Source organism: Arachis hypogaea, chromosome 16 (assembly GCF_003086295.3).
Source record: "Arachis hypogaea cultivar Tifrunner chromosome 16, arahy.Tifrunner.gnm2.J5K5, whole genome shotgun sequence".
Classification (NCBI taxonomy): Eukaryota; Viridiplantae; Streptophyta; class Magnoliopsida; order Fabales; family Fabaceae; genus Arachis; species Arachis hypogaea.
The window spans coordinates 23,145,686-23,215,604 of NC_092051.1; the positions used below are offsets into that span (position 1 = coordinate 23,145,686).

Sequence of the window (69,919 nt, forward strand, 5' to 3'; positions counted from 1 at the left end):
TATGGTTATTATTACTTGCTCTTAATTTGTATACATTTTAGCTTTTGTTTAATTTGCTATTTCAACAATGTGAGGAGCTCATGGATCTTGGTTTGTTTTTCCTTTCTTGAAATCTTTTTACATAGAGAGATAGATAGATAGAAGAATAGCTGAATATAGGTCATGCTTTAATTTGCCCGAGGACATGCAACTTGTATTCATGAATTCTTCTGTCAGAAGTAGATCAATCAACTTTATTGATGTATGCTTTCAAAGATTTGGTCCAAATGACTTTTGAGTTTTGATGATGATTAAGGAAAAGACTCCGATATATATTAATTATTCAAGTTTAATTATTTCTAACCTTTATTATTATTATTATTATTATTATTATTTTGGTTGAGTGGTTTGTGCGCTAGCTAGCTCCCTCTCTATGGTACCTTCCTGTTACTATTTCTATCTATCTGTGCAAAAATTAGTGGGTTTGTCAGCTTTGTTATCTAAATTATCCCATCGGATCAAGATTCTTTCCAACCATGAAAGCACTTTGGTGGAATTATTCGGTTGAAAATTAGGAAAAGAAGAAAAACAACGCATGTTTTAATTAATTTGCTCATGTCTGATGAGGACATACATCAGACACCGCAACAATTAATGGCGGGCTTAAATTGTGGATCACATTAATTATTGCATTACTACTATATATAAAACTCAAATTGACAACAAAGTTCTGTTACATAAATCACATAATTGATTAATCACAAATACATATTAAAATTATGTAATGCAAGTTAAGCCACATTGTTAAGTGAAGCATAGCATATAGATTGAAAAATAAAAGCGGATTAAATTACGTACCTGCCCCAACCAAACACAAACCTAATACAATGGACGCCCACTTTGAAGGATTTGTATTATTTTAATAGGAAGAGAGGCATGAGTCACGACACAGATCCTCAATTCCACGAGTGATCGATGATGTTCCGCTTTTAATTATGGCATGTGCAAAGACTAAAGAGAATTCTCTCTCAAGAGCACACCCTTCTTTCGGTATTTAAGTGAGACCCTCTAAACATTCTCTTGGCCCAAGTGGAAATCATTTCCATCACTTAGGTCAATGCCTTCACATGTCCATCATCAATTAACTATTATTATTTCAATCGGCAGACAAAAACTAACACCTTTACTGATATATGCTAATGTTAATGTATGTATATATGTAATAATGCCTTTCTTCTAATTATGCCACACTCTCCCTTCATTCGGGCTTGGTCTGTACGAATATCTTTGAAAATCAAAGTGTTCTTTCCACTTTAATTATTAATTTCTTTAATTACTACCAACAGCTCTCATCTGTGTCGAAACTCATATAATTTGTTGTTGCTTTAATTTGTAAGTGTATATATAATTATAATTAAATTCGTGAATATAATAGTTTTCCTGATGAGTGGGGCATTTGTGCCTGCTTAAGTTTCGTCCTTTTGTCATTTCTTTTGCTGAAAAGATTGTTTCTTCATTTTTCTTTGACTATCTGTTTCTGATGAAAAGATAGATATTTTTTGCCGAGTACTGAAATGGTTAAATTGCTCATCACTTGTCTGGAATTCGTTCCCTTTGGTATTTACTATTTACAATTATATATATATATATATATATATATATATATATATATATGGTCCAACAAGTTAAAGAAAAATCACCAAAAAAAAAAAAAAGCAAGTTAAAGAAAGAAAGAAGGCTAGAGCCAAGCCAATGAGTAATAGCTCAAATGGCATAATCTCCCCATACTCAATTAAGAGGTTGCGAGTTCGAGTCTCATATCTTTAGTAAAAAAAAAAAAGGAGGCTAGAGCCAACTAGGTATAGCTTAAATGAATAAAAAAAAAAAAAAACTAGAAATAAAAGAGAAACAACCCTATGTACCCTCCTCACAAGTCACAATGCAACTTCATATCTAGCAAGATCCCAATTGTTGACCAAAATAATTACAAAGATAAGACCAATTTAATTTGAATGAGGGATGAACAAATTAAAGAGCTGGAGTGGCGCGCGCCCATTTGGAGGCTCAGATGGAATCCACAGTATTTGCTTATGAATAATGCCCCGCTGCTAAATTTGATTGTTGATATGTTATTAATTTGTATGCTTTTTTTTTCAATTAATTCTATAGAAATTCAATAATAATAATAATAAATAAATAAGTGAGAACAATGACAAACTAGCTACTTAAGGTCAGTTTGGCTAAACTTATTCTTTTGAAAAAAAGAGCTTAAAATATAAAGACTTTTATTAATAACAATTTTTAAATAAGTTATTTTGTGTTTGGAAAGTTATTATATAAGACCTTGTTTTAAAGTTGTGCATTAAATAGAAATGATAAAATAGCTTTTAAAAATAGGAGAAGTCACATTTTTTAACTTCTTTAAAAGTTCTTAAATAATTTTTTGAAAAGTTAAAAATTTATCTAAAAAATTGTACCAAACACTATTAATACAATTTTTTATAAGTCAAAAGCTAAAAAAAGTAGCTTTTGGAGTTTTCTAAACAGACCCTAATTAATCTATATCTTGAATAGTTTTGATAACTCTTAATATTTTTAAAACGAGTAATGTTAGAGAGTTAATTTTTTTTTTCAATCACACTAAGTGTATATCAAAATGAGTTATTAATATATATATTTATTAAAATATAAATTTATTTAAAAAATAAATCAAATAATATATATTTATATACATATATATTAGTGACTAATTTTAGTATACAAATAAATAATAAATAATATTTTTAAACTTTTTTATAGTCAATATCAATTAATTTTTTAAAAATTAATTTATTATATTTTAGACCATAAATGATAAATTATTAATCCTAAATCCTAAGTTATACATTTATTATATTACTAATTTTATAACTAAAATATGTCATATGTCATTCTTTTATTGTAATTGAAATTAAATCTTTTTTTTTTCTCTCTCCCTTTTTCTATCTCATTCCTTCACCCTGTCTAACTCTCTTATATATTATCAGTGACTAATTAGTAATTATAAATTTAACAACTAAAATATGTAATATAATATTTTTTAATTGAAATTAAAATATTAAAATTAAAATTAAATACAACTATATTATATGAATAAAGCTCTACATCTAAGTCATAACCTTAATCAAGTCCAAACAAGTATTTTAAATTCACCCGCATACGTTTCGCTGTCGTCGCTTCTTTCCTGATGTTGCGTCTTCTTCTTCTTTTCCTTTATCGTTATCTTTCTCTTTTGTTATTATCGTCACCAACAATACCAACATTTTTCTAACATCTTTATTCATTATGATTTTCTCTGATGCCATTATTAAATAATTTTGTTTCATTTCTTTGTTTATTTGAGGTTCATTTGGATCAAGAAATGAAGTTGATGTGTTTTTGTTGATGATTGAGTTTTTTATTGTTTGTTCAAATCTGAACTAATTTCGGTTCATTTGCGAATTAACTGAGGTTCACTTGATGATACTGTTAAGTATTGACCAAATTTTGTATTCTTTAAGAAATTTCGTTTCATTTCTTAGTTTAATTTAGGTTCATTTGGTTTCGTTTGGCTTGAATTTGTTGAACTTGTTCATGTGTGGTTGTTTAGTTAGTTTTTGTTCAAATTTGAACTAATTTCGGTTCATTTGTGAATTAACTGAGGTTCACTTGATGCTGTTGTTAAGTATTGACTAAATTTTTTATTCCTTAAGAAATTTTGGTTCATTTTTTAGTTTAATTTAGGTTCATTTGGTTTCGTTTCACTTGAATTTGCTGAACTTGTTCATGTGTGGTTGTTTAGTTAGTTTTTGTTCAAATCTGAACTAATTTTGGTTCATTTGTGAATTAATTAAGGTTCACTTGATGCTGCCGTTAAGTATTGACAAAATTTTTTATTCTTTAAGAAATTTCGGTTCATTTTTTAGTTTAATTTATGTTCATTTGGTTTCATTTCACTTGAATTTGTTGAACTTGTTCATGTGTGGTTGTTTAGTTAGTTTTTATTCAAATCTGATGAACTAATTTCGGTTCATTTGTGAATTATCTGAGGTTCACTTGATGCTACTGTTAAGTATTGACCAAATTTTTCTTAAAAAATTTCGGTTCATTTTTTAGTTTAATTTAGGTTTATTTGGTTTGGTTTCACTTGAATTTCTCCACCTCATCTTCCATTTCGTCTTCGTCTTTTTCTTTTTCATCTTTTTTTTCTTTATCTTTTCCTTCTTATTTCATTTTCTCAAAATTCTTCTTGATTTACTATTTTAAGAGGAATAAAACTAAGAAAAATAGAAAAAAATATCAAACAAAAAAGAAGAATAAATGACTAGCTACAATAACATGAAAAAAATGAGGAGTAGAAAAAATAAAAATAAAACGCAGCAACAACATCACATATTTTTCTTGGGTTTAGGCCAAATTGGTTGGACTTAATTGCCAAAAATGTTTGGATGTGTAGCAGCAATCATATTATATGACTAATTTAACAACCAAAATAGGTCATATGACACTCATTAAAATTGAGATAAAATATTTCTTTCCAAAAATAATAAACTTTTTTTCTAGCTACATCCTCTTATCTATCTCTCTCCTCTTCTCTATTTCTCTTTATCCTTCTCACTCTATGTATAACTTATAATTCATATTTTATATTACTAATTTGACAAACCAAAATATATAACGAGATATTCTTTCATTACAATTAAAAAAAAAAATTTCTCTTCAAAATTAATAAATTTTCTCTCTCCTTCGTCTTTATCTTTTTCTCTCTCTTCTCTCTTATTCTTTATCTTTCTCTACATTTTTGTTCTATCAAAAATAAAATTAATAAAATAATATAATTCAAATAAATTCGTAAAATTATAAAAAAAATATATTAAATTTATAATTAAATATAATTAAAAATTATCTCATAATATTATTTACATAAAATATATGATGATTATTATATGCTTACTTTTTAAACTTTTTTATATAGTTTTAGATTTTTACTACTTATGTTTCTAATTTATATATTTACTTCTCTTTTTTCAAATATTTATTATATATAATTTGGATAGAATATTATATTGTGATTAATAATTAGAATTAAGATTCAATTTTTTTTAAAAAATATTTTAAGTTAATTTTATAATTATTATCAATATAAATTTTTTATACTAATATCTAACCATATTTTTATATATATAAAGAGAGAGAAATTTTTTTTAAATAATAAAAATAAAAATTAATTATTTTTATTTGTACAACAAATTTAACATTTAATCAAATATAAAAGTATAAACATTAAATTCTTTCATATTTTAGATAATGAATATTAAATTTAATTTTTAGTAAAAAATTTAACTATTTCACATGAAAATAATATTTAAAAACTTATTATTTGATTTTTTTATTTACGGAAACTCTAGTCTCCTTAGTCAATATGAACTTTTGTTCTCTATGACTTTTTACAAAAATAGTTTGATTTTATAAATCTTTTTTGCTATAATCTATAATATTATGACAAAACCAATATAATTTCAAAAGATTTATAATTTCAAAAGATTTATATTTTCGTAATGTTACAAGCAAAAATACTAATTTTAAGATAAAGTTAACAAATATCAGCGTAAAGTAAATGCATAATGAGAAAGAGAGTAGGGCAAATTTAAAGTTTGGTGTAGTTGAATACTTGATTTATTTAGTATATTATATTAGTATAATAATAAAAAATTTAAATTATTTTAATACGTTAAAAATATAAAAGAAATTATTCTTTCAATAATTTTTTATCAAATATGTTTTTAATATTCTTAAAATATATTCTTAAAACATATATTAGCAAAATTTCTATTAGGCATATATTATATTGATAATAGAAATACGGTATATATTAGTTGAGCAAAGACTTAATAATAAAAATATTACATTATAAGTTATAACTACATTTTTTATCACACTAAGCTCCTGTCTGGAAAGATCCAGCATACTTTTCATTAATTTTTAAGTTATAAAATAAAAGTCACTATTAATATTTGACATTTTAAAATTAACTTGCAATTTAAAAAAAATATATTTTTTAAATATTTATGAAAAAAATAAAAAAATGTCTATTACTCCATTTTAAAATAAGCACAAACTAAATTACAAATAAAAAAACAATTTTTTTATGAGTTAATTTTAATATAAATATTTATGTTTTAAGCTTTTTTTCATAAGATTTTAATTAAATTATTTATCTAAACTCTAAAGTAGTCCGAAGTACTAAATAGAATCGGTTATATATATTAAATAATGTCATTATATTTTATTATGTATGATGTTTAATATGAATATTATGAATATTTCTTTTTTTTTAATCAATAGTTATAATTTTCAACTATAAACAAGCGTTGTTAAAAGTTCAAAATGTTTGTTTTTTTTTTCAATTCTGCTACGTAACCAACAAGAATTTTATCAATTCTTGTTAACTCTTACTTATAGTTGTGTTTAATAGAAATATCTTTATGGATGTATCTAATGAAAATATCTTTTTTATGATTGTGTCTAATAAAAGTATCTTTGTAGATGTATTTTCTGAATGTCTCTTTATATATGTATCTTCTAGTAGAAAATTATTGACAATAAATTAGCAGATAGTATATACCCTATACTTTTCCTTTTTATTTAGAATTTCAAGTTTCAAAGTTCAGTTTATTGATAGTTTCCAACAGCCTACAAAGGACAGCGAACTGGAAAGTTGGCTCAGGCAAAGAAATCGAAAGTGCATATTTTTTTTTTTTCGTTGTTGTCACTATGCAATGCAAAAGTTTATCATACGCAAAGGGAGAAACAGAGAAAAAGGAGCAAAAAATGCAGAAGTCTTGTTGGATTTGGTGTTTATCTGCATATTCACTAAAAGTAATTTTAATCTGTTTAGTACAAAAGCAGTAGCGAAAAAAAATATATATAGAATTGCGCGACCGGAGGAAAAGTGGAAAACGATCATTTGTATTTTCCCCCTTTGTCTTATATTTTATTGATTATTTAATTTTACGAGAAAAGAAGCTAATATAATATTATCAAGATGAAGGACAAGGATTACCACCACACAGAAAGAAGACATATCAATATTATGTACAAAATTACATCAATATATCAGTTTTGTTATGCACTATGTTCCAGACTTTAAGTACTAAAAATTCTAGCAACGCCTAAATGTAAAACTACATAGAATGTTGCTTACAACGTTTGTTTCACAAGATTAACTGACGTAAAAATAATCCTGTTAGAATTTTAAAGGGAAGTTTGATGGACGTGTTTCCTTTTCTTTACAAGGTGAAATTCAATCCAATATGTTATTGAGAAGTAACACAAGTTGATTTAAATTCAAATGACAACATACACATACATAGTTTTGTGATCGAAATACAATTAGTTTGATCTAGTTGACTGGGCCAGGCTTAAATGAAAAGAGAGGCAGGCAGAGTGAGTAGTAGAGGAAAAAAAAAATGAAAAAGTGAAAAGATTTATTCGATTTTATAGCTAAAAGGCAGCAAAACATTACAAGTAATTAATGGGAAAAAGAAAAAGAAGAAGAGAGTCAGTTGTCAGAATTGATTCCGAAAATCCTGACCTTGTGCATATTGGGGGACTTGGCAATGAGGAGGACAATGACAGCGAGGGTGTTGAACAACAGCATGGGGTGTCGGTAGTCAGTTGTGTGCGACGCAATGAGGTACCTGATGAGCAACCAATAAAATCAGTTACGTTATTATTCATTCATTCAATAATCAAATCTCTCTACTGAATGCAGAGTACATACAGAACGACGGGGACAACAGTGAGGAACTTGCGGTTCCGAGTGAGCTGTTTGCCGCTGTCAATCTGCTCCCACCACGTCAGCTGGTTGTAGATCCCTTGGTCCTCCGCGAACGGGGTTCCTTTCTTCCAGTGGAAGTAGTGATACGTAATCTATCAATCAATCAATCAATCCATGAATTCACCATCACCATCAATAAATCAAGAAACAAAGAAAGAAGGAAAGGAATTGAATTACGGACGGCGAAATGGGCGAGGTTGATGATGGTCCAGGCGATGCCGGGGGTGCAGTGGAGGATGGAGAGGACGAGAAGCCATGCGAAGAAGATGATGAGGATGTAGCTGGTCCACACCCCTGGATACATGAACCACTCCGTGTTCCTGTTCAGATCCGCCGGTGGCACCGCCTTCACATACAGATTAGCCATCTCTCTCTCTCTGATTCAGATCAATCAATCAATAACCAAAATGATATTCTTCTTCTCTTGTTGGTTGCGGATAGCTAAGCTGCCTTCCTCTCTTCCCGATTCAATTTCCAACCTACTAAATAAATTTTGTTCCATTTATTTCTATTTTATAGTTATTAAATAATTTATAAAAAGATAATATGTAATATCTCCCTTGCATGTCAACTCAACGCCCAACACTCAAAACGACAATTTATTATCATTACTTAACAAATAAATAAATGTTATATGTGGAAAAATGGGGATAACAGATAACAGCAACAACAATCATTTGGACAATTTAAGTTTTGGCTTCTTAAGACTTGTTTTATATTTACTTTAAATAAATAAAAGCTTATTAAAGAGTTGCAGTGCTGTTGAGAAACAGGTTTTGGGTGCTAACTAACACGTCACCTTCCAGAAGATAATAACCAAAACCATCTTTATTTGTTACTAGATTTGATTGGATTGGATTGGATAACAACAAAACTTTGCATACATCAACAGATTTGGTTGGAGCCCTTAAGGTTGTAACTAACTATGTCCGAGTCTGACTTTCTTCGCCTCTATAAGTTTCTTATGTGATTGATGATGACATTATATACTTCCAAAATGAGAAAAGCCTCATTCTATTTTCAATATGCGTAGAGGATCCGGTTCTCAGTAATGAGATCGAAGAAAACCATAAAGTAAAACAGAATGGATCAATTATCAGTAAGAATTTGCATTTCAAAACTGTTTCCACACTTCAGATTGAAAATATTAAAATAACTAGTCAGAATCAGTAAATGTGTGTTTTTTTCATGCTGCACGGCAAAATGGTTCAGTTGCTGCCCAAGTAGAATGCTGGATTTGGAGCAATCAAAAGGAAAACATCGGATTTATACTTCATTAATACTGAATATTATATTATTGTTACATCACTCCATGCACAAGTTGAATAACTAGAAACCAATAGCACTAAGGTTAACATGAAGGTCCCATAACCTAGGCATATACGGATGAATAAATGCCCAAGTCATCTGACAGTGGTAATCTGTGTGTCTGAAGTTTCCACTCCAGGATCCACCACCTCCTCCTCCTCCTCCTCCTCCTCTTGCATCTGATCAGGGCAATGCCATCCCAAGTTCACGGCCAAGTCTTCGACTCCAACCTTGATCACATCACTTCTCACACCAATGTCAGTTGCATACCTGCTCATGCAGTACATTCCTGCTGTTACCGTTGCCACACCAACAGGACTTGGCATCAACAACTTGAGTGGAGAAGAAAGCATTGCAGCCAGCGGGGCACCGATAATGGAAGAAGCTTGGCCACTTCTTCCAACCCCTTGCTTATCCACTATCAATAGGCCAGTTCTGCAGTACAAAGCAAAATCCTCACAATTGTTCTGAAACACATTATAGTTGCCGAAGCCATTTTGAAGCAGATACATTGCCCGATGGATCACGGTCTCCGGTGGATCAGATAATGCAGTAGTGCATGTGCCTCCCCGTATTTTGGTAAGAAAAACGGATGGTGAAACACCATACTCAAAACAGTAAATGGACCCATTTCGAAGGAAGCAGTCTAGGCAAGAAAGAACCACGCCACTGTTTGGCTGCCTGAATCCACAATCGGGAAAGGTTGGACATGGGTCTGATGTTTGATCATCCAGGTCTGAAGATGTCTCGGTGATTGACTTCAAGTTTCGCGCAGGTCTGAAATGCACAACCTTGCTTCCCCCAACAAAAATCCCTGCATGGTAACACAATAGACTTAGATTCCACAATCAACACACCAGTTTCTAAATACCATTCTGAATTTGGTTTGGGGTTTTAGAGCTTTTCTAAGAGGCAAGCTTTGCAGGAAAGGTTAACAAAACTACATAAATCTATCAAAGAGTCTAGGCATAACATAAATCAAATGTCCTACATGTACAAACATATCTAAATTTAAACAGAAATAGTCAGCATTTTCACTACAAATCCAAACATTCATCAAGCACCATAACTTGTACATGCTACTAATCATAGCAACTGACATCAATTAGAAGTTGTCAACTTAAGAGCAAACCAAATGACGGACAAGGCTAACCCACCAACATTAAGAATCTGAACAAAAAGTGACCACAAAGAGCATAAAATGATGCACAAACAAGACTCTTGAGATTCCCGGACCCTGAAACAAAACTTGCATTGTCCAATCTCCAAAGCAACTTAATCAGATCTCCCTATCATGTATGTTGACTTTCAAACAAAAACAATCAATCTCGATTTATATAACCTAGTTTACGAGGGGGTCAATACGAAAACCCAAATTGAATGATAAAACAAACAAATGCAAATGCTTTTTCCGTGCCCGTGGCAGGGTGAGTGGATCCTTCAACACCACCAACACCGACACAGCTTTTTTTCTTTCCATAATTCAGTAAACATTTACATAAATCAAATACATGGGTAGGGAGAAAAAAGAAAAGAAAAGGTTGAACTAACAAAAAGAAGCCACATTGAGGAAAAATTAGATAGAAATTGTGGAAATGAAGGGACATTGCAGAGAGAGAGAGAGAGAGACCATGATGAGAGTAAGCGAAAACAGCTCTGTAAGTGTAGATGTGATCGCCAGGCTTGATTTCATGTCTCAATACTTTGTTTGTAAGCAGACCCATCTCTCACTCGCACTCACTCTCACTCTCACAGTCTCACTCACTCCACACCGCTTCGCTTTCCTTCAGCACTTAGCATATGCATAAACAGAGAAGGAGTATGACTTTTTGTGCCATATTCGATGGACATGGAGAGGCCCCACACATCATCAACCACATTTTCTTTTCTTTTTTATATTACATGGAATGTAATGAATGGTTTCCGCTCAACGACTTCCACCAAATCCATGGCATGTGATGACTAATGACTATTGTTTTTGCGTCATAATTTAAAAATGTATTTGAATTATTAAAATAAATAAATAAATACATCCTTAATTTTTTTAATTCGAAAATATATAAATTCTTAACTAATGGAAAATATAAAAACATCTTTGATTTTCTAAAATTTGAGATATTTAAAACATCTATCCAACATATATAAGAATGTACTAAAAATTTCTGGTACGAATTATGAGTCGAGGCGATCGCCAAATTATCTGGACACTCTGAAGCTTAAGTCAGAATGGATCCGAGAGGTATAAGATGTGTAGAGTGAATGATGTACCTGAAAGAAAAGGCTTCTGGCTCTCCTTTATATAGCTAATGATAGTTATGTCATCTTATCTTATCTGACTAAAATAAGAAAGATATTTAAATTCGAATATTGATTAGAAGGTGTTGGACTTTTTAGAGGAGAAAGGAGGCCCCATCAGATATTAAGATCGAAGGCTGTTTCGGTGTAGAACCCGAAAATCGGATCCGTAACAAAGAACAAATCAGTGCTCCAAAAAAATTTAAATATCTTACATTTTAAAAAATAAAAAACATTTTTATATTTTTAATTAATTTAAAATTTATTTATCTTTGAAATAAAAATCACTAACCATTTGTCGTATATTCTAATTATTATTTACATGACATTTCACCTTTGGACTATGCAGGTCCATTGAACATACTATAGTATATGCCCATCTATAGCCCATAGGCGATTTGGAAAAAGCAACGAAGTTTCTGCATCGAAGCAACAGATGCTGCTTTGGATTCTTCGCTTCATTAACAAGTGATGCTCTTCTAATAATTTAGTTCCCCCTCTTTTCATCTTTTATTATTCTATCCTGCTTTTGCACATCATCACTTTTTTGTAAATAAATATATCTCTATGAAGGGAATAAATAAGGTGTGATTATTCAACTATTTATCAAGAAGAGATCATTAAGAAGCATGATTACGAAACATTAAATAATTTGACAAATTTGGCTGAATCTTGCATCAAGTCTTCTTATGGCTATACGGCTATAACTAATTAACTATCTACATCTGTGCGTTTTACATTACACAATTCCGTGAACCCTCAAATCTCAATCTACAAATGAATGGGTTGTAGAATAACAAAACAACTCAAGTTTCTAACAACTATTCGTATTATTCACTATCATAAATTCTATAGAAATATCTGCCAATTGTAGATTTTCGCATTCAAATCTTTGTTATCTTGAAGTCTTTGTCTCAGTTCCATGGCTTGATCTGCATCCTTGGCAAGCAAGAGAGCAAACCCGCCGCCGCCAGCTCCAACCAGCTTGTACCCGGAGCAGTATGGACTAGCAAAAGAAAAGAGCCTGTCAACAGACTTGTTGCTGCAGTAAGGATCAAGCTCTTGATGCAATCTCCAAGCTTCCAACATTATCTCGCCAAGTTCATCAATGTCGCAATTCATCAAAGCTTCTCTCCCAATCTTTGCCAGTTCAACAAGGCGCTTAATACTGGATACAAGAAGGTTATCCCGCCGAAGATATCTGATCACCACTTTTTGCAAAACCTTATGTGCAAGTCGAACCTAGAAAACAGTTCAATATGCAATCAAAATCACAACTAACTAAAAAGATGATGTATCAAGAGAAGTGTTAACTTCAAAATGACAAGATAGAAAGGTGGTGATGCTGTATTTGAATGCATACAACTCTCTGTGCAGGAACAGAAACAGAAAAGCAAGTTCCTACTATAATATATTACTTACTTGACCAGTAAATACAACAAGTAACCTTTGCTGCAACTTAGAAACCAACTGAGGTGAAGCTAACAATGGAATGACTTGAAGCCGCAATGGAATTCCTGGAAAGCTTGAAGTACATTTGATCCCAGGGTATAATCCCCCAATTTGGTCTTGCCACCCACCTCCAGTGCCCATGAGTTGTTCCAACACCAAAACAAGTCTAGCAACATTCTCAGTGCTGTCGTCGCCATCAATTATCTGGAGAAGCGCTTTTACCACTGCAGCAGCTAAGATACTAGAAGTACCTAATCCACTACCACGGGGGACATTGGCCCAAGTCTTGATTTTCATGCCCATGTCTACAAGAACGTTGTCATGAATAATGCCAGTCACAAGTAAGGCAGATTTGACCAACCGAAATGGATCATCTCCATCAAATGGAGCAGAAATGGATTTATAATCTTCAATATGTAACTTGTTGTTCACATCATCAGTAATTAATACTCCGGTTGTTTCAGTTGTCTCTATGACAGTGCCAATTGGAGCAGAACCTTCCAAGCTTATTGCCATATTTAGAACACATCCAGCACGCTCGATGCTCCATGGAGGGGTATCACTCCAACCCCCAACAAAATCTACGCGTACAGGTAGTTCTACTTTTACCATTCTAGGATGGAAAGGCTGACGAGTGTGCCCATCATGGTGGTTATTCTGGTACTCAAGACAGGAGAGGCTACCAGGTGACTCTGATAAATGCTCTGCAGAAAGGAGACTGAATTCAGCTTCAGAAATTTCATTGTTTCTAATTCTTTTGCATAAACTAAAGAAGCAATTAACTAGTTCAGATATGGAAACAGAGAATATAATGTCTAAATTAAAAAACTAACATAGTATGTTATAAGTTGTAACCTGTCATTTTCCGTCAAAACTCGAAACACTCCTGCATCCTTTCACAATTCTAATATAATAGTATTATGAACCTCAAATATAGAGACAATATCTGGAGAAACTAATATAACCAACTTTAGACATAAATGCCACTATTTTATCTTCAAAGAAAAATTGGATTTTCAATAGTTTAAATGCTATATTGATTCGCAATAACCAGTACATTTGTGGTTTCATTTCATTATTTGGCACCAACAGATGCGCACAATATCATGTAAGAAAATAATGTCCAATTCATTATGCCTTGTCAAAAGCAAATGATCCTTACTATGAATATAATTTAATATCACTACTCTTGTAATTGTTTCTCCAGCTAGGTTACCCTAAGTTACAGCACAAATATTTAAATGATTCATGTTTATGCTTCCTCAACTAACTAAAGCAAAAGACAAGTCATCAAAACTGTACCAAGAAAAACCCTACTTCTCCCACAACACACACATATCTTGGGGAAGAGGAGAGAGAGCTGCAAGTTTGTGTGAATCTTGGGGAAGGATTAAAGTATGTACCCTTAAATCCATATCTTACTGCTGAAGCAGTTTCATCAGCCACAGCGGCCCAAACTTTGGGCTCCAGCTTGCATGCTGTCACTTCATCATTGCAAGCTCGAAGAAGATCAACTTGCACCTGGTATGCCCGGCTTTTGGGAAGTATATTGGAGTTCTGCTCTTGAACTTTTGGACACATACCCAGAAAATCCATGCATATTTCAACTCCAGAACCTTCCTTTTGAAGAATTTCTTCACATAATTGAGACAAATTGCGACCAAGCATTCCATAGCTAATGCACGCTTTTGCAATTCCTGCTGCAAGATCAGCTTGGTGATTGCTAGAACCTATGCACATTGTTGAGAAATCAATTGATCTATGCAATTCCTCCAGGCTGATGCGGCTGGAAGATCTCCATAACGAAGAAAGCATATGTTCAGTTTTTGGCTTAGCTAAGCCCATCAACCATAGTGCAACGTTAAGCATCTGAGAATAAGGAAGTATAGGAAATATTTTCGAATTCCATAAACACTTCTCATCGGTGCCTGAGGACTCCCATAAATCACTTTCTTGAATACCCAAATCATGTAAAACTTTCTTCCAAGGTTTCCCACAAAATGTGCCATCTCTAGAAAGTGAACTTTTCGGGTTATCATGAAGGCCACAAAATACTAGAACTCGTTCTCCACTCCCAACCAAGGGAACCTCCCAAAGACAATGGCGATCTGGAAGCATGAATTTGATATCCTCAGTGCTAAGATGATCATCAAGAGCAATGTTGACTCCAACAACTATACATAAGGAGCCAATTTGTATTCCACCCGAAATAGATGAATCATATATTAGAGAATCTTCTCCAATTGAGACTCCTGGTGCAATTTTACTAGAAAGAATAACAGCAGATGCTGTAATATCAGCAGCCGTTGTTGCTGGAATAGAACACAGGTGTCTTCTCCCTACTAATTCTGAACCAACTCCGCTGAGGTGTTCTAGAACTTCATTTGAGGTTCCAAAGTGCAAAAACAACAAGTCATCTGCAACATAACAATACATGAAAGAGTAAACTTTTGTACAGATGGGTACGAGGAATGTTACATATAGAGATAAGAATGCAATTAGGCTTGACATACAGTCACAATAGCTGAACATCTTCTGCTTGCCTAATTTATTGACCAGTTCTTCACCCAATGGACGCTTTCTCAACCACTCATGCTTTGCAGGTACCCAGGCAGCAACCAAATCTTCATATAAACTCATCTGCACAATGCAGACCAAGTATTCTTGGATAAAATAAAACATCGGACATACTCCAAACATATATACAGTGAAACATAACAAGAGCCCTTGCCATAAATTTCTTTGTTTCTCGGTTGCTTTCTACCATCTTAAAAGGCGATGCTATATATTTAATACAAAAGAATCCACTATACCTCCTTTTTTATCTTGATGAGTTCTGAAATCATTTGCTGAGAGGAACATGAAAGGGTAACAAGCTCTGACCACGCCTTACCCCTAACTGCTATTATTCCAGTATCAAGAAGCGTTCTACCATCAGCTAGAACTGCCTTGCTTTTAACAAGCTCTTCTACGCTAGGTTTCTGCAGGAGATTATCTACCAAACTCACTGCATAGTTTTGAGTGTTATTTTTAGTTTTAGCTGCAACAATCACTCCATGATTTGAAGCAACATCAAGGGTGATTGGAACAGTGATGATGCATGAAGTGTCCTGAGGCAGAGTCATGGTCGATGCATCAAAACATGGAAGAACATCCCCGGTCATGGTTAACATCCCACCTGCAACCATTGAAAGAATCTTGCAAGTTTTAAGCAAACATCACCACTCATGATGAAAGCAAATTACAATTTAGACAAGGAATAGCAACAAGGAAAATAAACAAATCGCTTCTGAAACTTACATAACCCTTGTCTAATAAGTACATGGCACAAGAAGAGTACATAAGTATGATATAGGTAAAGAGAGAGTGAACCTTCACTTCCAAAAGCTTGCCTGGCACAAGAAGCAATAGCAAGAATATGGTCAAAGAGGAGAGGAACAGGACCATCTGGATCATCACCGGCCAAATAGGGAAGCGGAAGGAACACCTTCCCCATAGGGTTAGCCCATGGCACCCTCTTAGAATCCCCACCCGCATGGAGCAGCAGAATGTGCTTTTTGGCCATCAACTCAGCCATTGCCACGTCATCACCATCACCGTCACCGGCACCACTACCACTGCCATTTGTGCTTGCAACCTGTACAACAATGGAGTAGGAATCAATCCAATCATTTACTTTGAAATAACGGAATTATACGTTAGCAGCAATAAGATCGGAACCTGTGAGTGGAGATCGGGGACGAAGTGGTTGCGGTAATGGAGGGCGAGGGCGTGAATGGCATTGAGAGTGGCAGCACCGGATCCGATGCGGTGGCCGTCGGGGTCGGGTACGGCAAGGGTGACGGTGGAGGGGGCGATCCGACCCATACGCTTGGCCCGTTGGAGCTGCCAGGTGTAGAGCTGGGCCTGCTCGGGGCTGGCGGCGGTTAGGAGGATGGCGTCCCAGGTGGGGACTCTGGATGGGTGGCGGACGGAGAGCCTGAGATGGTACCACGATTTGCGGAGGAGGGAGGCCAAATCGTGCTTCTGTTTGGCCCGAGAAGACCGACCCGCCTTTCTGCTGCTCTCCATCGTCGTAACCAATTTGTCGGTGGTTCTCTCAGCTGCCAGACTGAGTGAAGAAGCAGTGAAGACAAGACGACGAAAGACCAAATCACAGCAAATGGTACCTTCGTCTTTCTTTGATGTTTGACGACAAAAAATTGACAAATTCATAAATCATAACGGCCGCAGACGACCATTAAAATGTAAAGAACAAGAACTAGATAAAAATAAAACAATATGGCGTCGCCCGGACTCGAACCGGAGACCTTCAGTGTGTTAGACTGACGTGATAACCAACTACACCACGACACCATCTTGTTCATAAATTTTTATTTAATAGTACAAAAATCTTTTTAGGTTGTGTAAAACTTGTTTGGCTACATTTGATTTACATTTTAATTTCAGTATTTTTTTTTTGAATTTTGTAAAAAATATATTTCAATTAATAAAAACAATAAATTTACCTTTAGAGTTTATAAGAGGATACATGAAACTATGAGATATTTTTTGTGTCATTTTCTCTCCTAATAATATCGTCATTTGTTTGCATACACATATAAATTTACCATTAGTCTCATCATCAAGGGAATGTTCAAGGTGGTTTATTATAATAAAAATAAAGTTTTTTTTTCTTAGCATTTGTTATTTTCTAAAATTTCTTAGAATGATTAATTGTTGTGGACTAAAGAAAAATCTTATTATCCCATTTAATTACTGCATTGTAATTATTTTTGGGGAGTCGCTGGACACTTAAGAAAGAAGCTGATAACTTTTGGTTGATTTGATACTCATTCTGACACGGTTCATATAAAGTCACAGCACAGACATAATCTGGTTGCTGCTACTAGTCAGGCTCATCAAATACAAACATGACTCTTGTTGGCCCCATTTAGAAGGCCTGGCCGTCAACTGCTTATTCTGCAGATGCGGCTGACCTAGATCTAGATGTCCCATCAATAGCAAAGAAAGTGGCTAAACCTCCGTTTCAATGCTAAAAAAAATTGGAGACACTGTGTAACTAAAAAAAATTGGAGGCACAGTGTGTAATTAGACATAGTTCAATGCATTTAAAAAAAAAAAAAGAAAAAACATGCAAACATAACGAAAAATTGTATTATATTCCATAATATAATTACTAATGATAAAGAGACATTTATGCATAATTTTTACCTAGGAAGCACCGATACGACACGCGATACGGACACGACACGACACGGATACGCCGACACGTTCTTTTTATAAAAAATTGGATACGACACGTTTAGGATACGTTGTGAATTAAAATTTAAATAATATATTAAATTAATAAAATATCATATTATAAATATAAGAGGAAATATAGTTGCATAAAAAAGTCTAAAAATTATGTAATTATTAAAAAAAATAAAAAATTTTAATCTACTCCAAGTCCATCATCCGTAAATACCATAGCTTCTATGTTTGGTTCATCTAAAGATAAATACGAAACCTCACTCAGATCTGGACTGTTGTCATCAACTCTGCTTCTATTAATTATTTTATTTTTAAATTTAAATTTTGATTTGTTTTGATTTTAAAATATTTTAAAATGAAAAAAAAAATCAGTTAATTGGGCCATAAAACCAAAAAATCGGTCGGACTCGTTCGGATTCGTGACAACTTCACCAAAATTCTGCACCGCAAAAAAAAAAGTCATCGATATGCTCGTTTGAAGTATCCGTCGAGTATCGGTGTCGGATTCGTGTCCGACACGGATACGCGGGCACCATAGGAGAATCCGTGCTTCATAGATTTTTACTTAATACATCAAATAAAATTTTGCATCGTACTAGGGGTGTTTATGGATCGGATAAAATCGGGTTTGATGTGACACAGACCCAACTCGAAATATATACCAGGCCTATTTGTTAGACCCAAACCCGACCCTAAACCCAATAAAACCTATACACTTTCGGGTCACGATTATACCGGGTAAAAATTGGGTCGTTAACATTACATTACCTTAATACCTTCTTGTAAGCTAGCATGTGAAAATATCCAAATTTTCAAGACTCCAACCATTATTTGACATGATAAAATTCACTCAAAAAAATATAACAAGAATCAACCTTTCTCTAAAATTAAAGCATAACCATAATCAATACTAATATTGTCTAATAACACCAAATATTTAAATCAATACAAATAACACAATATTATGCATTAGTCTAAAGTCTTATGTATTTTAAACATAAAACATTAATTTATAGTCTTATAATGACTAATAACACAAAATATTAAAATTTACAATACTTAAATTTCACATAAGAATAGCCATCATTCATCACTAATAACACAAAATATTAATTGTGTATGATGACCGGGCCACCGGGCCGAGTTCAGGTGACCCGGGCTATGATCCGGACCCGACCCAAAATAATGACCGGATCTATTTTTGAGACTCTTACCCGACCCTAGACCCGGTAAAATCACACCAAATTAGCCCCTAAAGTGTTCGAGGCTAGGGTCGGATCTTCAGATCGGGTCGAACCATGTACACCTCTACATCATACTATCAATTTTTTTAAAAAAATATCTAATTTCGAGATCAACAAAAACATCAATAACTGAAAAAAAATTTAATTGAACACATATTAACAAATTCATAATATATGTCGTCAAATATAGAGTTTAACTATATTTTTTTATATTAATTAATGTTGCTAATTAGTTAAATGTTGAATTATGTATTATTGTTTATTATTATTTTAATTTTAAAGTTATTAAATTTTTTTGTATACTTTTTATTTTTATAAATTTTAATAATATTATTGTTGAAAGAAGTTTAATTTAGTAACTATATTCATTTATTTGTATTTTAATTAATTAAATGGATAAAACCACGATATGGGCCAAAAAAACAAAAATTGTCCGTGCTATTGAAGAGGCTAGAAGAAAGACATTTTTAATTTATATTTACAGTTTATGATAAAAAAAATTATGTTAATTTTTTTTTATAAAAAATGTGCCTTAAATAGGAATTTAAAGATTTTTTTTTTTCTTCTCTTTATGAGCTCAGTCATTCACCCTCTCTAAATTCATGAACCATTATTTTGCATTTTTTCATCACTATATCATTCATTTCATATAACATTCTCATCAAAATTTATACAACTATAAATTATCTGTTCTATTTTATCAAGGATATTTTTTGAGTTAAGCCTTAAAGTGGTCCATGAAATTTCATTCGAGTCTCAAAGTAGACCCTGAACTTAATAGTTGTCCAATTTCATCCCTGAACTTGTACGCCGAGACCTATAGTTGTTCTTCTAGCAATTTCCATCCACCTGATTCCACCGGAAAGCTTGGACTCCTCTGTGATCCGCTGACAAAGAGAAAACGATGTAGTATTGCTGTGGCACGTAAATGACATAAAATGACGTCATTTCACTCTCAAAACCTCACTCTCTCAACGTTAAACTAATGTATTATCTCCCCTCTCAAAACACAACACACACAGAGCTCTTTTCTTCTCCCCTACACTCATCGATGGTGTTTGTGTGATTGCTGTAACCGCAGTGATTTTCGTCGAAATCTAGGCTCTGGAGGATCGGTATCATCATCTTCATCAGATAGAGAGTTTTAAAGGTTGATTTCTCTGAAACAAGTAAGGAAAAAAACGAAAAAAATATGTGATAATAAGGGAGCTCTATTTTTTATATTGTTGTTAATTTAATATTTTCAGTAGTTGAATAGATTTTCTTCGAGTGTAATGTGTCGGTATGCATGCTTGTGTTTTGTGCTATTTGCTAGGGTTTGATCAGAATTAGGTTTCTTAGTGATTAGGCCAATAAAATTATAGACTGAGTACCGCTTGTTTCTTAAGGTGGAAACTTATTTTTTATGTGTTAGGGTTTACTACATTTACAGTTGAGAACATGGTTTTATGTTTTAGTTGTGGAGTTTTCAATTTGGTAACGTGGTTGAAGATAATGAGTCTGATCATTCAATTTTTTTTTAAATTGCAGATGGATGATCCTTTGATTATCATATTTCACCATGGAAGGTCATTCATTATAGAGCATGATGGAAGTATGTCTTATAATGGTGGAAAGATTTCTAAGTTGTCGGGAGTTGATATAGACACACTGGATGTCTTTTTCATTCAAGACTACCACAAGAACATTGGGTATGACAAGGTGACTCAATCTTGGTGGCTGGTGCCTAATAGGCCATTGCAAACTAGTCTAAGAGCTATCACAGATGATAAGGAGCTCATGGAGATGTGTTACCTTGCTCAGAAGAACAAGGGAATTATCCATGTGTACTACGAACATAGAGTCTCTGAACCTTTGTATAATGAGGAAGCAAAACCAGTATCATCTAAAGGCAAGGAGTTGATGGTGATACAAAACCTTATTCCCACCCCAAACTCGACCACCAATTATCACAGTCAAACCAGAAACCATCACAATACCATCAACTCCAACTTCTGAACCAAGTCACACCATTATCCCTACCCAAAAAATAATCTATATAACAAAGCCTACTGATAAATTGTCTCTAGGACCAAAACAAAAGATCCCACCTACTGCAATTTATGTTGGTAAATCAAAGTCACCACAAAAAATATTGGTCTAACCCATTGCAATTTTTAGATTTAAGTCCAACCCACTACCAAAAATAATGGCCCAACCTAGTAGAACTAAATCCAACCCACCACAAAAAAATGGTCCAACCCACTGCAATTCCTAAACTATGGTCGAAATTGAAAGAAACCAATAAGTCTGTTGTACCAAAGAGAGGCTCTAAGAATCTAACAAGTGCAACACCACATAGAAGGAGGCCTTTAACAAGAGCAGCTGCTATTGAAACTATTGAAAGATCAATTGCTAAGAAAAAATAGCTCCAAACAGTCTTTGTGGCTTTGTCTAGCTCAGAAGAATCCTCAGATAGCCATGACAGTGATGATAGTGTAGAGGATGAAGCATATCTACCTGGTGGTGATGAGGTGTCTAGTGAGAAAGAAGAAGTATTGTGAAAAGATCAGCAGGAAAGAAGACTAATGTTAAATTGAGAACTAGGACAGATAAAAAACTTACTAAACAAAAGAGAGCTGTTATGGTTGAGGATGATGGTCCAGTGTGTGCATACTCAGGGTATGAGGATGATGAACTAGTTTTTAGATCAATTCCTGAGTTTAGTGATATGGCACCATATTATGATGCCCAAGATGAAGCTTATCATGAATCTGATAGTGGAGACTCATGGCATTCAAAAGAAATGAAGACTCCTCCGAACTCTGAAGATGAGTTGGAGGAGGTTGATTCAGATGAGGTCTTTCTTGTGTTCAGAGAAGGAGGAAGGTTTGGAGAGCTTATACTTGAGGTTGGAATGACATTCACTACAATGATGGAGTTTAAAGAGACTGTGCATGAATATTGTATTCAGGAGGGTAGGAGGATCTAGTTTAAAAAGAATGATAGTGTAAAGATAAGAGCTATGTGTAAGGATGAGAGCTGTGGTAGGCTGGTGTATGCTTCTAGTAACAGTGAGAGTAATTGCTGGCAGATCAAGACCTTTATGGATGACCATACCTACGCAAGAGATACCAAAAATAGACTGGCTAATAGGAAGTGGCTAGCCTGCGAATTGGTGAAGAAGCTAAGGAAGTATCCTAATCTAAAACACTCTAAGGCTGCACAATATTTTAAGATAAAGTATGATTCAGATTTGAACAAGTCTTCACTAACTCGAGCTTTAGGAGATACTAGAGCTATTGTGTTTGGTGATGCTGCTGCCCAATATGGGATAGTGAGGAATTATAGGCTGACACTACTGAAGAGTAATCCAGACTCTACTGTGACTGTTGGTGTTATATATCAGCTCAATCCTGATGATGATCCAATCTTTGAGAAGATGTACATTTGTTTGAATGCGTGTAAAAGAGAATTTTTGACTGGTTGCAGACCTCTTATAGGCTAGGATGGAACTTTTCTGAAGACCTAGCATGGTGGTGAAATCCTATTTGCTATTGGCCAAGATGAAAACAACTACATATATGTGATTGTCTATGAAATTGTCCCTGTTGAAAACACTGACAACTGGAGATTATTCTTGGAATTACTTCATCAAGACTTGGGGGATTACAAGCAAAACAAGCTGTGTTTTATATCAGATATGCAGAAGGTATGTAATCAAGTTAAGTTTATTGTGTATAGCTAGTACCTAAATCATTGATTGTCTTTATTAATTGTTATATAACTGGTGTGTAATTAGTATCTATTGTATGAAAGTTGGGAGAAAGCAACAACTAACTCTGAATATTTTTGCTGTGTAATTTTGAGTTATTTTGTACTATCAAAATATCTGTATAAGTGTAATTAGCCTATTATTTGGCTGCTGTAAGTAGTCTATTATTTGGCTGCTATTTTTTACTGTAGTTAGTCTGTTGATAAGTGTTAACTATTCATTTCCATAGTTGTTGAACTTCTGTATATATATATTGGACTGCTGTTTATACATGTTTTACAATGTGCTGATGATATGGACAAGGACTAATTCGATAAGTTTAAATGGTTGAAAATGGACCAATTAGATGTCACTTATGAAAGTTTAGGGACCACTTAGATGTCACTTATAAAAGTTTAAGGACCTCTTAGATGTCACTTATGCAACTTCAGGAGCTATTTTAATGCTCGATAACAAATCTTACAACTACTGTTTATATTGAATCAGAGCCTCATCCATGCAGTTAAGGAAGTATTTTCAGATATCCATCACAGATTCTGTGTTTGATATTTATGAAAGAATTTCAATAAGCAATGGAAGGATCTCCAGCTTAGAGGGCTACTATGGAATTGTACAAGGTGTACTAGCTAGGATGGATTCCTTGAAATTATCAAAAAAATTGAGAGGGTTAATAAGGATGCTTGGGATTATTTGAACAAGTGGCCTAGAGACTCTTGGAGTCGGGCTTTCTTCAGTAATGCACCTAAAATAAACAACATCTGCAATAATACTTGTGAAATCTTAAACTCTAAGATTAAAGAAGCTAGAGCCAAGCCTATTATCACATTCTTGGAAGAAGTCATCTTTGTCCCACAACCTCAGACTGAAATTCAGCTTAAACTCAATCAACCACCCTTGTTAAAAACTGATGACTCTCAACAGGTTCACAATATTAAATGACATTGATTTTATTAAATATATATTCTTATCAATTTTACTAACTATTTTACATGTTTTTGCTGATAGGTTTCACCCACTTCTGTTAGGCCACTAAAATTTCCTTCCAAAAGGAAGTTGTCCAAAGCCACAAAATTTACTTCAGAAAGTAGCAATCCATCAGCAAGCACCCCACCTGCTGCCACCCTACTAGCTAGCACTCAACCAGCAACGAATCATCCACCTAATCCTATGCAAGGTGCAACATAGGGGACTACTTCAAGGCTTGCAAACTTCATGAAGTTTGTGCCCAACCAATTAGCGTTTTTATCCATCTATTTTGTTTAGATTATATACTTTCAATGCTGTCTTAATTAGGATCCTATGGTTTTATGGCTTTGTAAGGCATTAATTATGAACAATTTGACATCATGGATGAACAATGTTTATGGGTGAATAATGTTTTGGCTGTGTTTCATTATATTATGGAAAAATATTATAATATGGATGAATGGATTACTATCTCATATTGTTTTTCCAATTTCTAAAATACGCAAGCACAGTGATGTCATTTACTTTAATTTGCATTTCTTTCAAACAAAAAGACAGGTACAAGTACAGAAACAACATGTGCATATAACATGTCATTTGTTTTTTACCAGATACAATTGGCCAAATTGTCTATCTAACTTTAATAGAGAACAGCTCCTATAATCAGTAGCATAAATACAAACACCAAAACTCCACCTATTTTTAGAACCCTAACTTTAGACTCTAACCTCCCAAGTTTTCAAGCAATCTTCATTTTTTATTCTTCATTGTCAATTGAAAGGTTTGTTCTACCATCACATGTTATCACATCTTCTTTTAAAATTTTATTTACCTACAGAAATAACCCATACCACCTCTTACCTATAGTCTGCACCCAAAAAACTGAATCAGCCAAGTTCATATTCAGAAATACAGCAAACAACAACAACCACTTACATTGTAGTTTGGGCAACTGATGAATGGTCTCTCTCGGTTAGAATCTATCCCTGACCATCGCAACACTAGTCTCGACCCACACCCACACCATTCTGGCGAATGCAAATTTCTATTTCTATTCATTCTTCTCATAATGCTTCCAAAAGATCGTGGGGTGTTCGAGCTCCCAGCAGTGTTGCTTGTGCTAGCCATAACCATGTAGCTTTGAAGATGGAGAAGAGCGAAGAGATGATATGAGAGTGTGCAATGCAGGGAGTGATCTTCAAAATTAGGGGGTTAGAGTTTTTAACTTCAATTTAGGGACCAAATTGAATAAAAAAAAATTGTACTCATCCACGTCAGCTAGCCGTTTCTTTGCCAGCGTGTCACAGAAGAGTCCAGATCAGCTTTCCGATGGAGCCAAGTGGATGGGAATTGCTAGAAGGACGTCTGTGGATTCTGGCGTACAAATTCAGGGATGAAATTGGGTAACTATTACGTTTAGAGACTACTTCGAGGCTCGAGTATAACTTTAGGGACTACTTTGAGACTTAACTCGATATTTCTTACATTTTGAGGGTGTGAAATCCAATAGTTAACTTCTATAGTTTTGAAGTGATTAAGGATCAATACAAGGAAGGTATTAAGGGTGGAAGCAGGTTAGGTCAATCCTGCAATAAAATTTATTGGCCTAAACCTGACTTACAACATATTATAGTCTAGGGTAAACTATCAAAAATGTACTCGAATAATTTTGTTGTTGATAAAAATACACCCAAACTTTGCTATCGATAAAAATATTCTCAAATAATTTAAAAACGTGACAAAATTATCTAATATTAAATATATATTTCTCAAAAAGATACTTTAAAGATTGAATTTTCATGCGATTTTTTGCAAGCATGATTAGAAAAATGAGATATTATTATTCTTAAAATTTGGTAATTCTTTTCTAAGTATATTTTTTTGTGATTTTTTAAAATATATATACTTAACAAAAAATCACCAAATTTTAAGGATGAAAATATCTCATTTTTTAATCATGTTTACAAAAAACTGCATCAAAATTCAATCTCTAAGACATTTTTTAAAAATACATATTTACTGTTGAACATTTTTGTTGCATTTTTAAATTATTTGAGTACATTTTTGTTAGCTATAAAATTATTCAGATGCATTTTTGGTGATTTACCCTATAAACTATTTATGGATTATCAAACTTGGACTGTTATGAATTATTATCTGACTTGAAATTTGTTAAAAGGTCAGATGATTTTAAAAATATAAATAAATAAATAAGTGAATATTAGGTTGATAGGTGGAATGCGTAAACGGAGTGGTTAAATATGATTGTTACTGAAAAAAAGTGGGTTAATGAGATTAAACTCGTTGAACTCGAATTTTGTTACCATAGGGATATTACTAAAAATTGATGATGTATAAGGGGTATGAATGTCATTTGTTGCATGCGGTTTCGACAAAAAAATAGCGTGGCTTTGGCCGGTCGACGATGGTCGACATGTGTAGTTAACGTTCATAGATGACTTTGGTTCAAGTGGAATAAGAATATATTGATTTACTTTTGAAAGCTCTGCATTATTTTGCTGTGAGTATGGTTTAGCGGTGAAAATCAATACTCATTCTATTCCTTAGTTTATGGGTGAGAAAGGTAAAGAATGTGACATTGGTAAGTGATGGAAGGCGTTAGGTATTATCCGATGTTGTTGTGGTTGGATAATGGACAAATAAATTTGTAGCCCTACTGTCATTGAGTTCTTCGGTGTGTTTGTGTATTCTAACTGAAAGGAACTACCATGTATGGGTGACTATGGTTAGAGCTTAGAGGTTTCAGCTTTTGGGAAGGAAAAATTTAAGATGATTGTGTATTGGTGTGATTGAATTCTTTTTTTTTTAGGTTAAAAGCCAATTGAACGTCAATTTGATGAAGTTTGATGAGGTTTTTATGGTTAAAAAAATTTACCGTACTTTGTTAGTACATTCACCGTGTTTGCTCTAGTCAAATACTGCTTCTTCTAACTTCAAACATGTCAAATGTCCATTCTCTATTCATTACTGTAACATGGCCACAGAGACAACACATACGTACACACATACTCTTTTTAGCACACACAGAGGGAGGGAGGGGGAGAGAGAGATTTATTATGTTAAAAATTTAATGTGAGGATTTGAATTTATATCCTGTATCCTTCATGGTATTTAAGTACTTTTATCCATTAAATTACTTATTTTTCAACACACACATCCTCCTAGTGAAAATGGAAGAGCCAAGTTGAGCTTTAGTTTTGACAAGTCTGGTCCATGCTATAAATAGATGGCCCAATTCTAGGTATGTTATCTCTCACAAGCTTTTTTTTAGGTATGAGTCTAGCTTGTTTAAATCCGATAAACCTACGAGCCTATTTGAAAAACCTTTTTCGTGAATTAGAGTTCAAAACAATACGCTTAAAAAATTTAAATTGATATTAAATGCATTCTAAAATTTATATTTCATAATTTGCAAAGCATAATTTATTTATATATATTAATTGTTAGACACATATCATAACCATATTTACAAGTTATACACTTTTTTTTTAACAAAAAAGTTACAATCTTAACTAGTCTTGATTATTATTATTTTTTTTGTGTTTAATATAAGTAAATAGCTAAAAGTCTAAACTAAAAATAATTTATTTTTACAAAAAAATATTTTGATGATCCGGCGAACTTTATAGGCTTTTTTTAAAGCATATGACATGGCCTTTTTAACTAATAGACTTTTCAAAGAGCCAAAACTTGGCATATTTAATAAAACAAGCGGAGTCGAACTGATGAGTACTAAAGACCAATTTAAAAAATTCACAAGTTAAAAAGCTCAAGTTTGTTGTAGCTCTAAACTAATAATTAACACTATCAAAATTTAGTTTAAAATGTCACAATTTAAAATAATAATCAAAAATTTAACCCCGTATCGTTCTCCCTAAAAATTACAATGTAGTGCTTAATTATTGGATCTGAGGATCGGAGATTTATTCGTAATTGACAACAATATAAATAACAAGAAACTAAAAGAGAAAAGTCAGCAAACAATGAGTAAATGTCAAGAGAATTTAAACTAAGAGCAATTAAGGTAATTACTAGTAAAAAAATAGATTTAAATGCGAAAAAGAACTTGAAAAGGATTGATGGTTAAATATTATTATCAATGTCACTAACCATAACATGATAATTATAAAGAGTAAATCCAATTCGTTAACCTTTACAAATTGAGAAAAATCGATTAAACTTAATTAATCTTAATTCACAAGTCCTAACCAACTTACTAATTGAATTAGTAAAAAAATAGCGTTAGTAAAAATAAGATTAATTAATATCTCTAAATTATCAATCAACTTGGACATTAGTAATTCAATTTTACCCAAGTTTCCAACCCAAGCCAAGAGTGCAAAATCTACTCTATAATTAAGTAAGATATTTGATCAAACACTTGAAAAGCATATAAACAAAACTTCATAAATTACAAAAATAATAAAAAATTATAACTACCCAATACAAGAATTAGCAATAACAACCTAAGTAAGTAAGAATAAAGTATAAAATATTAAATTCGTTAAAGAAAATTGAGAATTCAACCAGGATTCATAATCTAAAATAGCAAACTAGAAGAAGTAACAAGAAATTCTAAGAAATTAGAGTAGCAAAACAAGAAATTAGAAACTAAGGACAACAATCAAACAAACTAAAACCTAAAAATAAGAGATAAATTCATAAGAAATTTTTGAATTCTAGAGAGAAGTTAGAGCTTTTCTCTCTAAAATTTAAGGTCCTAAACCTTAAAAAAAAAAAAGAAAAAATTTGTGTATATGAGTATCACCCTCAATGTTTGCTTTAAATATGGCTTTAAAGTGGTTTAAAATGGGCTAAAATAACCTCCAAATTACAAGCCATGTACCATTTTAAATGAGGCACGTGATCAGACTTACGTGTGCGTACAAGTGGGTGCACACGCACCTGAATATAATTTTTCATAGGTGTGTATATAGTCGTTTCTTTTTCCATTGTTTTTTCGCGAAATCTCTACTTCCGCATGCTTTTTATTTTCCCAAGTCATTCTTGCCTCTTAAACCTTAAACAACTTAAACAAACATATCAAGGTATTGAATGAAATAAAAATGAAATTAATTTGATAATTTTTAAAACAAAAAAATGTTTAATCTATTAAGCTCAATTAAGAGAATTTTCACAAAAGTATGCAATTAGAAAGCTAAGTATAAGTTAAATTGATAAATTTTATTTTTTCAATTCAAAAATTATAATAAAATATGAATTTATCACGAGTCTAAAACGAGTTAACCCACACATATTGATAAATTTCACTCTTTTAAATTCAAATATTTTAGTATAATATGAATTAATCATAAGCCTAAAACGAATTGAGCCACACACACTCATACTGAACTAAATTGATAAATTTTAATCTTTTCAATTCAAAAATTATAGTAAAATATGAATTTATCACGAGTCTAAAATAAGCTAAGTCACACACGAACACATACTAAGTTAAATTGATAACTTTTACTCTTTTCAATTCAAAAGTTATAGTAAATTATGAATTTATCAATAAGGTTAAAACAAGCTGAGCCACACACACATATAGTAAAATATGAATTTATCACGAGCCTAAAAAAGAGTTAATTCATATATACACACCCACAAAGTTAAATTGATAAATTTTACTCTTTTCAATTTAAAGTTATAGTAAAATATGAATTTATCACGAGTCTAAAACGACTTGACCTACACACACCACCCACACATACATGCACGCACACCCACACCTACACACCCACGTACACGCACACACACAACTCTCTCTCTCTCATATTTAAACTTTTAAAATACTTTGTGTCAAAGTGTGGCGAAACATAATTTGAGGATAAAAATTTATATAAGATAAAGAATAATTATCTAAATAATTTTGGTATAAATTTCACTTCAAATGAGTCTATCTAGCTTCATTTAGGGTGTTATTACAAAATTTAAAGTTATTTTTTAGAATCTCATTGCAAACAATTAAAATCAAACTTGTTATTAAATTTGACTCTTTGAAATTTAAAAATTATATCCCATTTTTTCATAAATTATTAGAGTTATAGAACTATTAACTGAAATTGACATTATTGAAGTTATATATTTTTTCTTTCTAGAATATTAGTCTTCTTCTTAAAAAAGTATCAATTTTTTAATTATTTTATTATTATAGTTGTAAAAAATTTAAAATATATAAACTATAAAATATTTAAAAATTGTAGTTAGAATGATAAATATTAAAATAACAATAATTATTGAATATTTGAATGTATTTATTTAGCCAAAAAAATTTAATAAAAAAACTTATAAAGAATAAATTAATATTAAGTTAAGTACACAAGAAAAATTTACAAAATTAAGAATTTAAAAAGTTTATGAAATATACTAGAAGATTATTAGAATTTATTATTTTTGTCTAGCAACTAGTTGTAACGATTCACATTTTTAAAAATATAAATATAAATAAGTTATAATTTATTTTATAAATTGGAGTCTCTTATTTTTAGAAACTAATTTATTAAAAATAATTAAATTAATTTATAATTATTAAAATTTAAATTAATTATAATTTATTTTATTATTTTAAACTATTTATTAAAAATTATTTTAATAAGTAAAATTAAAATAATAATAATAATAATAAACTATTTATTATTATTATTATTATTATTATTATTAATTAATGTTAAGAAAAAAAAAAGAGAAGTGGCCGAAGCCATGGAAAAAACAAAGAAAGATTTGTTTTATATATATATATATATATATATATTCACTTATAATAATTCATTATCATCGTTATAGGGGAACGTGGCTTGTAACCCTTTAATACATATTAACGGCTCAGCCACTTTTTTATTGTTTTTAAGAAATTAATTTTAACTTTTTTGTTAATATATTATTTATTTTTTAAATTTATTTAATACGTATTCTTTTATTTTAATATTAACGTGATCTTATTTATATCATATTTTATTAAAATTAAAATTATATTAATAATTATTATTGTCTCGTCATTATTAACCTTGTTTTATTCCCTTTTCTTATTTTCTTCTTCTATTAACCCCAACCGCAATCAATTACCACCGTATCATTATAGTAGCTCTTATTTTTGTTCATCGCCTTGATCTATAACTATCCATTATATTAACTTTAGAGTTGTTAAAGATTTGTTAAAAAAATTATTTTTTTGTTTGATTTAGATATCTAGATGTATAACTATTATTTAGATATTTATTTTTCATACTTGCTTGTTAAATCATATTTTATCATTTTAAAAAAAAAATTAAGATATCAAGCATTCAAAAATTTTGTATAGAATAATTAAATAAAAAATAAAAAAATCTATAAGTTATTTAATTTTTTTAATATATAGAATAATTAAATTTAAATTAATTTAGGTATAATACTTAAATCATTAAGTTGTTATTATGTGTAACAATGAAGATAAAAAATTATAAATATTTATAAATTTATTTATTTCTCAATTTTATTTAATCTAGAGTAGATATAAAAATTTATATTTAAATCACTCTTTTCTTTCGTATAATTTTAATGGCTAAAAATTTTTTATTTTTAATAATTTTATATTCAACATTTCAATTATCTTTAGTTTTATTATTCTTTTAGAATTTTTAATTTTTGTTTTTATTATTCTTTTTTCTTACAATTATCTATCTACATATTTATTATTGGCTCATCCCTATGCTTATATTGGCTTGTTCTCTCTTCTTCTTCTATCTTCTCTACAATAGCAATTAGTTATTACCATGTATTAATTCATAATTATTACAATCAAAAGTGAATACTAATTTAAAAATAAAGTAAAAAAAAAAAAGGTCTTGTAACACTTGTGCGAATAATTTACACTCCTATAAATATAATGAAAGAGTAAACTTAACTTTTTCTGTTCCGAGTATTTTCTTTATTATTTAATACATACAAAGTCATATATTTTTATTTGTGGTTAAAGTTAAAAATTAAAGTTAAATAATATTAGAACTTTTTTGTTTAACAAAATTAAATTAAAGCACAAAAATAAGAATAAAAACTAAAAAAATAAATAGTTCTAGAAAGGGATAATGTCAAATTTTATGTCATTATGTATGAGAACAATGATTTATTTTATTATATTTATTTTTATACCAAATAACAAAAAAAATTAAATTTTATGTTCGTTTTTTGTTACTTATTTTACTTATCTATAGTTGTTTAAATTAGACTTTATGCTTATTAAGTAATGTTTTCTCCTAACAAAAAAAATAGTTATGAAATGGGTTTTATATTTGTATAGGAGTACACTCATTATATTATAATTTTAATAATTAATATAAATTTTAAAAAATTGAATAAATTTATATTTATTTTGATTACATTCAAAAGTAAATTATATGTATTCTTATAATCAAGAAATACACTTGACTTCTTCTATAATAAGTAAGTTTTTTAATAATTTAATTTATAAAAAAATCTCATCTTTTTATTTATCCTAAAAATTAAAATTCATATTAATAGTTTTGAATAACAGAATTAAAATAAAATATAAAAATAAACCTTGAATAAAAAAAATACAAAGTTTTGAATCTAAAAATATAACAAAAAAAATTAAATTTTATGTTCGTTTTTTGTTACTTATTTTACTTATTTATAGTTGTTTAAATTAGACTTTATGCTTATTAAGTAATGTTTTTTCCTAACAAAAAAAATAGTTATGAAATTATTTTTATATTTGTATAGGAGTACACTCATTATATTATAATTTTAATAATTAATTTAAATTTTAAAAAATTGAATAAATTTATATTTATTTTGATTACATTCAAAAGTGAATTATATGTATTCTTATAATCAAGAAATACACTTGACTTCTTCTATAATAAGTAAGTTTTTCAATAATTTAATTTATAAAAAAAATCTCATCTTTTTATTTATCCTAAAAATTAAAATTCATATTAATAGTTTTGAATAACAGAATTAAAATAAAATATAAAAATAAACCTTGAATAAAAAAATACAAAGTTTTGAATCTAAAAATATAAAATAGTTAAAAGATAAAAAAAATTATTTAAATGTGATTTTTTTAAGACACTATATGACTTAGATGAATAAACATTATTTTTAAAATGAATCATGATATATTGATACAAAAATTATTGTGTAAATTTTTTAAAAAAATAATAAACCTCTCTCGTTAATAACAATATTGGAACTTAAATTTGAACGCTAATTGATATTATATATTGTATAGATACTTAGAGTATATTAGAAAAGTACGTTAATAATTTGAAGAAAAAAAATTATTAGTGTACATTTATTTTTTTAAAAAAATTATCCTTATTGAACTATTTTACTTTTATTCCTTAAAAATATATCTTAATAAAAATATTTATAACAATAATTTACATCCAATAAAAATATCTTAATGAGGTTTATGTAAAAGATGGGTAGAAATTTTTTTATTTAACGTAATTGACCAAAAAAAATTTTAATAGTAAACCTCTCTTTAAGAGTAATATTGGAATTTAAATTTAGACACTAATTATCATTATATATTATAGATAAGTATCAAGGGTATATTAAAATAGTATCATAATAATTTAAAGAGAAAAATTATTCTTTGTACATTTAATTAAAAAAATTACATTGTTTAAACTATAGTGTAAGTGGAGCCATTTTTATAATCTTACGATTGAGAGTGAGCAATTTTTTTAAGTGAAGCAGTTACATTATTTCTGTCGTGGGTTAATGCAGAATTTATAGAACGTGAGTATATGATTAAGAATTTAGTTTTAGATTATAAAAATAGAGATAAAATAGGAAAAAAATATTGAACATCAAACCTTCTGTATTCCTATTATATATTGTTAAAGATAACCATTCCCTTATAATCATGAAACGTGGCTTTAATGCAATATGTATATATCCAACCTTGACACTTAACGCAACCTTAACCACCACAAATCACTATTATCCTTAATCTTCTTCATTTCTTCTCATTCATGACCGAAACCATAAGAAAATGAAAGAAAGGCCGTGAGAGAAAGAGATTGAGAAACGATGGAATTTCTGAATTTCTGGTTTCGATTTCTTGCGATCCATAATTCCAATAAAAAATTTAATTCGATAAAAGTGTTTGTATCTTCCTTCTCTACATGTTGGCGTTACTTTTGTCTGATAGAAGTTGACGGTGACGTAACTCCTCTTCCCTTTAAATCCAGCTCCTCTTTCCTTTGAGTTCGGCCAATTGGAGCTCTAGGAGGCACAGACAATTTTTGACGTTTTCTTCTTCAGCAGTTCGGTCAGAAAATTTCTCCAAAATTTTTGTTGATTCTGATTTCGTACGAAGATAGGGAATTTCATGTTGAAATTAACTGTTTTAATTTATGAATGCCATGGAAGTCTAGTGGATATATGCAAATAATTTATGATTGTTTGGAATGACTGAATGATAAGTTTGAATTGCATTTGTGACTGAATGTGATGAATATGTATTTGATTTCTTGATTGTTTAAGAATGTTGAGAATTCTTATTGTTGAGTTGGAAAGTCAGTTTGATTTGTTGGCATTGAACTGAGATTTGAAAATAATTTCTGATTTTGGAAATGTTTGAAAAGAAATTGAGAATGGTTCGGTTGGGACCCAAAAAGGGTGGCAAAGTTCGAGGTTTAGGGGAGATGCTGTGGAAATTTTATTATGAAACTTAAGAACTTGTTTGAAATATTTAGAAAAAGGTTGGACTTGAGAAATTGTATTATTTGGCTTTTGATTTATTAAGAAAATATTTACGTTTGGGTTTGATTTATTAAGAAAGACTTTATGTTTTGAGTTTGATTGTCGTCCTCCCTAAAGTCTCGAGACCCTGCCGTGAGATTTATTTAATAAATGATTCTTTTAAAGAGGTTTAAATCTGAAATGGTTTTGAAGTTGGATTGGGAAAATCATGGTTAAGAAAGAACTGGTTTTTGTATGAAAGAAAAACTTGTTGTAAATAAAGTGGTTTCAGAGGTTTGGAAAGGTTATAAAAAGAGGTATTGGTTTTAAATAAAAATGACTTGAATCCGGTTTATTAAGTAAAGAGATCTCTGTCATAGAAGAGCAGAGAGCAGTGACTGAAAAGATATTGAGTGTTGTTGGGCCTTAGTGCCAAGTGTCTAGTGAGAACAGCGATACGTAACGCTCACTTGACATGATAGAGACGGCTCAGTGAGGACGGCGATACGTAACGCTCACTGGAGGCCGCGGGCTTTATGTGTGAATGATTGTGCGAGGGATGCCCGTGTGTATGGAATGGCTTCTAGGAGAAAGTGGCACATGCTTCAGCTGGAGAATCAGCACCTGCAAGTACTTGCAGAGGTCATGTTCGACATACTTCAGCTGGAGAATCAGCGCCTGCAAGAGGTTGTAACCTTGCAAAGGTTATGTCGCTGGAATGCCTTATCCGACTTGCGAGTTGGATTGCGTCGGGTGCGGGTCGAAACCGACAAATGAGCTCATTACCTGCGATAGGACTAGACATGCATCATCATTATTTGCACATATGCATTTGATTGTGTTTGCTTATCTTGTCTCTCTGTGATTGTGCTATTTGTCTTATTGTTATTTGTTTGTGTGTTGATCTGTTTCCAGTGCTATTAGTTTGTGTATTGAGGTGATTGAGAACTGAGGTTGTGATTGAGATTTGTTTTAAGTTCGGAAATTTAAAGAAGGTAATTAATTATATAAAGTAATAGTAAAAAGTATTTTCAAAAGGTTTGATAAGAATATAGTTTTATTGAGTAAAGTTAATTATTTGCATTTTATTTCATTACTCTTACGGCATTCCCATTCCCTACTGAGAATGCGTGGTTTGTTCTCACCCCAAAATCTTCCACCCTTTCAGTGACACAGGTTCGAAGACTCGGTTTGAATTTGCGGACGGTTATTAGTTTTATTTGAGTTAAGTTATTTGTTGAGTTACTTTCATAGAATTCCCTCGCCTTTGTTATTAAGATTTAATTTTTATATAGAAGGATAGGAATGGTATCTGAATTTTTTTTGTTTTCTTTTGTACAATATTTATTATTATTAATAATTATGTGATTGTTATTACTTGGTGTTCTTTGATGATTGAGTTTGATTAATAAAAAAAAAAAGTTTTCGGCATATTCTTAAAATTGAAACGCGAAATCAAACTAAAGGCTAAATATTAAATAGTAAATAAGGAAAACAGGTTAGTAACGCCTCACTTTTGGTACGATCATGACGTATTAAAAGTTAGGGTGCTACATTAGTCATTAATATTTAAAAGTATGGGCTAAAGTATGTTATTAGATTACTATACTAAAAAAATTTGAGTTTATGACTAAAAATGATGGTCAAAAACAATAAATTCTGATGATACTCTACTCATTTAAAAAAGGATGTGTTTATTTAACTCAATGTTTTAGTTAGTCAAAATTTAAGAAACTCAATTATCTAAGTTCATCTCTTCTATTAATCTAATATACTATAATTTATTACAATCGTGTATAAAATTAAACTCAGATACTCTAAGATATTTGAGTTAAAAAATAAAAAATATCAATTAATTGAATAATTAATACTACATGTAACAAAATTATTAATTTTTTTTCAAAAGACTTGAGGGACCATTGACCTCCATTGTCAAAAGAAAAATTCGCCAATGTGTTGGATTCTATTTCTATCAGATTAGACCAAATTAAACATAAATTCTTACAGATTGTTTGACCTTTTTTCTATCCTAAAAGATATTTGAGAAAATGTTAAACTTAAACAGAATAATTATTAGCAAGTCAAGAAAATTTTACATAAGATAAAGAGAAAGATTATCATGAGAAAGAAAATTTTACATAAGATATCTATTGAATGCAAGGTTCTGAAAACCGAATTGGTTATCGAACCGCTTTAGTTATTGGTTTATTGATTATAGATTTAACCAGTTCGACCGTGATTGAACCGAAAAAACTGTTTTATAATAAAATATAAATAAACACATGAAAATATAATTATAGTCTAATGTAAACTTTAAAACAAAGGTGCTTTATTATTAACTTCCATCTATTTGACTCAAATTATCTCCTTTTTTGATTAACTTCGAACAGGATTCATGTTTTTTGAGTCACAATGTGCTTTTAGAGTATATTAATTCACCAAGAATGGTGTTTGCAGCTACAATGCATAGGTTTTTTTTACCTTTCCACCCTCTTTTGAACCAATGCCATTTGGTACGTTTGGTGTCATCACTGCAAAAGCTTGAGAAGGATATTAGAGCTGAAGTGGAAGCCAAAAACGATGTTAAAAACTTAAAATTCCTAACCTTCTCATTCCCTTAGAGTCCTGCCATAGTTCAAAGAATAATCCTTTTTCTTTCTTTTCTTCATTTTCCCAAAACATGCAAATGCAAGTTATTGATAAAATGTTGCAATCTTTTATACCTCTCAGACCTCGCTCTAAGCCTAAGATAGCCCTTTCCTTCTTGCTAACTTATACCCTCCAAAGTTCTCATCCGCTCTCAATTGCACTTGTTGTCCTACAACGGACTCTGCATTCTGGCTGCTTTCCAGTTCCTCAGACACATGTTCTCCTCACTTCTACTTGGTTGGATCACCGTTGTCTCTCTCATCCATACCTAAAGATTACCAGCAATCCAACCCAATAATCTCAACTCTCAAGTTCACAACAAACAATATCCAAAATTATTAAAAATTATTCACAATAACTCAACAAATAACAAAATCCAGTTCAGTAAACAAAGCAAAACCAGTTCAGTAATCAGTAAACAATAATTATTAACCAAAGTTCACAGTTCAGTTTAGCAGGATCAGTTGAATCAGTTCACACTTCACAGTTTCACACTACACAGTTAAAAGAAAAATAAAATAGGAAGACAGAGTTCACACTTCACAGTTTCAGAGTTCATCATGTCACACTTCAGTGAGTTCAGTTCACAGAGCTTCACAAAATCAAAGAACAACTTAATCAAACTCATCAGGAGACAGAGACATGCAACAGTTATTCAATCAAACAATCATAACTAAAAAAAATAATTACCTGGAACTCTGGAAGCTCGAAGGCACCTTCAAGGCTTCAACAGAACATGCAATAGGGAGAGTGGGAGACAGCGACAGCTGTTGTGCGGCGGAGGTGGCTGTTCCAACGAACGACAGCTGCTGCGCGATTAGGTGGTTGTTTGAAGGATTGACGGCGATGGCTCGACGCGGTGGCTCGACAGATGTGATGGATGACCGGACGACGAGCTCGATGACGATGAGAACCTGTGTGAGAGTCAGAGAGGCCGGAGGCGCTCTCAATTCTCAGTTCATTTCACTTCTGAGTTCTGAAGCTCGATGAGAAGGCAATTAGGGATTTGGTTACTGGTTTAGGGTTCCAGAGGTTGAAACGGCAACGTTTTGCTGCCCAAGCAAAAAACCGGCCAGGTCACGGTTTAGTTCGACCGACCGATTCACCGGTTCAATTTCAGTTTTTAGATTTTGCGGTTTTGCTGTTTTCCCGAATCGTTCTTGTGTCCGGTTCATGGTTCAACCAGTTCGATCGACCGGTCCGAACCGATTTTCAGAACATTGATTGAATGATTATATAAAATTTGGCAATCGAGAGATCAGAGAAAGAGAAAGGGTTAATAGAATAATGAATAAATAGTCATTTCAGACCATGAAAAATCCAAACGCTAACAAAACTAACCATGAAAAATTGAAACTAAAGTTATACCCATATAAGATAAGTTTCACTCCACAAAAAAAAAAAATTATTAAATTTTTGTTCATAATTCCATAACACCATCTTCTTTTCTCTTTCTTCCTTATTTTTCTTCCATAACCACCCAACCTCCGCTGTAAAATTCACCATCCCACCAAATCTACTCCTATATTCTCACCTCTTTCAGCTGTATATTATCACAACCACCACAAATTCAAATCACAACAACAATTTTAATTGGAGCTTCTAATTAAAGAACTCTTCAATGGAATTCACTCACATTCACTCTCTTTTTGTTACCTTGAATGGAAGATCATAAAAGTTCAACACCCAACGCTATTGGTCATTCTCTCTGCATTGTTCGATTTTCTAGATGGCTCACATTCTCCGCACTCCTTTCCTTTCTTCTTCTTTCTCCTCCACTGCCCTCTCCCGCATCTCGGCCTTCTCGGGCACTTGTAGGCCTCCAGTGTCTCCCGGTGGGTCCGTGCCAAGATCTGGGAGATGTTCATGTCGACACTGAACTCAACCATGACGGAGGAAAAAATTGTGTCTTGGGTGAAATCCGAGAGCGACAAGCTCTCCAAGGGTGAGACCTTCTACGATGGTTACATCGCCTCCATCATGATTGACGAGGGTGGTGTCGCTATTGTCGGAGCTTCCATCGCCCTCCTCGCCGAAAACGTGGACGAGATCGAACAAGCAAAGTTCGAAGCACAGTCACCTTCATCGGCTTCTTCTTCTGCTTCGTCTTCTCCAAGCGCCTCCTCGACACCAGCTCCACCTCCCCGGAGCTACCACAAAGGTTTTGTCATTCACATCATCAAGCTCTATATCTTTCATTATCTTTCTGGTAAATAGTTAGGCTGTTCATAGAGATCCTCAACTATGGAATGACCCAACACAATTTAAGCAAAAAAAATTTGAAAAAGAAGAGAAAGTTGATAAGTTGAATACGTTTGGGTTAGAAAAAAGGATTTGTCCTGGAGCCAATTTGGGAAAACATACCATTATTGCTTTGACTTTGGGATTATTGATTCAATGTTTTGAATGGAAGTGAACAACCGAAGAAGTTGATATGACTGAAGGAGAAGGTGGAAGGGTGGTTGCGATTGATTCAGAGACAACTGCGAATGCGGTGGCGGCTGCGAAAGGAGAGAAATTGCAGAGTCTGCGAGGGAGTGGCAGGAAGAGAAAAGGAATGAATCGGTTTAGGATAGGAGAAAGGGTATTTATCGAATCATAAATAAAAATTTAACGATTAGTTATTTTTGTCGAACAAAATTTATTTTATATGGATATAACTTTAGTTTCAATTTTTTATGATTAGTTTTGTTAGTGTTCGAATCTTTCATGGTTAAAAATAACTATTTACTTATAGAATAATATAAATGATTATATTATAAGTTAAACCAGAGTTATTTTTTTATAGCCATTTTTAAACTTCAAATGAAATAAATAAATATAATTTATGTGATATGAATTAATTTGAGAGAATTCTCTCATTTACTTTAAAAACGACAAAAGAAATCTCGTTAAGAATATCTAACTTTCAAAAACTATTTTATTTATACTAGTGCATGTATTAATATTTAATAAGCACCAACATCTGGAATAATTCATTCTTTTATTTGTTAAATGTATTGGTTGAGATTGCAAGTAGTTTATAATTTAACTAAAAGATTTTGGATTTAAATTTTAGAAATGAATTATATATAATTAAAGATATTTTTAAAAAAAAAGTCGGACACCAACTCTTTTAATATTCCTATTATATATATAAAATATAATAAAAAATAATATTATATATTCAAATTTATTTTTAATTAAATTTAATTCAGTTAGTCTAATATAACAAAAATTAATTATGACTAATATTATTTTAAATATTATTATTTAATTTAGTTAGACTTAATTCATAAAAAAATTAAAATATATAATACTACTCACAATAAAAGATATTTCAGAAAAAAAAAAAAAGTTAAACACCAACCTTTTTAATATCTCCGTTATATATAATATAATATAATATAATATAATATAATATAATATAAAAATATAAATATGCTACAAAAATCAAAATTATATGATACATATAAAAAAGATTAAACCACCAAAAGTAACTATAAAAAATTGATTTGTTGACAAAAGTAACTACAGAGATCATAACTCGTCGTATGCCCATAATTGATTAGTTCTGTTAGACAAAAATAACCATAGACATAAGTCATATTCTCATAGCTTTGATTTCACCTTTAATCTTCTTCTCAATCTTCATGGCCATGTTAACATTCCTCTCCCTGTGGTCTATTGGAACAATCGTCACATCTTGATTAGCAACAACACATTCATATTGAGTATTCTAATCAAACACCTTGCCAAACTTTGCTATTCCCCGTCAATTTCATCAACCCAAACAAAATAATTGCAATCTCGATTTTACAGAAACCAAAAAATCAAAATATCAGAGATACAAAGGAACCTTATACTTGTCTAACTATCATAAATAATGTTCCATACCTTTGAAGAGGGGCAACCAATAAACCATCTTACAGGATTAGTAACCGTCAAAGATTCCAACAAGACAACATACTCACCTAATGACATCTTCCATCCTGAATTTTCTTCTTTTTCATCTTCGAATGTGAAGCTCCTGAAAATTTGCTTTCTTCGCTTGTAGTTACTTCTCTCCTTGACTTTGCTTGAATTCTATGAGAATAAATTAATTTAGGGTTCTCCTGTGGAGTAGCTCGAAACGATGGATGATTGTACTCGGGTATGATTTACCCTGTCAAAATTGGGTTCTAACTAAGAAGAATGAAAAAAAACAGTCCAGTATGCCACTCTGTTAAGGTTACATCAGGCTTGGCTATTTTTGACAAACGGAGCTAATCAATTATGGACATTCAAGGAGTTATGATCTTCCATGGTTACTTTTGTTAGCGAATCAATCTTTCATGGTTACTTTTGGTAGATTAGTTTATAAAAAAATAGTCTCTATAATATGTATTTATGTATCAATATATATTATTTAATTTATTTTTTATATGTTTTTTACATTTTAATATATATTATATATCAGTATTTAATTTAGTAGTTGACTATATATATATATATAACTAAAAAATATAAACTTACTCAATGTTTTAGCTTAATAGTACATAAATGGTAGGAATCCTCTTCTAGTTTAGAGATATACAAGAGAATTAAAATTAAAAATATGATATATTGTGAACATGAAATTTATAGGTAGTGTAAGTATCAATGAATATTGTAAATTAATTATGAATAAATAAAAGCGATTTATATTATTGTGTATTGAGTGTGTTAGGAATGTGGAGTGCAAATGACTTAGGAGTTGGTAGAGTACTTGGTACGATATATGTATGATGCGGTATTCATGGGACTAACTGATACTACGAGTTGCGACCGTACAAGTGTCCGTTCCCTCCTCATCTTCAGCTTTCGCATTCACAAATCACACCCGCTTTCTCTTTCTTCATTATCACCAGTCACCAAAACAAAACAAACCAAAACCAAAACCAAACCACACCCCCTCTAAGTAAATTTTCCTCCTTGATTTTGTTTTGTTTTGTTTTTCTCGTATTACTCTCCCCCATAGTTTTCTGTTTTCCTCATAGCAGGTGGTCTAATGAGATATCCCGTCTGTTCAATTTTGATCCTTTATTAGGTAATAGCGGCTGGGCTGGTGAAAAGAATGGATTTTTTGAGGAAGGTTGTTCTGGGTTTCGTATGAAGATGAATTTTTGTTATGATATGGAAGGTGGGGTACTGGATTTAGGTTCACTGCCTCAAACCATCGTTATCGAATGCCGATACATGTTGCGATCGGCATTCGAATTGTTCTCCAATATTCATTCCAAAGCTTTCTCTGAAGGTGGTTGTTCTTGTTCATTCATACCTCTTGGAGCAGAGCAGCGACACCTTTGACCCACCACTTTTTAGTAACAAAAGAAAAAAAAAGAAAACAAACAACAAAGTATATCCCCGGTTTTCTTTTATTTCTGGAATCTTAGCATTTTTCAGGATGGATTCTGATTCTGTGTTGGCATTGCCTGAGAGCAATGGATTCAAAACAAGGGACAGTCATGATTTTGAGGAAGACTTTGTAGAGAAAGATCCTACCGGCCGCTATCTTAGAGTACGACCTCGTTTATGTGTTTTTCACGATTCAATGTGTTTTGCATGTCATTGTGTGTTTGAATCTGAAAGACTGAAACTGCAATATACCATAGACACAATTTGAACGTTTTCTGCTTCTGCATTTTCATCAATACTATGCAGTAGCTCCCAATGCATTATTTTCCATTCGGACAAAATAACTGGTATTCATGTCGTTATTATTGTGCAACATTTCCATTATCATGTGGATTCAATAAACTGGATCAGTCTCTGGATGATTCTTGAAACTGTATATAATCCTCCAAAACAGTATATCATTATGTGAATGAAGAGTTGATTCTGCTTCCATGAATCATCTTTTTTTTACTTTTTTTTTTTTTTTTTTAAATTATTAACTGTTTTATTTCTTGTCTTGCTTTTCTTTTTCCCCACAGTACAATGAAATGTTGGGCAAGGGTGCTTTCAAGACTGTGTATGATTCTGATACTTGATTTTCTTTTCTAATTTCCCCTTCAGTTATATATTTAATTATATTTTGTTCACACTTCATTGTCTTCTAATTTCTGCACAGGATTAACTTAATATATTACGGTATATGTCTCTTTAACAAGTTTAGCCTCCAATTATATTTCATGATTCTTGAAGTAGTGAAAGCGAGCTAATTACTCTACTGCTTTTTCCCTCTTTCTCTCGCTTGCAGTTATAGGGGCTTTGATGAAGTTGACGGATTAGAAGTTGCTTGGAACCAAGTCAGGATTGATGAACTCCTGGGATCTGCAGATGACGTTGCAAAGTTGTACTCCGAAGTAAACCTATTGAAGTCTGTGAACCACGAAAACATCATTAAGTTCTATAATTCTTGGATTGATGATAAGAAGAAAACTGTTAACATTATTACTGAGCTCTTCACATCTGGAAACCTAAGACAGTATGCTCTCTTGCACCTATCACCGTTCATTTTCTTTATGTTGTATTGTTGTATTATGCACACATGAATCTCTTGCATGCTTGTTGCTAACAGATACCGGAAGAAGCACAGATATGTTGACATGAAAGCCATAAAAGGTTGGGCTCGACAAATTCTTCAAGGTCTGGTATATCTTCACGGTCACAAGCCGCCTATTATTCACAGAGACTTGAAATGTGATAACATCTTTGTAAATGGGAACCATGGAGAAGTCAAGATCGGAGATCTCGGTTTGGCAACTGTCATGCAGCAACCAACTGCTCGAAGTGTTATTGGTGCCATTACTTTTCTTGAATATTGATGTTCTGGATTTTTCATCGTGTTAACACCATGCAGATTGCTGAATTTGTAAATTTTCCTTGTAAAAGGGACGCCCGAGTTTATGGCTCCAGAACTATATGAAGAGGAATACAATGAACTCGTGGATGTCTATTCTTTTGGGATGTGCATGTTGGAAATGGTTACTTTTGAGTACCCATATAGCGAATGCAAGAATCCAGCTCAAATTTACAAGAAAGTTACCTCTGTAAGTATAGTGACAATTGATATATCTTATAATTCCATGCTCGTTATCTGAATAACTGCAACTGCATTTCTTTTCCCCTCTACTCTGACTCATTTCATTGCAGGGCATCAAACCGAATTCCCTTAACAGGGTGAGTGATCCCCAAATTAAGGAGTTTATCAACAAATGTCTTGTTCCTGCATCTGAGAGGTTGTCTGCAGAGGAGCTTCTTAAAGATCCATTTCTGCAAGTCGAGTGTTCCAAGGATCCAATCCTTAATCCCTTAAACTCACCTAATAAATCTCCAAAGGCTATAGATAGGCCGAAATCTGGTCCTTTATCTATAGACTTCGAGGCTGACTCCAAACATGTGTCTGTGTTTACCTGTGCTGAAAACAGCCATGGAAGTTCACATTGTCCACTTCTGGAAGTTCGGCGTACATATAAAAACAATGAGTTTAAATTGAAAGGGACCAAAAATGATGATAACTCGGTGTCATTAATCTTGCGTATTGCTGATTCTTGCGGTGATTATATGCTCTTTCCATTTTTCTTTTTCTTTTTTCTTTTTCTTTTTCACATGGGAAAGATACCAAAGATGTAGTTTTGGTAAACAGAAAATAATATCTGACCTAATTTTGAGAAGCTTCCATGTTGGTAGTATTGAATTGATACCAGATAGTTCATCTTCTATAATGCAATAACTTAGTTTCTATTATTCGCAGGTCAAGTAAGGAATATACATTTCCTCTTCTACCTTGAGACAGATACTGCAGTTTCTGTGGCATCAGAGATGGTTGAAAATTTGGAGCTGCCCGATCATGATGTAGCCTTCATAGCTGAGCTTATTGATTACTTGATAATGAAGCTATTACCTCAGTGTAAGCCGTCGAATGAAGGAAATAGTCATAGTCAGTGTCCTGTGCCAAGCAGTGCTCGCACTGAAGTGATTTTTTATCAAGACAACGCACAGTGTCCTGTCCAAACCAATGCTCCCTCTGAATTGGTTTTCAATCAAGAGAACTCGACTCCAGTTGATTCTAACCAAGCAGAAGATTTTGATACAGCCAACAGAAGCTTCGTGTTTAACAATGGTGATAATGCTGCTTTTGTTGGTGAGTATAATTCTTCTCTGAGTTTGAGTAGCTTGGAAGATCAAGATTGGCAAGAACCGGCAGAGGCTGATATAGCCATTGAAGATGCTTGCACGAAAAATGAATACTGTCTTGATTCTGATGCTGATAGGAGTGAGAAGGGATTAAGTTGGTCAACCTTAGAAATGAAGCTGGCTGATACATTCTGGGAATGTTGTAAATTGCAGGCTACAAACTGTGCTGCCGAAAGCATTGTACTGAAAGGAATCTCAAAGAACTCTTCTCACTCTACAATCCCAGCCTTTTGGGGAACACCTAATGCTTTGAGCTTGACAAGCAGCAATTCTTCTTTGTCTCCAACCGACAAAGACATCGATCACGAGCTAGAGCATGAACTCGATGCGATCGAATCACACTATGAGCTTTGGTTCCAAGAACTTTCAAGACAGAAGTTGGAAGCATTGGAAGCCACCAGAAAGAAATGGACAGAAAGGAAGAAACTGATTGTTCATTGATCCTAAGATTGCTGCTCTTCCCCTTTTGCCCCTGGTCCAAGTTTTGTAAAGCTTGTGATATTTACTATTATTATTTGTACATTGGATGCGGCTCTTTTTAGTTAAAGCCTCCGTCCGTACTCTCAACCTATTTTCACAGGTTTCAGAGATTTTATTAAATTAGTATTGCCATCATATATGAGAAGGGCTTTCTCCAACAATTTGTTGTTAATACTATTTTGTTTAAATTTTAAGGTTTATCTAATAAAGTAGTTGCTTTTGGATTAGCATTCGCCTACAAGCAATCACGAAAACATTATTTTTGTGATTTCAAAGTAATCAATGCTATGTAAATGAGACTAATATAAGATAAATAAAAGAAGAAAAAAAACCATTCAAAAATCAAGCAAATCCATTCTTTGTCAAAAGATTTAGAGTTCAATTCTTGGTGAATTTCAAAAAGTGAAAAAATAGTATAAGATAAATAAACAAAAAAAAGAAAATCCATTTAAAAATCAAGCAAATCCAAAAAAACTCATGCTTGAGAGAGTGTTAGAGATATAATTATTAATATTGTCTTCTCCTATGCATTTACACTTTTGGAATAAGTGATATCATGACAAACAAGTAAAATAATTGATATCTCAGTGGAGTTGGTCTACATTGCATAATACATTAATACATTAATATGATTTACACTATTCAAACGATAAGTGGCAATGTAGCAAATATTTAAATATACATGGATTGAAACAAATGACAATGATTAATATGAAGTAATGATATAAAATTAAATTTTATTAATATTCTAAAATAGACAAAAAACTGGAAAATATAAGAATTTTGTAATTATTAGCAAAAAAGAGGAAACCAAGAACCACACCCCTCTCAGCTGCCATATAATTTCTATTCAAACAACATGAAAAGCTTCTCTATGCTGGGCCAACCAAAAATAATAAAAAGATTGCATGAGCATATGCAGTTAATCTTCACGCCATTGGTGCTTACACTTCTCATTCAGGCACAAGTAAAATATAGTTGCTGGCTCATCAGCTGAACGAGTCTGAAACTCTGTGTAAGCAGCTTTATCATGACTGCATCTTGGGCATGGCACTGCAAAAGAAGAGGGAACCAAGTTAAATAAGAAGAAAAACAGGAGAGGATACAAGGTGTTGACAAAAGAAGCATGGATTGTGCAATTAGCCCTAATTATTAGTTAAAAGTACTGAATTAGAAAAAACTTTTTCCAATTAAACAAACACAACTATACATTCCTATGAGATTGAGATAAAAGAAAACCTTAGCACTAGCACAAAATCTATATTGTGAATTAGTTCTCAACCTAAATCAACGTATAACTCATCCTCCCAAAAAAAAAATAATAAACATAATCATAATGGAAATCTATGACAACAGCATGACAAAATTAAGGCCGATAGAATCAACTCAAAAAGTTTCTACTCAAGCATTGATAAGCAAACTGAAGTATGCAAATTGACATAACTGAACATAATTAGCGTGTTATGAACTTATGATTCAGCATTTCAGCAATATGGTTGATTACTTGGGATTGATTCAGTCCATGTTTGCATTTGAAATTGACCAGAACACTTTCAATTTCCCTACTTCTAAAAATATTTTCTTTTTTCATAAATAAAACTATCAGGATAATTTGTTGCATTTAGACACATGGTTCTCAACAAAAGATGGTACAGTAGAAGACTGTTTGCTACTCATTTTTATTTCTCTCTGCCTACTCAACAATTTGCTCTAGGTCAAAGTCATAACAAGAAAATATCCACACGTAAGAATTGGATTCTGAAATATATCTTGAGAGTTCAAGTGTTCAATTATGTTGGAGCTGTTAATTTATCAACAAAGCGATATTACAAGTTCAAACAATGATAACTGTTCCAATTTCTACCAATTGTCCTAGTAAACAATCACACAAAGCTAAAGAACAAAGCACCGTTCAAATCATGAACAAATTTACAGATAAGATGATGAACTAACCAAGGGTGCTTAATAACGGTAAGACTGCATTTGTTTCTGATAACAGCTCAGGACAAGACACTTAGAACAAGACATAAGAAACAGAGACACAAAATTTTATTTTTTTATTCTGTTTGGTAATAAACTATAACAAATTATAAAAATCTATTTTATTTTTATTTTTTTCATTTAAAAAGTTTGAGATGAAAGATATAATAATAAAAATATATAATTATAAAAAATTAACAAAAATAATAAAAAAAATGAAAAATAAATTGTGTCTCTTATTAGTTTCTGATGTCCTTCTTGTCAGTGTGTCTTTGTCTGTCTCTATAAATAAACGTAGTCTAAAAGACTATTGAACTTGATTAAGCATTGAAGTGCTTGGATCATGAACAGAGAATATGTACGTCTGTGAATGGAGAAAGAAAAGAAAAAGAATACCCTCAGCTGTGGGAGCATTCTTCATGTCATCTTGTGAGATAACTGGCTCTATCTCTTTCCTCACCAACAACTGCTTTCTCTTAATCTTGACCTAAAGAGTGGAAATAGAAAAAGTAAAAACCATAGAAAAAGCAGATACGGACGTAGTAGAAGGAAAGAGGGGTGCTCCTACCATGTTCTCAATGTGGCAAACGTAGGGGCAAGTTGGACAATAAAATCTAGAGGGGCGACCCAGATTAGGCTGTTCATACTGCAACATGTTTCCACAAGTTGGGCAAAACTCCATCACTGCATTACTTTCTTGTTCGGAGAACTCAAAATTCGATTCACAAATCAATTCGCTTCAATGTAAATTCAACTTCGACTAGGAGCGCTAGTGCCGTCGCGGCGAGGTGAGGCCAGATTATTTGCAGATATCCTTTTTCTCTTTGGGCTTGGGCTGGGGGAATAATCGGGAAAAGCCCACTGTATTATGGAGAGCGAAAGCAAATTTTGAGTGGGCCAGCCCAATTGTGTGGTTTTTCTTCAAAAATAAAAAAAGAGATGGCGTCGGAGTTGGTGGGGGAGGCAGGACCCTTTCACTTGAACCGAGGCTCCTGGAGCGCGGCGGAAGCACGGTGAAACGGCGGCAAAAGCACGGCGAAACAGAGGGGAAGCTCGGCAAACAGACGCGGAAGTGCGACGAACAGAGGCGTTGCGACGACTCTTGGAGAAGCGCGGACGGCGGCGGTGGCTGGATTGGTTGAAGAACGACCACGAGATGGAAGAAGTTCTTCCGAAGAACAGAGGCTGTTGCGTTCGAAGGGGTTCTGATCTTCTGGAGTTGAGAGAGAGGCGAGAGAGCTGGGGGAAGTTAGGGTTTTTTGGGTTTTTCCCCATCCCTTTTCCTGATTGTTAAAACGGCTATACCTCTTTTTTCAAAACCGACCGGATCCTGGTTCGATCAGACCGAGTGGTTCCGGCCGGTTTAGCGGTTTATGACCGGTCTTTTGACAAGGCTTGTGAGGATTTAAGTAACTACCTCCCATATCTAAGGAATTAATCATTTTCGAATTCAGCTCTTATCTGGACACAAGCCCCTAAAATTCAAAAATTACAATCACGCCCATTATTAGAAGGAGGGCCCATGCTTTAACATATTGTTGTGTTACTTGGCACGTGACTGAGTTAGAAGAAGACAAAGGGGTGCATATAACATCACAATTAATCAATTATAGAGGAAGTTTCATGGAAGCCAATTCCTTCCCAAGACTATCACGTTTTAATCATTATTATAAATAATATCCCTTGTTCCCCACCAATGCCCGCCACTCTCCATGAAAAAGTAAAAACAGTGCAGTAACATGTTCACCCTGCACTAAAGTTAAACCATCATTTTTGTTACACGGGTTACTAAGATTTGTTAGTCAGTCCATCGTGTTAAATTCAATATGCAGGGTCAGCATTAGAGTATTATTACACACAATAATTCCTAATGCGTAGGACCCATCAAGAATTTAGCTCCTCCTAACAACTTGGCATTGTGGAATAGACTAATGCATCTCTTATAAAGGCCATTTCTCCTAACGAATTCCAAGTCATTGCCCCATTGTTTACACACAACTACAAGTCAGCTTCCAAAGTCTCTTGCTTCTTTCATTCACCTATCTCTAGTTTCTACAGTTTACAAAATAGAACAATGGAAAGCAGCCAAGGGGAAAAAGAAAGCGCTTCTGCAGAAGCAGCTGTGTTTGAGGACTTGCTGCCGGTGATGGCAGAGAAGCTTGACGTGGACACTTTTGTGTCTGAGCTGTGTGGGGGTTTCAAGCTTCTGGCTGACCCCGAAAAGGGTTTGATCACGGCGGAGAGTCTGAAGAGGAACTCGGAGCTTCTGGGCATGGATGGGATGAGCAAAGAGGATGCAGAGGCTATGGTTAGACATGGTGATCTTGATGGGGATGGGAAGCTGAATGAAACTGAGTTTTGCATCCTGATGGTGAGGCTTAGCCCCGAAATGATGCAAGATGCTGAGGCATGGCTTCACAAAGCAATTCAACAAGAGCTCACCAAATCATCAACCTTGTAACTGCTGCTTCTTTCTGTCAATAATTGTTAAGTTATTTCGGTAACATGTATGTATGTATGTATGTATGTATGTATGTATATTTATGTTATATCATCTCATCTGGGTTATAAAAAGTTGCGTGTATTTTTGAATGGTGTCTCTGGTTGAGGACTTGAGGTGCTCATGTCCACCATGAATGCTTATGTGAATTTGAATAATATTGAAATGAATCTATTCAGTGAGTTCAAACCAGCAAAATGATTGTGTTAAGTTATTTTGCGTGCTAAATATTAAAGCATTTTTGGATAGTTTAAGTCATAGCTTGAGTAATTTTATTTTTCATAAAAAAAGCTTTAATATATAATATTTAAATTACCATACTGTACATTGCCTTAAAACATTATGATACAAATATTATGTTTCAATAAAATAATTTTGATATCATTAAAACCTAAAAGCGTTTAATATGATATCTGTCAGAAATCTCTGAATTCAAATGGATAATGCTGGTAAAACTTAGTAATATGTATGTATATTTGAGTACTTGAAACTTAAAATTTGAGTTTGAATCAACTCCTTTGTTCAGAAGATGATCTGAATATTGTAACATTTTTACTCGAAAATTGGCATAACAGATTTCAAACAATGAAGCACCCTTTATTGCATAATTTATTGTTAGCTATGGGAAATTTTGGAATGTTTGTTTAAAGATTTTAGAAGCAACCTTTTAGGTTTTTACAACACCATGGGACATCACTTTCCGTAATACATAATACTAAAATGTTCCAGAGAATCATGCATGCCATCATATTAATAAGCCAATTAATTTAATCACAGCATGCAACGATGTCGCATCAAGTATTAAAGATTCTGCCTCTGAAAACTGACTATATATCCAGGATCCTACAAAAGCAAATTTCATATTAACTGCTACACAGCTAAGAAACCAGAGATTGAAGTTTGAAAACAACATAACATTCTCCTTGATGTATGACCAGCTATCCCAACATCCACGAGAAAAAGATCAAGCAACTCCAGATGCATCAAACCCCAGGGACCAAGAACTGCTTCTAAGTTCTGGATCTTCGAATTGGTGTTCGACTGTAGAAAATCAATAAGATATATATAAGGTGGAGAAAACAATTTTAAAACAGTACACAGAATTAATTAAATTCACTGAAATACAATAAGTAAATGCAAAAGGCTATTGATTAATTTGCCCAACAAATATAATACCTGCGATGTCTCCCATATTCAGGACTCCTGTTCCTACCATAGTCAGGGCTCCGAGGCCTATCATATTCAGGGCTCCTACGCCTATCATAGGCTGGACCATTGTACCTATCATATACAGGACTGCGTGGACGGCCATAGTCAGGGCTTGGTCTCCTCCTATAACCTGGACTGGGTGATCTCCCATAAGCTCCTCTTCTAGGACTGTCATAATATCTGTCACCCTTTTCATCATCATCCCTCAGAGCATACTCAACAGACACTACTCTATCCAATATCTTGCTGCACAATTGCAATGCAACCAGAAATTCATTCACCAATTTACATGTGGGATCAAATAAGAAATCTCAGAATTCCAACCAATAATATCTAGAATCTCATCACTGACCTCATATGTGTACACTCAAGAGCTTTAGTAGCATCTTCTTGTGTTTCAAACTGCACAAATGCAAAGTTACGACGAATGCGAACATGAAGAACCTTCCCATAAGGTTCAAAATGTCTTTCTATGTCACGAACTCGGGTGCGAATTGGATCAAAATTAATCACAAATAGTGTTTTTGTGGGCCTCTGGTTTGACCTTGAGCCATCACGATGGCGACCACGTTCACCCTGTTAAAACATAACAAATAGGAAGCCCTCTGATTAAGATCAAGTGGTGGATAGCCAGTGTGCATTACAATTTGAATAATATTAGGTAAAGGCAACTAAAAAAATGCTAATTGGGATCCTTTCATACCCTAGCCCACTCTACAGACAGCCTTCGCTTCTCATAACCAAATGGAAAGTTGTCAAGAGCACGAACTGCATCTTCAGCATCTCGCTCATCCTCAAAATAGACAAAAGCAAACCCTGCATAAGCAGAACTAGTATTAAAAACATCTAAAAGCAAAAGCAAAGATCAATATTATAAAATTTCAACATGTTATCCCTGGCAAGCAGTATATCATCTGAATCAGGGAATTATTTCCCTTGTCGGGAACAAAGGAATACAACACCTGCATATATGTGAGAGCTGATGCAGATGATGCTGTAGTGTAGAGGCGTTGAATGATGAAGAAAATGATGATTGCAATTAAAGATTAAAATCCAAAATTGAGATTCTGATATTGTGCATGTCATTGCCAAGCATGCTTCTCCATTCAGATTTCAGACAGCAGTAGTGATTCAAATAATAGATGGCATGGCATGACAGAAATTCAATGACCCCCTATTTTCAGTGAAGCTAAGCATGGCATATTAAATCGATTGAAGATCATTCCAGTGGAAGTGGTTGGTGCGATGAGGTGAGTGAGAAAATGGAGATGATGCTATCGGTAGAAGGAAGGAGAGAGCAGACAAGCATGAAAGGTTTCCTTCTGTAAAAAGTATAGAAGCTCATTAAAGCATATTTTTCCTTAGAACAAGTTCCTGCGTCAAAATAAACACTTATAAAATGGAGGATTGCTTTGCCCCCACAGAAATTTTCAATTCTTTCTGCGTCCATTTTATTTTCCACCAGGATTACATTACATTAGCAACAATCTTCCAACTCCAAAAGCAGCATTACTAACAAATAATATACCCTCATCTCCAGCATCTATCAGTGTCAAACCTAATTCTAAGTAGCTATTAGTGTTAGATGAACTACCTATAACCTATCAATCAAAGATTTTCCAGCATCTACTAGTGTAATTGCAAAAAGCCAAAAACACGTTGCAATTTTACAAACCCTAAACATACATTAATACAAGACAGGTGATATTGGTGAAGTGATCATTCAGCGTGCAACAGAAACCGATCAAAACCGAATAAATGAGTGATACAAGAATTACCAGATTTCATGTCAACGCGCTCAATCCTGCCATACTTGGCGAACAAGCGTTCAAGCTCTGACTGACGAGTATCGTACTCAAAGTTCCCAACGAAAACCGGCCTCATCTTCGCCTTTGCCTTCAGAACCAAGGGTTTTTTTTCCTAGAACAAAGAGAGAAAGAGTTATAAGAATCAACGAAGGACGAAAAAAAAAAAAACCATAACCCCTGACAAATAGGGGTCATCGCTCTAAAATTGCGATAAGTTTGGAAAATCGAATACCAATGAATCAATTAGTACCTGAAAAGCTTGGAGTCTGTTGGGGAAAGTTACGGGTAGGGAAGGATCAAAAGGACAAAGCTAAAAGCACACTGGGAACAGGCAAGAGAGTGATGTTTCTTCACCGTGTTGAAATATATACTCTGATTCGGATAGGATTTCCACCACAAACCAAACCCTAATTTTGAACTTTAAAGGAAAAAATAAAAAATAAAAAAATATTGATGACTATAGTCATTAGTCAATACTGAGTTGGATTAGATTGATAAGGAATTAAGGATGTGGTCTGTGCTTGTAGTTGTGGGAGTTCAGCCCATCAATAAAAGTCAATGGGTGCAACCCATTTAGATCATTTTTTTTAAATCGTTCTTACAAAACTCGATCCAAGTTAGAGAGAAAAGATTTGATTTGTGAATTATTTACTTCGAAATAAATTCAAATTAAACAAAATATACATTACACTAAAAACGTCTAGAAACTGACAGTTAAAATATAATAGGTCTTTAAATAAATAAATAAATAATGAGTAATATTTTATGACAAAATACGAATAAATCTTTTTATATTTATTGTTGAGCACTCTAAATATTGTGCAATTCATTTAGATTATTTGATCTATATTTATCTTTTTTCTTAGAAAAAAAAAGGTTTTGATTTTAGTTTTTATGACCAAAATATAAAAAATAAAAAATATTGTTTTATTTGATTATTTATATTTTGAATTTAAAGAAAAAGAAGAAAGGCAAAAAAAATTATATTAATAAATGTTCATATCTTATCCTAACAACTAAAGTCAGACACAATAAAGATAAAAGACTCGATCTATAAAGGAGGTTTTCAACCCGTACTCGACCTCTTTAAAGAAGTCGAACACCGCAAAAGAGTTCAAGCTCTACTTGTCTAAGCAAGTAAACTACCTCCACGAATCTCTCATATTATCTCTATCTTCCCTAAAAGATAGGTCTCAACAACTCTCAAAATAAAGAGAACGGTTATCCATCAATAAAGATGGAACTACTCAAAAGGTGGTCACCTACTCTACTATAAACAGGGGCGGAGACAAGTGTTGGAGAAGGGGGCACTGGCCCCAAATTAAAAATTTTAATGTATAAAGGTCATTAATTTTTATATTAATCCCTCCTTAATTTTAATTTTTTCTTCTTCTAAAATTATATTTTTATGTTAGCCCCCTCCTAAGAATTACTCTAGCTCCGCCCCTGACTATAAATATACTGACACCCCTTAGGTATATTTACGTTCTAATCTACTAAAAAAATCTGCCTAAAATCCTTACTAACTTAAGCATCAGAGTCTCTTACAGGTACCACCCCTCACCTCCTCACGAGGAACTTAGACAGGCGGCACCTCGGCATCAACAAGTCGGACGCTGCCATACAAGGGAATTTGGACCTCATGTTTAGCCCCAAATCAACGTTTTAGGTAACCTTTGGAACATTGGCACTGGTGCCGAAGACTTAGGATTCATTCTTTAACAATGGCAGGACCACCAGTATTAAGACGGCCACACTGCGTCTAAATCCGAATCCGAGCCCCAACCAGAGGACCATGTCATTATACTACCTCCACCACGGCAAACGCATGGTCCTCGCGGGGAAGGGACATCGGGAAACTTCCACTCAAGGCGAATTCATTCAGAGATCCACCATCCTGAAAATGAGGAACCCCCTCAAACAATGGAAATACTGGGCCTAGTCCATGGTCAACGAGGACGACTAGAACCGCTAGATCAACAGGCTAAATAATAGCGAGAAGTAGAGCGAAAACTGCGGAGAGAGGTAAGACGACAAAGGGAGCTGGAAGAAAAGCTCATGAAGTTAGAGGCCGACCTTCAAAATCGAAATAACCGATCAGATCGGAAAGAAAATCCCCTAGGTGGAGAAGACCCGTTCATAGAGGAGATCATGCGGGCTAAAGTTCCCAGAAATTTCAAAACTCCCGACATAGATCTGTACGATGGAACGATTGACTCGAGACACCATCTGAGCAACTTTAAAAGGCGGATGTACTTGGGCAATGCCTCTGATGTTACCTGCTGCAAAGCCTTCTCGACCACTTTGATTAAAACGGCAATGAAATGGTTCGATAACTTACCGCCCAAGTCGGTAACTGGCTTCGACAACCTGGCGAGGAAGTTTCTGACCAGGTTCTCTATCCAAAATGATAAAGTGAAGCACGCGCCGAGCTTGCTAGGGGTTAAACAAGAGGTCAAAAAAAATCCTTCGAGAGTACATGGAAAGGTTCAATAAGGCATGTTTGGAGATACAAAACCTACCCACCGAAGCGGTGATAATGGGATTAGTTAACGGCCTTAGAGAATGGCCGTTTTCTCAATCCATATCCAAACAACACCCAGATTTCTTAAACGAAATGCAAGAAAGGGCCGAAAAATACATCAACATGGAGGAGAATTTCCGACTAAGGAAACCTTTCCCTCGACCCAACCTACCCTATCCACCTTGGAAAAAAGAAAAAGAATCCAAGATGAAGGAAGAACACAACCTGGAGAAACCTTGAAGATACCACAACTACACCCTCCTCAGGGTTTCTCTAGTAGACGTTTACAGAGAGATATGTCACACCAAAAATCTTCTAGCGCCTCGTCCGATCAAACATAAGAAGGTAGGACGCTGGACAGAGTATTGTGAGTATCACAAACTCTATGGGTAATCTACTAATAAGTGCTACAATTTGAAGAATGTCATAGAAAAGTTGACCAGAGAAGGCCGATTAGACGGATACTTGGCTGACAGATCGGACGATCCGAGAAAGAGAAAGAGAGACAAAGAAGGGGGACGACAAGAACGTCCACTTCAGACCCCGGAGTGATATATACAGATGATTAATGGGGGTTTACTGGAGGAGAAATGTCAAAATCATCATGGAAAAGGCACCTTAAAGAGGTTTATCAAGTCGGGCAAGATAGTAGACTACTCGACTTGCCCACCATCTTATTCACTAAAAAAGATGCTCAAGGGATAACACTTGGGCATGACGACCCCGTGGTGATAAAAATGATCATTACCAATGCGAGCCTCCATATAAATCTAATAGATCAAGGTCGCTCGGCAGATATTTTGTTTAAACCTGGTTTCGATAAACTCGGATTAGAAGAAAAGGATTCGAAGGCATGCTTGGATAACCTCTTCGGATTGGGAGATATGCCGATTCGACCTCTTGGATACATTTTCTTATTATACACTACTTGTGGAAAAGGTGCAAAATCGAAGACGTTAAGCATTGATTATATTGTGGTTGACATTATTGATGAGCGAATATTTTATACGGTTTTTGGCATTATTTTCATATAGTTTTCATCATGTTTTGTTTAAGTTTTATTAACTTTTTATAGGTTTTAGTGCAAAATTAACATTTTTGGATTCTACTTTGATTTTGTGTGTTTTATGGTGATTTTAGGTATTTTCTGGCTGAAATTGAGGAGTTTGAGCAAAAGTCTGATTCAGAGATAGAAAAAGGACTGTAGATGCTGTCAGGATCTGACCTCCGTGCACTCGAAAAAACTTTTTTGGAGCTACAGAAGTCTAAATGGCAAGCTCTCAATGGCTATGGAAAGCTAACATTCAGATCTTCCAGAAATAGATAATAGTCTATACTTTGCTTTGGAAATGAAGGCCCAAAACTGGTGTTTAACGCCAGCCACCAGCCCCATTCTTGGCGTCCAGCGCCCACTGGGGAGTAGCTGGCATCCAACGCCCAGGATGGAGTCCCTAGCCAGCGTTCAATGCCCCTAAGGGGTACTAGCTCGTGGATTTCACTCAAGCTCAGCCCAAACACTCACCAAGTGGGCCCCAGAAGTTGATTTTCGCACTAAAAGACTAGTTTATCTTATTTTCTGTAATCCTTAGTTATTAGACTAGTATATATAGAACAAAGATCATCCTTGTTAGAGATCTTTGCCCATTCGAACCTTTCTTTATTTTTTTCTGTATAGTATGAGTCACTAACCTCCTAAGGTTAAGATTAGGAGCTCTGCTGAGTTTCATGGATCAATAATATTACTGTTCTAATTCAATATGTCTGATTCTATTCTCTTATGCAACCTTGTTCTTCATCTTATGAATTGAGGGTGACCCATGACAATCACCCTTGTTCTACATGGGTTCCGTACAATTCCTGACCTGGATAGCATTGAACTAAAACTAGAGATTGCATTGCGAATTCTAACAGAGCATCTGAGCAACTTTGGATATGTGACATGAAATTCCGTTGACTATGGGTGCGTAAGGTCTCTGTGGCGCTAAGGCTAGAGTCAGAGAAGCAGCACTTTCTAATCCGGAAGATCTGCCTTATCTGTGGCACCTTGAGTAGGATCGCGAAGGGGAGTGGATTGCTTAGAGCTTCATCTTCTGCTACATTGAGAAACCTAGAAGTGTCTTGATGAGAGGACATGAGTCACTTCAACATGGTGGATTGCTGCAGTAGAGGAGATTAACTTGATGAGAGGACATGAGTTAATCACTTATGGTTGCCATTGAAGGAATCAGAAGGTTATTGAAGAAGACAGTAAGAAAAGTTAATGCGAAAAGACAAAACATCTCCGAAGCCTCAACCATTCTTATACCATTGAATTCTTGTCTACCTAGTAACGTTTTATTTATTTATTTTGTTTTATGCGTTTTCCGTGACAAATTATCATTTCTATCCACCTAACTAAGATCTGCAAGGTAACCACTACTTTTTCAAACCAACAATCTCTGTGGGATCGACCCTCACTCACCTGAGGTATTACTTGGACGACCCGGTATACTTGTCGGTCTATCTGTACGAATTCTGCAGAGCCAGTTTCGTGCACCAATTACCTCGGCATACAATGCCTTAATAGGTCGAACCACCTTGAACCGACTTGCAGCTGTTGTCTCTATACCTCACCTCTATATGAAGTTTCCCATAGCGGAAGGAATTGCCACTATCAAGGAGGATCAGAAGCTAGCACATAAGTGCTACAATGAAAATCTTAATTTAAAAGGCAGTCTCAGGAGCAAAGAGGTCAACACTATTGAACTAGGTGGTGTCCAAACTCGAGAAGAACTGCACTCCCAACCTGGAGGAAAAGTAGAGAAAGTACAAATCGAAGATCACCCTAACAAAACGACAAACATAGGAGCTAGTTTAGAAGAAAACATGAAGGAACAACTCATTGATCTACTAAGGAGAAATTTTGAACTCTTCGCTTGGAAGGCCTCCGACATGTCTGGAATAGATCCCGATCTGATGTCCCATAAACTCACAGTATACCCGGGCTCTCAACCTATTCAATAAAAGCGTCGGAAGCTCGGACCAGAAAGGACACAGGTCATGGAGGAACAAGTACAAGCTTTGCTGGAAGCGGGATTTATAAGGAAGGTAAAATATCCGTTGTGGCTAGCTAACGTCGTTTCGTGAAAAAATAAAACGAAAAGTGGAGGATGTGTGTTGATTACACCAACCTTAATAAAGCTTGTCCCAAGGATCCATATCCCCTCCCTAGCATTGACGCTCTGGTTGACTCAGCCTTAGGTTATCGGTATCTGTCCTTTATAGATGCTTACTCAAGATACAACCAGATCCCGATGTATAAACTAAACCAAGAAAACACCTCATTCATAACTCCAAAAGCTAACTATTTTTACATAGTAATGTCTTTTGGGTTAAAGAACTCCGGAGCTATGTACCAATGGCTGATGAATAAAGTATTATCTTCCCATCTAGGAAAGTTTATGGAGGTGTATGTGGATGACATACTTGTCAAAACCAAGGAGAGCTCAACAATACTATCCGACCTATTCGAGGTGTTCTCCACAATAAGGAAGCACGAGATGAGACTAAATCCCTCAAAATCTACCTTTGCAGTAGATGTGGGAAAATTCTTAGGCTTCATGCTAACCTAAAAAGGCATAGAAGCCAACCCAGACAAGGTCAATTTATACTAAACATGAAAAGCCAGACCTGTCTCAAAGAAGTTCAACAATTAAATGGAAGGTTGGCAACTCTATATCAATTCCTAGCAAGATCAGTCCTGAAGTTACTACCTTTATACTCAATCCTCAGAAAGGGAAAGCAATTTGAATGGACCCCAGAGTGCGAGCAAGTTTTTCAAGATTTCAAAGCCTTCCTCGGACAGCCCCCATACTTGCCCGACCTGTAGCAGGAGAAGAGCTTGTACTATACTTGGTAGTAGCAAGTCGAGCCAAAGCTTCAACTCTGATCCGAGAAGATAAAAAGGGGCAGCAACCTATCTATTTTATCAGCAAAGCCTTACAGGGGACAGAGTTGAACTATCAAAAGATAAAAAAGTTCGCGTGTTCCCTTACTCTCACCTCTCGAAGGCTTCAACCTTATTTTCAAGCCCACACTATAAAAGTCTGTACTAATCAGCCAATGAAACACATCTTACAAAAGACGGACTTAGCGGAACGGATGCTGCAATGGGCTGTTGAGCTGTTTGAATTCGACTTAAGATATGAAGCTCGGACACCAATTAAATCCCAATATCTTACCGACTTTGTAGCTGAGTACGCTGAAAACCTAGGAGATCCAACTACATGGAGCTTGTACGTAGATGGGTCATGCAACAAACCAAGGAACTTAGATAGAACTCTCACTAAGGTTCAAGTTTTCGTTTCTAATAATCAAGCAAAATATGAAGCCTTACTTGCTGGCTTGAAGCTGGCCAAAAAAGTAGGACAGAAAAGTTGATAGTGTTAAGTGACTTTCAAGTAATAACTTCGCAAATTAACGGTGCCTATCAAGCTAAAGGTCCCACCATAAAAAGGTGCTTGGACGAAGCAAGCAACTAACACACTTCTCAAAAGGAGAGATCCGACACATAGTCTGGGAATTAAGTGCCCGAGTTGATACCCTCTCTAAATTAGCCAGTATCAAGCCAAGGGATAACAATAGAAGTCTTATCCAAGAGACTCTGCAGGCACCATCAATAACAAAAGGGGAAGACAATTCGGAGGCAATGACCATATTTAGTCAAAATTTGGGATGGATGGATGACTCCTATAGTCAACTATCTCAAATTTGATGTCCTCCCTGAGAATAAAAAGGAGGCCAGAAGACTCATAAAGGAAGCACAAAATTATACACTGGTTCACAATGTCCTATACAAAAGAAGGATATTAACACCCCTCTTTTGTAGTGCGTTCTGACCTCCAACACAAAGAAAGTCTTAGAGGATGTGCACAATGACATATATGGAAATCATCTGGGAGCCTGATCACTAGCCAAAAAGGCAATCCAAGCTGGATTCTTTTGGCAGACCTTACAAAAAGAAGCGGCCGAGTTTGTTAAGAAGTTCCCATATTGCCAGAAGCATGCCAACTTTTACGTTGCGCCGCCTGAGGAACTCATTAGTATCATTTCACCATGGTCATTTGCAAAATGGGGTCTCGATCTGCTCGGACCATTTTGTCAAGCTCCAGGACAAGTCAAATACTTCATAGTAGGGATTGACTATTACACTAAATGGATCGAGGTGGAGCCCTTAGCAACCATCACCACCCAGAAAAGTAGGAAATTCTTGTACAAGAACATTGTCACAAGGTTTGGAGTTTCTTACTCCATCACCACAGACAATGGGACTCAATTCACCGACTCAACCTTTAGGAACTTGGTGGCTGACCTCAAGATAAAACATCAGTTCACATTGGTAGAGCATCCCCAGGCCAATGGACAGGAAGAAGCTGTGAATAAAGTCATACTGGCTGGGCTAAAGCGACGACTACAAGACGCGAAGGGGGCTTGGGCTGACGAGCTCCCTCAAGTCCTATGGGCGTATCGGACCACCTTACATTCCACAACAGGGAAGTCACCTTTCCGACTTGCTTACGGGATGGAAGCCATGATTCTCATACAAATTACTGAATAATCACCTAGAGTTATATTCTACAATGAAGGAGCTAACGTCCAGGCACAAAAAGAAGAGCTCAATCTTCTTCTAGAAGTCTGAGAAAGAACTTGGATTAGAGAGGAAGCCCAAAAACAAAGGATGGCTCTAAGGTACAATCATAAGGTGATCAAAAGAAGTTTTGTCACAAACGATCTTATCCTGATCCGAAATGACATTGAAGTGCAAAAGTCAGGTGAAGGAAAACTAGATGCAAACTAGAAGGAACCTTAGAAGGTAGTCAAGGTCTTAGGCAAATGTTACTATAAAGTGTTTGACCTCCAAGGACGGGAGCTCCCGAGGTCTTGGCATGCATGTAACCTAAGAAAGTACTACAGCTAGATAGCAAACCTTATTCTTTGGTGTACTCTTTTTTCCGACCTTAGAATTTTTTCCCTGAAAAAGAGTTTTTTCTTAAAAGAATTTTAATGAGTCACCAAAACAAGGGCTAGGGGTACTTAAGTCCTTACTACGTAGGTTTATGTAAAGGAATTTCTTGCTTATTAATAAAATTCCTATTTCTTTCGCCAAAAGTTTCTTATTAAAAACGCATTAATTTAAACTCGACAAACTGCAAAAATCATTACCCGACCTAAAATTGTCGGCAAGATGAAGCGACGAGGTACAAATTAATGTAAGAAGTTATAAAAACAACTCATGAAAACCGACTTCAACCACAAGCCAGATAAAAACGAAGTGTGAAAATAACTTAACAAAGTCCGACTATACGAGGTCGAAACTAGGAAAGGAGACTCATAAATGAATTTATTACTTAAAAAATTTGCTAAGATCCGAAATCAAGCAAACTATATTCAACCTCAAGGACCTAGCTTCACTCGCTTAAAAAGCAGAAGAGTTCTTTAAGATACAAGAAAGTAACTCGAATACTACTTTATAAAGTTGTGAAAAAAGCAACCATAACAAAAGCAAAGTGTTCAAAAAAGCTACTAACTGTTACAAAAAATAAACTGTCATAAGACCCACAAGCCGGGTCATTTCGAATATCCCAAATAAAAACATAAGAGCATTCAAAGAAGTAGCACCAAGTAGAGGATTGAGGTCTTCACCAGTCTCGGCATCCTTACCTCGAACAGGAGGGGTCAGAGGATGCATCGAGACCGGGACAGCCAGAATAAGACCAAGAGGCGAGGAAAGAGTTTTAGCATTTTCGACCTCGACACGGACTTCAGGGATTTGAGGAGGTCGGCTGCGTTGAGACTTCAAGTCAGGTTAAGGCTCCTCACTCGATCCTCCCGTCAGCAACAATATTGTCTTGGCCGAAAAAGGAAAGATCAAAGTCCGGGACAAGGACTTTGATTTGAACCTTTAAATTGTCGAACATCTTGTCTATATCTCCGACCACATTTTCCTAAAGGATAACGTACTCTTCCCAAGCATTCCCTAACCCCTATTAAAGACATGTGCGTAATTCAAGGAAATTGTCGTGCAAAATTAAACTCTCATTTAAAGAGGGTAACGTTCAAATTTTTAAAACACGTCGAGTACCCGACCGCTAGAAAGACAGTGTACTTGACGTCAAAGCAAAAGTCACAAAATTGCTTGAGTACGACTTCTTAAAAAACTCAGGACTCAAGCATGGGCATTGTTCATACTTTGTCCCAACAACTAAAGTCAGATCCAATAAAGATAAAAGACCCAATCCATAAAGGAGGTCTACAACCTGTACCCGACCTCTTTAAAGAGGTCGGACACCGCAAAGGAGTTCAAGCTCTACTTGCCCAAGCAAATAAACTACCTCCGCGAATCTCTCCTATTATCTCTATCTTCTGTAAAAGATAGGTCTCAACAACTCCCAAAATAAAGGGAATGATTATCCATCAATAAAGATAGAATTATTCAAAAGGTGGTCACCTACTCTACTATAAATACACTGACATTCCTTAAGTATATTCACGTTTTAATCTACTAAAAAAATCTGTTTAAAGTCCTTGCTAACTTAAGTATCAGAGTCTCTTGCAAATACCACCCCCACCTCTTCACGAGGAACTCGGAGAGACGACACATCGACATCAATAAGTCGGAGGCTGCCATACAAAAGAATCTGAACCTTACATTCAGGCCCAAATCAACATTTTAAGTAATTTTCGAAACAATAAAATAAGTTTAAGCTTGGGCATAGAAACTCTAATTTAGAAATGTTTAGTTGCCCTTATTTTATAAAAAAATATAACTGCTTCCTGAATTGAACAATTAAAAGAAAAATGTTTTTTGTTAGCCAACTCTTTAACTAGTACAGTGATAGAGTTTGGGGAATATCAAATTCCCAACTGTGAAGTGGTTGTGATATTATTTAAAATGTTAGGTAGACAGATTAAATTAAACGGTCCTTTGAGAGTGGCATGGAGTATGGGATGGGCAGAAATGAATGACAGGCTGAGTTGAAATATGCAAGATCAAAATGAAAGTGATGTTCAAGTCCTTCACTCATAATATAATTCTAATTGTCTACTTGAATGATCGATATTTTGGGAAGCTTAAAAAAATTTTTTTTTTTTTGAACTTTTTTGACTTATGAAAATTAGTAATATTAATGTTAAGTACAAATTGTAATTTTTAAAAAGTTATTTAGGAATTTATAGAGAAGTTAAAAAAAATAATTTTTTTATAATATTATTACTTTTTATCATATTTTTATAAAATAAATACTTTTAGAACTAAAAATTCAAATACAAAATAACTTATTTATAAGTTACTTTTAATATAGTCATTTATTATTTAATTTATTTTTTCAAAAAAAATTTAATTAAGTTGTTTATCCAAACTAGACCTAAATGTATAATTTAATTGATAAATGGGGAGCACAATAGCAATTACTAGAACTAAATACTACTATTAAACTTTTTTTTCGGTAAACCACTATTATTAGGTTGCGTTTCGTTATGAGAACATGATTATTAAATTTTTTTGGTAAACCACTACTATTAGGCTGTGTTTAGTATTTAGTTATGAGAATAAGATAGGACACTAAAAACAAGACACAAAAATTAATGTTTTTTATATTTTATTTGATGATAAACTAGAATAAATTATAAAAATTTAATTTATTCTCATTTTGTTTATAAAAAAATTAAAAAAAATATAATAATAAAAAATATAATTATAAAAATTTGATAAAATAATAAAAAAATAAAAAATAAGTTATATCTTGTTAGTCTCTCTTTGTCTTTTTTATCAAGAATGACACAAATTACACTAATTCAATTTTTGGATACAATGTCTTTGTTCATATCTTAGCTACCAAAAATAATTTTGTGTCTCTTTAATTTTGTCCGAGTGAATGCAGCCTTAATGTTTAATAGAGAAAAAATTACACTCAAGCTTAATTATTGAAATTTTTTGGTTTAAAATTCAAGACCATGGATGTAAAATCTCTCACGACGTGTACGCCACGAGTGATGATGCAACAATGTTGTCCCTTTTACGAAGGAAAATTCATGAATGTCTTTAAGGATGAAGGGGGATTGAAGTTTCGAGCTGTGTCAAATATTTTTTTTTCCTTTTTTTTTTTCACAATATAAGATGAATCACAAATGAGTTCCAATACCAATGAACAAAGAATACAACTCCTTGAGAAAGGGAAACTTTTTTTTAATACATATTTTACACAAGTAACGAAACCATCCAGTCGATCCTCAAACGTAGAAGCTATATTTGAGGCGTTTAATATAGGCCTCAAACATATTCCTTCATGTCCAATGGTGGTGGTAGTGGACTAACAGTCCAAATTGGATGAGGACACACTTCACCTGTGGTTCATGATCAATGTGATTCCCCATGAGGATATAGCCTAATAGAATGCTGCAAAGTGCAAACCTTGTCCACATCAATGTGATTCTCCATGAGAATATTGCACAGATGAAAGCAATTTTGACAGCAAAAAGAGTCATCCTTCATGTCCAAGCTTGTAGTTTGCAAACAATGATGTTATCAAGGGAAGGCTATACTTCATGGTTTAGCTAACATGGCTCCTCAACACAAGAATTTGAATCACCATTTTTTTAGAAATATGAAGATTGATCATGCAGGACATTCAAATGTGCTAATATTCTAGCTGCCATGGATCTTATGCTACCATTACCGCGTTGAGTCAAGTCAACTAGAGGCATTTGAGCTGAGGGTCCATACTGTTGTTTATACTCCACTAGCCTAAAAATCCTTTCCAGAGCATGCAGAGACTTGTCCTGCAATCCAGGAGAAGGGGAACCAAGGAATCTGATTATAAGTGGTATGGCATTTGCATCTGCAAGCACTCTACTACCACTGTGTAGTCTTTCACCTTCAATTAAAGTTAATAGAGCATCTAAAGAAGCTTCGCAAGCTCCCGGATCAGATTCCCCAAGAACCTTTGTTAGTGGTACTACTGCATCAGCCTCCAAAAGGCAAAATGAGGTTTTGACAGTGCACAGGCCCCCATGTACTAAGCATCCACTTTCAGCCGCTGAGGATGAGAAGCACCAGAGTCCCTTGCGCTTCGGCAATGGCCTGCTCAGCCCCTGTGAACTTTTAGAAAACTGAGCAAGAGACAATGCTGCTCGTTGTTTTGTTAACATGGTTCCACTTTCAAGCAACTGCACTAGAATAGTTATAATCCCAATCTCTGCTGCTCTCTTTTGCCAATCCAAGTTTGTTGGCACTGTAAATCGACATAGGGCACTAACAGAAGTCTCTACCAGCTTGCTTCTTTGAAGATCTTTGTCCTTCCCTTCTTGGATATAGTTATAAATAGTCACCAAGGCACCAGCATCCAAAAGCCACTGAGTGATCTGGTGATTTTCCGGCAAACTGCAAATTATTCCCATAGTAGAAACTATTTCTTCTTCATCAGAAGATGATTTCAGGATTCTGGCCAAAGTCTCAATGCACTTCTCGTTCACATTCTCTAGTATGATGGCTTCATCACAACCTTCTACAAGGCAAGAGAAAAGCTTTACCGCACTTCCTCGTAGTTTTTGGTTTTCAGTCTCAAACAACTTAACCAGTACTTGGACAGCTGTGCACTGCACATGCATAATTAGACTTAGCTCTGATATATTGACATTTCAACAAAATATGGTAGAAACATCTTAAATAGATAGTCAGCCAAAAATTTCTAATGGAAAATGTTGGTCTCAAATCACCATCTATTGGTGTAAGGTATAACTACATAACCTGTAGAAGGTAAGAGAAGAAACCTATGCAGCGCTAGCAATCTCATCTATGAATGAAGTCCTTTTACTATTTTGGTAATGCAAGATTTTGCCTTTGTCTGTAGTCTGCTATGCAGTAAGCTGAATCCAGAACTTAAATGGTGATCCCTATCTAGACGTGCCTACTTTGACATTGTCGAATACTTAAAAACTCATTTTGGGCACTAGCACTTCAGGAAAAAGAACATTTCCAGATGTGGAAACTACATTAAGGTTCAGTTAGAAACATACCTCTCTTAGCTTGGTTCTAATATAAGAAGCTGAGGGCGATTGGCACAGGGCATAAAAAGTCTGGATAGTGTATTGCCGCACATCAGGCACGTTATAAGTAATTAGAGAGAAAAGGTTAAAAACATCCTCATCATATTCTAGCAATGAAACTGGTGTCTGTGCATCTTGTGACATCGTCGATGCAGCAAGCTGCATAATTATTGGCGCTACATGTTCCCACAAACTTGAAGATGGAATGCTGTGCTGGAAAAGAATGTTAAGTAGCGGACGTGTTGCACCTTGTCGAATCATTTCCAGTCCATTTTTCTTTAAACTGGATAGATTCTGAAGAGCTTTAAGGGCCACTATTTTCATCTGAACATCATTATGTGAGACCAAGTGAAGAAGAGGAGCAAGTATACCACTTTCAAACAAGGACTCCTTATTATGATCAGTTAACTCCATTTCCGCTAAAGTCGTGGCCATCAACATCTTCACCTCGTCTGACCCTGAAACAAGAAAGAAGTTTTTAGTAACTGGGGAATGCTTGTTCATCACTCCACTCTGGTCTTTCTGGTAGCCAACATAACAATTATAGTATTCTTGCATAAATGCAGCTTCTCAAATACATTATTTAAACATTTACTAGAGGCTTTACAAATCATTGAATTGGAGTAGCATTTCTCTTTAAAATTTTCAACTTTGAGATTTAGTTCTTTAAAGAATTACACACACTCTACAAGTGATTAAGCAGGTTTCTCTTCAACACCGCATAAGTCAATCTAGTATTTCAGACATTAATCTTTGGTATAAGATGATGAATTTAACAAGAAAACTATTTTGCACTTTAAAATTCAATAGATGATAGTGCATCAATGATACTAATACACTCAACCAAAATTGTGGGTAAAAAAATAACCTGTGGAGAGACGCTGCAGTAACTGCTTGAAATAATTGGCTTTTGCCATCTGTATAACATTCTGGTCAGAATATGAAAGTTTTTCCAACAACTCTGTTGCATCTCTAGCAGATTGATTGTCATCACTGCTGGACATAGTCACCAATAACAGTATGCAACCTTGAACTTTTCCAATACGTTCTCTCAGTAAATCATATTTGGATAGTTCTAGAAGTAATGCCACTGCTAACTTCCTTTCCCCCAAACGACGACCAAGAGAATGCACGATAGACTCAATTGCATTATCAACTTTAGCAATTCTTTCCTGAAAAAAATTTAGGATTAGGCAAAAACATATAAGAAATTGCACTTGGTTCTACTATATTGTAAAACGGCAAGATTTGTCCAGGGTATTTAAAAGTTTCATTGATCGAATTCTATTGCTTAAAGCATTGATTAAAATGTCCATCTATACTACAAGTAAAACAATAAAATTGCTTTTATAAGAAAAGTATAATCCAAAACTATATATTTCAGTGAGGTATCTTTGTAATTGGCCCTGTCTTTAAATTCATTAAGCATTGATATGCATGAGGAATCTCTATCCTACATATTAAATATCAGAATAACACCATTTCATCTAAAAAGGCAGTTATTGATCAGTATTAAAGAAAGCCAAATTTTGAGTGTGGCCAAGCTTCTCTACACCCCATTATCATAAAACTAAAATATTATTTTGAGAAAAGAAAAACCAAAGATGGGTTAAGATTATGACGTACCTTAGCATCTTCACTATCCTTTGCCAGCAAGCAAAGGATGACAAGGGCATTATTCCTGACATCACGGTTTTTAGCATCGAGTAATCGGATAAGAACTGGAATGTAATTCTCCAGTAGCACCCATTCTCTGTGCTGGCCCTTTTGTTCGCACAAGTCATGAAGCTTCTGTAAACAATGCAGTACTTCCTCATCATCTCCTGATTGGATTTTTTCAGTCATTGAAGCAATTGTAATCATTGTATTTCTATCTTTCCATTCTTCTATTGATTGTTTCAAGGTTTTGTTGGGTCTCAAAACTGATGTGTCTAAAGGAACCATGGTTAGAGGACACAATTTGTTTCCATCTGCAAACCACTTCTCAATTGCACTTCTCTCAAATGTTTGACCTGATGAAGTTTCCACAGGATCAACCATGACATCCCGGGTAATGGGGCAATAAAAAGACTGTAATGGTTCCAAGGGTTGGCTTCCCAAAGATCTGCGTTTGTCAAAGTACTTGCGTTCCTTTTCCCTAGGGGATGAAGCTGCATCAGCTCTTTCTAACAAAGCAATGATCTGATCCATTTGTATGGCTTCAGCTAGGTCCTTCCTTAGCCTGGCATTTTCGATTTCACTCTTGAACTCTTCAAGTTCCTTCTTCATTGTTGATTTCTCATTTGTAATCCCAACAGAATCTGCAATGAGAACCAACAAAGCATTTGCATAGGAGCGATCTACATTCTTTTCCTGTATCCCTGACTCAATTTTCTCTAAAATCTCTTCTTCTGCTATGGCTGCCTTAAACTCAGCTGCCTGCATATTCTCACATAGCTTTATAATTTCTTCAATTATTCCATTAGAAAGGCCTTGTGTGGCCAAAGGAAGAAGACCAATTGCCCTGCTAATCTCACTAGTGCTATTTTGGAGGCGCTTGATAATGGTTCTGCAGTTCATTAGGAGATATACCTTGTTCTTCTTGCTGCATTCTTCAGCCAGTTGCTTTGCATCTCTAACTTCACGACTCAGAATCTCAATGGCATGGTTGAATTTCTCAGAATCGCTGACTTTTCCTTTCTTCAATGCTTTTAAAATGGGTGAAATTTTTTCCAAGTAAGCTG

At 33.9% G+C, this 69,919-nt stretch overlaps 9 protein-coding genes and 1 non-coding gene across 17 annotated transcripts in view; 3 read left to right on the top strand and 7 right to left on the bottom strand.

Annotated features, from left to right (window-relative positions):
- The window catches only part of LOC112758488 (dof zinc finger protein DOF2.5), a 1,900-nt gene extending 1,646 nt beyond the window's left edge, over positions 1 to 254 (top strand). For both annotated transcript variants that reach the window (XM_025807182.3, XM_025807183.3), the window contains exon 2: positions 1 to 254. This exon is cut by the window's left edge and continues 1,029 nt beyond it. The gene's annotated coding sequence lies outside the window, so the exon portion shown is untranslated.
- A 7,059-nt stretch (positions 255 to 7,313) lies between these two features.
- LOC112758492 (uncharacterized) lies at positions 7,314 to 8,572 on the bottom strand. Its single transcript, XM_025807186.3, has 3 exons — positions 8,019 to 8,572; positions 7,781 to 7,929; positions 7,314 to 7,697 (listed from the first exon to the last, which is right to left on the bottom strand). The coding sequence occupies exons 1-3, from the start codon at positions 8,202 to 8,204 to the stop codon at positions 7,559 to 7,561; spliced, it is 474 nt and encodes a 157-aa protein (XP_025662971.1). The 5' UTR covers positions 8,205 to 8,572; the 3' UTR covers positions 7,314 to 7,558.
- A 501-nt stretch (positions 8,573 to 9,073) lies between these two features.
- LOC112758491 (protein LEAD-SENSITIVE 1) lies at positions 9,074 to 11,109 on the bottom strand. The gene is made up of 2 exons (XM_025807185.3): positions 10,776 to 11,109; positions 9,074 to 9,959 (listed from the first exon to the last, which is right to left on the bottom strand). The coding sequence occupies exons 1-2, from the start codon at positions 10,867 to 10,869 to the stop codon at positions 9,241 to 9,243; spliced, it is 813 nt and encodes a 270-aa protein (XP_025662970.1). The 5' UTR covers positions 10,870 to 11,109; the 3' UTR covers positions 9,074 to 9,240.
- Positions 11,110 to 12,073: 964 nt separating this feature from the next.
- Positions 12,074 to 17,181, bottom strand: LOC112758493 (bifunctional fucokinase/GDP-fucose pyrophosphorylase). Of its 3 annotated transcripts, none has more exons than XM_072220047.1 (7): positions 16,613 to 17,181; positions 16,193 to 16,529; positions 15,706 to 16,070; positions 15,406 to 15,532; positions 14,296 to 15,309; positions 12,863 to 13,596; positions 12,074 to 12,682 (listed from the first exon to the last, which is right to left on the bottom strand). In XM_072220047.1, the coding sequence occupies exons 1-7, from the start codon at positions 17,105 to 17,107 to the stop codon at positions 12,290 to 12,292; spliced, it is 3,465 nt and encodes a 1,154-aa protein (XP_072076148.1). In that variant the 5' UTR covers positions 17,108 to 17,181; the 3' UTR covers positions 12,074 to 12,289. The 3 variants fall into 3 exon arrangements, with proteins under 3 accessions (XP_072076148.1, XP_025662973.1, XP_072076149.1); XM_025807188.3 differs by having other exon boundaries at positions 16,265 to 16,529; positions 16,613 to 17,180; XM_072220048.1 differs by having other exon boundaries at positions 16,285 to 16,529; positions 16,613 to 17,127.
- Positions 17,175 to 17,248, bottom strand: TRNAV-AAC (transfer RNA valine (anticodon AAC)). Its single transcript has one exon. It is a non-coding gene; the product is annotated as a tRNA-Val (tRNA).
- A 24,957-nt stretch (positions 17,249 to 42,205) lies between these two features.
- LOC112758499 (probable serine/threonine-protein kinase WNK10) lies at positions 42,206 to 46,254 on the top strand. 4 transcript variants are annotated; one of them, XM_025807194.3, is made up of 8 exons: positions 42,243 to 42,392; positions 42,522 to 42,992; positions 43,408 to 43,445; positions 43,674 to 43,901; positions 43,995 to 44,215; positions 44,309 to 44,466; positions 44,570 to 44,972; positions 45,171 to 46,254. In XM_025807194.3, exons 2-8 carry the CDS (start codon positions 42,879 to 42,881, stop codon positions 46,052 to 46,054), a joined length of 2,046 nt encoding a protein of 681 aa, XP_025662979.1. In that variant the 5' UTR covers positions 42,243 to 42,392; positions 42,522 to 42,878; the 3' UTR covers positions 46,055 to 46,254. The 4 variants fall into 4 exon arrangements, with proteins under 4 accessions (XP_072076150.1, XP_025662979.1, XP_025662978.1 ...); XM_025807193.3 differs by having other exon boundaries at positions 42,243 to 42,992; XM_072220050.1 differs by lacking the exon at positions 43,408 to 43,445 and having other exon boundaries at positions 42,244 to 42,392.
- A 432-nt stretch (positions 46,255 to 46,686) lies between these two features.
- On the bottom strand, positions 46,687 to 49,039 carry LOC112758503 (uncharacterized). The gene is made up of 3 exons (XM_025807200.3): positions 48,642 to 49,039; positions 48,470 to 48,560; positions 46,687 to 47,146 (listed from the first exon to the last, which is right to left on the bottom strand). The coding sequence occupies exons 1-3, from the start codon at positions 48,753 to 48,755 to the stop codon at positions 47,016 to 47,018; spliced, it is 336 nt and encodes a 111-aa protein (XP_025662985.1). The 5' UTR covers positions 48,756 to 49,039; the 3' UTR covers positions 46,687 to 47,015.
- A 1,108-nt stretch (positions 49,040 to 50,147) lies between these two features.
- LOC112758502 (calcium-binding protein KIC) lies at positions 50,148 to 50,771 on the top strand. Its single transcript, XM_025807199.3, has one exon. The coding sequence runs from the start codon at positions 50,148 to 50,150 to the stop codon at positions 50,532 to 50,534; it is 387 nt and encodes a 128-aa protein (XP_025662984.1). The 3' UTR covers positions 50,535 to 50,771.
- Positions 50,772 to 51,296: 525 nt separating this feature from the next.
- Positions 51,297 to 54,161, bottom strand: LOC112758501 (serine/arginine-rich splicing factor RS31). 2 transcript variants are annotated; one of them, XM_025807197.3, is made up of 6 exons: positions 53,841 to 54,161; positions 53,561 to 53,702; positions 52,486 to 52,598; positions 52,135 to 52,358; positions 51,750 to 52,028; positions 51,297 to 51,614 (listed from the first exon to the last, which is right to left on the bottom strand). In XM_025807197.3, the coding sequence occupies exons 2-6, from the start codon at positions 53,664 to 53,666 to the stop codon at positions 51,584 to 51,586; spliced, it is 753 nt and encodes a 250-aa protein (XP_025662982.1). In that variant the 5' UTR covers positions 53,667 to 53,702; positions 53,841 to 54,161; the 3' UTR covers positions 51,297 to 51,583. The 2 variants fall into 2 exon arrangements, with proteins under 2 accessions (XP_025662982.1, XP_025662981.1); XM_025807196.3 differs by lacking the exons at positions 53,561 to 53,702; positions 53,841 to 54,161 and adding an exon at positions 52,745 to 53,104.
- Positions 54,162 to 65,224: 11,063 nt separating this feature from the next.
- The window catches only part of LOC112758504 (U-box domain-containing protein 43), a 5,765-nt gene continuing 1,070 nt past the window's right edge, over positions 65,225 to 69,919 (bottom strand). Inside the window, exons 2-5 of the mRNA XM_025807201.3 lie at positions 68,823 to 69,919; positions 68,065 to 68,368; positions 67,167 to 67,654; positions 65,225 to 66,746 (exon numbers count right to left, since the gene is read on the bottom strand). The exon at positions 68,823 to 69,919 is cut by the window's right edge and continues 285 nt beyond it. Of these exons, the coding sequence (XP_025662986.1) occupies positions 65,748 to 66,746; positions 67,167 to 67,654; positions 68,065 to 68,368; positions 68,823 to 69,919 (2,888 nt within the window). The 3' untranslated portion in view covers positions 65,225 to 65,747. The remainder of the gene's footprint in view (positions 66,747 to 67,166; positions 67,655 to 68,064; positions 68,369 to 68,822) is intronic.

Excerpts from the sequence above, each read along its gene's own strand:
- LOC112758503 (XM_025807200.3), bottom strand. The coding sequence starts at position 48,755 with ATGGAGTTTTGCCCAACTTGTGGAAACATGTTGCAGTATGAACAGCCT. Across the intron at positions 48,561-48,641 it reads TTTGCCACATTGAGAACATG|GTCAAGATTAAGAGAAAGCA; the intron begins GTAGGAGCACCC and ends TCCACTCTTTAG. Across the intron at positions 47,147-48,469 it reads GAATGCTCCCACAGCTGAGG|TGCCATGCCCAAGATGCAGT; the intron begins GTATTCTTTTTC and ends CTTCTTTTGCAG.
- LOC112758493 (XM_072220047.1), bottom strand. The coding sequence starts at position 17,107 with ATGAATTTGTCAATTTTTTGTCGTCAAACATCAAAGAAAGACGAAGGT. Across the intron at positions 15,310-15,405 it reads GATGTTCAGCTATTGTGACT|ATGACTTGTTGTTTTTGCAC; the intron begins GTATGTCAAGCC and ends GTTATGTTGCAG. Across the intron at positions 13,597-14,295 it reads AGTAAGATATGGATTTAAGG|AGCATTTATCAGAGTCACCT; the intron begins GTACATACTTTA and ends TCCTTTCTGCAG.
- LOC112758491 (XM_025807185.3), bottom strand. The coding sequence starts at position 10,869 with ATGGGTCTGCTTACAAACAAAGTATTGAGACATGAAATCAAGCCTGGC. Across the intron at positions 9,960-10,775 it reads TTTCGCTTACTCTCATCATG|GGATTTTTGTTGGGGGAAGC; the intron begins GTCTCTCTCTCT and ends GTTACCATGCAG.
- LOC112758501 (XM_025807196.3), bottom strand. The coding sequence starts at position 52,868 with ATGACATGCACAATATCAGAATCTCAATTTTGGATTTTAATCTTTAAT. Across the intron at positions 52,359-52,485 it reads TGTCTGTAGAGTGGGCTAGG|GGTGAACGTGGTCGCCATCG; the intron begins GTATGAAAGGAT and ends ATGTTTTAACAG. Across the intron at positions 51,615-51,749 it reads GAATATGGGAGACATCGCAG|TCGAACACCAATTCGAAGAT; the intron begins GTATTATATTTG and ends GATTTTCTACAG.
- LOC112758499 (XM_025807193.3), top strand. The coding sequence starts at position 42,879 with ATGGATTCTGATTCTGTGTTGGCATTGCCTGAGAGCAATGGATTCAAA. Across the intron at positions 43,446-43,673 it reads AAGGGTGCTTTCAAGACTGT|TTATAGGGGCTTTGATGAAG; the intron begins GTATGATTCTGA and ends TCTCGCTTGCAG. Across the intron at positions 44,216-44,308 it reads AACTGCTCGAAGTGTTATTG|GGACGCCCGAGTTTATGGCT; the intron begins GTGCCATTACTT and ends TCCTTGTAAAAG.
- LOC112758502 (XM_025807199.3), top strand. The coding sequence starts at position 50,148 with ATGGAAAGCAGCCAAGGGGAAAAAGAAAGCGCTTCTGCAGAAGCAGCT.
- LOC112758492 (XM_025807186.3), bottom strand. The coding sequence starts at position 8,204 with ATGGCTAATCTGTATGTGAAGGCGGTGCCACCGGCGGATCTGAACAGG. Across the intron at positions 7,930-8,018 it reads TCAACCTCGCCCATTTCGCC|ATTACGTATCACTACTTCCA; the intron begins GTCCGTAATTCA and ends ATTGATTGATAG. Across the intron at positions 7,698-7,780 it reads ACTGTTGTCCCCGTCGTTCT|GTACCTCATTGCGTCGCACA; the intron begins GTATGTACTCTG and ends GTTGCTCATCAG.